Source organism: Engystomops pustulosus, chromosome 9 (assembly GCF_040894005.1).
Source record: "Engystomops pustulosus chromosome 9, aEngPut4.maternal, whole genome shotgun sequence".
NCBI classification, from domain to species: domain Eukaryota; kingdom Metazoa; phylum Chordata; class Amphibia; order Anura; family Leptodactylidae; genus Engystomops; species Engystomops pustulosus.
In genome coordinates, this window is record NC_092419.1 from 26878489 (window position 1) to 26947459 (window position 68971).

Consider the following 68971-nt stretch of genomic DNA (forward strand, 5'->3'; position numbering starts at 1 on the left):
ATAGGTAATATACTATTTGATGACGATAATTTGTGTTTTGCATTGCAGGAAGGAGAAGACGTCTTGTCAGCCGGTCACTGGATTATATATATATATATACACGTGTACAGTTCTTGTATATAAAATTATCATTTTGGATACAAAACAAGTTTTTGTCTGTTTTAATTTTACCGCATAATTGAGCATAAGCCGAGGTATCTCATTTTACCACCAAAAACTGTGAAGAACCTATTGACTTGAGTATAAGCCTAGGGGTGGGAAAAGCATTAGTAACAGCCTCCCCAGTATATAGCCAGTCAACACTCGGTGGTATATAGTATGTCCTGCGCATAAAAAATAAATTACCCTTTCCGACACCCCGGGCAAGTCCTTTTCTTTCTTTAAAGGGGTATTCCGGGAATATGAACGTCTGATACAAAAACCCATAATGCTATAAATAAATGAATGTAACAAAACTTAATGTCATTAGTCACATAATGGAGCTTAAATAGTTTGATTTTATGATTCACAAAATTTTATGGCCTCTCTAACGTTATCACCGAGATGGCCGCCACTGGAAACTACAAGTCCCAAGATCCTTTAGTTCTCAGTAACTCCTCCTCCCTCTTATGCTCTGCTCCCAGTGATGATGTAACAGGTTTTCTTGCTCTGTTACCATAGTAATGATGTGTAACTGCCATCACCACAACACCAGCCATACTGGATGCACTGCAACCAACTGACTACAGCCAAACCTAGTGGTGATCACATGACCTGCCCAGGCAGGTGCAGGACATGTGATGTGGACATGTGACCAGCGGCCATCTTCTGTCCTGTGTATGCTCTGCAACGGACCGCGCGGAGGAAATTAACGGACTGATTAAAGGGCCGGTAGCATTAATTCTTCATTACAGTTTATGTCAGCAGCATTTTCTGCTAAGGGGAGCAAAATTTTAAATAACTAATTACACATAAGCTTCTATTTTAAGGACCCATTTATATATGAATTATGCTGATTCCTGGAATACCCCTTTAAAGGGATTTTCCCACGAAGACAAGTTAGGCCCCATCTTGCTGCTCAGTTGGGGTCTCAGTGCTGAGATCCCCACAGAGCGCAAAAACAAGGGATCCGACCGACCCCTCATCACTCCAGAAGAGTAATGGAGCAGACGGCCGCACATGACCATTCTACTCCATTAATCTCTAGGGAGCTGGCGGAGATCAGTGAGCACCGTGCTCAGCAATTTCTGTCAGCTTCATAGAGATTAAGTCAAGTGGGCAATTTTCAGCACAAAAAATGCGCTGAAAAACTTTTATACTCAAGTACATACCGTATGTTTAAATGACTGATGTGCAGTAAGAAGAGCCACTAACGCTGGGACCACGCCACCATGACTCCAACAGACTGTTATAGTGGTAATCATGACCGCACCATGAATGGAGCCTAACCATATGTTAAAGGGGTTGTCCAGCCGCTAAAGTGAAGAATTATATTTTCCCTCTATCGCCTGGATAACTGATCGGTGTGGGGTCCCTACAGATCACAAGAACAATGGTCAGTTGTATCCCAGATTAACAGAGCCCCATATCGCACATGTTCCTTGCTGCTCTATCCATCGCTATGGTGCTGGTCTGAACAGCACTCGCCTAGCTCTGTTCCTCCATAGACAATGAATGGAGCTGCAGCGCACAAATCCCACCTGCCGCTCCATTCACTTCAGGTACAACAGATCCCTGTTCTCCTGATAAATAATCTTAGATTCTACAGATTTCTGTGACTGCACAACCCCTTTAAGATTCTGCAGATTTCTGTGACTGGAAAACCCCTTTAAGTGTACAGGATATAAATATGGGTACTTGCACATCACTTTAGATAATAGATAATGCTGCCTCAAGGAAACCCCCATTAGTAACACTGTCTACATGACGCCATTACACACTGTTTTCACTTTATTCAATCTCCATGTTACACACAGAAAATATAAAAAGACAAAACACAATGAAGCACTGAGTCGCATCCTCATTGCTCCCCCCTCATCTGCTTCCAGTACGGCCTGTAAAGCTTCTGTAATTTTGCCACGTCGTGTGCTGGTGGCTCCTGCCACTCGTACCATGAATACCAGGGGCCGGCCGGAGCTGGAGGAGTCTGTGCTACTGCTCCATGGTGCCGGGAGTAGTCTCCAAACGTTATATCCTTGTGCTTGATGAACACTGGCAGGAGACCTACAATAGAGAAGGGAGTGAATTTGTACAGCGTTGTGGATCGTGTTAGTGCTATACATTCCCTTCAGCGTTGATTACTCATTCTCCGCTCACCATTGTCCTCTGCGTCAGCGATGGCCTTCACAAGCCGCTTGTGTTGCTTCATGCACACACCTAGGAGATAAACACATGACCTAAGTCTATAGGCCCCTGTCCACACCCGCAGTCACGCCCTAAAGTCAGACAAACCTGTTCTGGTGGGGTCATACACGGCTCCTGTGTGCGGAGAGATGAACTGCTGCAGTAACTTCACGTTCTGTGGGAACATCATAAATCACCGGGCTGTTAAAGTGACAGGTCAATGGAGGAAGTCACCGCACCCATAAGCGCCTACTCACCCGGTAATCCACTCCAAGATTCTGGTCCCGGCAGATGGGGCAGGGATTCCCACAGACATTACCTCCTCTCTGTCACAAATTATATAAAAGTAGTCACTGCATGAGAATGGAAATGATGCCGCAATACCACACATAAGCCATAAATCTACAGCAGCGCTGTGTCTGCAAAATGACTTAAAGAGGACCCTAACTTAAAAAAAGTAAGCAGCTACCCCCATATTAGCAGCGTTACACTGCTAGCTTTATCTGAACCTTCCGATAAAGCTAGCGAGCACCGCCATAGCCTCAGAACGCGGAACCGAGCTTACAGCAGTCCGGCGCGTTCCTGAGGAGGTGGTGGCTGCCGCATGAAGCCTGGCAGTCACTACTGGCCTATGGTGAGGGAGGGACAGTCCTGGGAAGAATGACGGCTGTAAACTCGGTCCGGCGTTCTGAGGCTATGGCAGTGTAGTGTTCGCTAGCTTTATCGAAAGGTTCAGATAAAGCAGTTTAACACCGATACATCCGGGGGAGCACTAGAAGCTGCTTACTTTAGTGGGGGGTTTTTTTAGGGTCACAGGTCCTCATTAAACGGGAACTGTCAGAACATTTTACCCCATTAAACTAACAGGCCCCTCAGGTAGGATGATGAAATGTCCATTCTAGATTTCACCCAATTTACCTTTAAAAAAAAAAAAACCTCTAGAGTCATGTGACAATAAGAAGAGTCATACAAGTAGTAAATACAAAAGGTGGAAATTTCAAATTGTGTATTTAAAGGGAACCAGTCACCAGGGACCTCATTTTCACTTAAGACAGGTTGCAGAAGCCCTTCACACCAGCAGTGCAAATCTGCCTTTTCTAAACATTTGCATTACAGTATAATTGTGTGTAATAAATTACTCTTGCATCCTGACAAAATCCTGGAGTAGTCACAGGGGCTGGACTTGGTTTGGATGCATTTCAAAAACAACATGTGACTTGTCTGTGTTATTCCCTCCTCACAGCTTGGCCCCCACCTTTGTGCTCCTGTGCAGCCTGGTGAGATGACATCAGTACGAGCTGTACAGGAGCACAAAGATGGAGGCAGCCTTCATCTTAGACAAGTCACATGTTGTTTTTTGAAATGCATCCAAACCAAGTCCAGCCCCTGTGACTACCCCAGGATTTTGTCAGGATGCAAGAGTAACACACAATTATATTGTACTGCAAATGCTTAAAAAAATGCAGAGGCATTTTGCACTGCAGGCGTCATGGGCTTTTACAATCTGTCTTTAGTAAAAATGAGGTCCCTGGTGACAGGTTACCTTTAACTGTATTTCTGGTTTTGTAGCTCACAGAACCACATACCTGATGAGTTACCTATCTTTAACATGACACAGCAGCATGTGTGCTATGGAACTAAAGATAGGGGTATCTAAAGTGCCTCTCCTTCTGCAGCTTGACAACTTGACTCCTGTCAGTTAAAATCTCATTATTTTCTGCTCATTATCACAAGACTTTTTTTTTCAATATATATTTATATATAGATGAACGCGTGGCATATCAAATAAAAAAGGGAATTCTAGAAAGGATGCTTCATAAACCTGAGGGGGCTGGTAGTTCCTGTAAGGTTTTGATATTGATGATGGTACTGAATATATGTTATAATATCAAATACATGGGGTCAGGACCCATAAACCCCCACATCCCTCTTACATTGCCAAAACTAATACAAGTGTATGCCAGGCTAAAGGTGTTCTGCCAGCGGTCTTTGGGATTGACTGATAACATATAACGGAGAATAAAGGAGCCATATATGTGCTGCTCCTGCTCAATTCATTACAAGGAAAGGGCCTCTCTATTATCATGATGCCTTAAAAAAACAATCCACAATAACATTGTCCCATATCTAGAGGCACGGCTGAATTTGCATGAGATTTTAAGGATGGGGACCTCCTATAAATGTCTACATACATACTTATACATACTTATGGACACAAGGGAAGTTTGACTCAGGATACCCCCTTCCCCATAACTCACAATGCAGGTTTTCCGGGTTTTCTGCGGTGGGATCGGTCCCTTGTGGTTTCTTCTGTAGTCGGCCCAGACGGCTCGCTCTCCATAACGCTCCAGGTACTCTGGACAGAGGCAAGAATAATAAAATATAAGGCTGCACATCCTATAGACATCTCCCTGTCACAGCAGCTTGTGTTTATAGCAGGGGTGTGCTAATCATCACCCTACTCCCCCAGGGCTGTAGACCCCTATTGTCACTATTGAAACACTTGTTACCATTTACATTTTGATTATCTTAATGGTAGCAGTTACAAAAAGCAAGACCACCCAAACAAATATGTGGCTGGGGTGGGGCCCTGGTCTGCTCAACTCTTGCATCACCTGATAAGGGGACTGGTGGCCAGGATGTGCTGGGGGTTGTTATGGAAACATATATTACTGGGCACATGTAGCAGAAATCCTCTAAATGTTCATTCTAGAATCTGCAGATTGTGTTATTTGTTGCTTATTTTTTATCCATTTGTTGCATTTCCCATTTTTCTGTCAAAATCTGAAAGGAATCTAAATATGACTCAAAGCCACCAGTGAAATGTGCATTGATATTGCATAATTTGTGAATTTACCTTCAAGCTGTATGCAATTGGGTGTATGAAAGATTATCCATGGACACTTGATGTAAGTGTAGATGCATAGCACAACATTAATAACAAGAGTTACAGTATTTCATCATTATCAGATCAGTGCCAGACATTGAATAGTGGCTGGCCATAGTATTGCATCCCAGCCCCATTCACTTAAAGGGGACTTGGCTGCACATTTCCAATGTGACAGGAATATGATCGGCGGGTGCAGCACCAGGTCCGCTGTGGGAGTTCTGTGTGTCGGCTCCCCCTCCATCTGATATTGATCAGATTTGTTATCAATATGAGAAATGACATATATATCCCAAGATACTGTGGCTGCTAGAAAATTCCCCAAAGTGGGGGATACCAAGATGACAGGTGGGGGTCTGACTGCTGAATGAGAATGGGTGAAGCGCCAAGACAGACATGGTTCCCCATTGTCAAAATGACACCCAGCGTGAATTAGCCCCATAGTAAACACCCTAATAAGGTGTCATGCACAGGGATTACAGATTAGCAGACCCTCAGTTACTCCTCCTGTCAGTCATTACCCTGACAAATAATATAATCCACCTCTCTCCAGCATTAGAGGCTGATAACAGCGAGCAATAGCCTGCACAGTTACCTTCACTGCTCAGGTACTCCCAGGGATGCTCCTTATACCGAGACACCAGGTCAAACTCCTCAGGGGGGCTGCACAGTGAGCGGACTCCAGGGGGCAGTGCTGATACCGGGGTCTGCGGGGGTGACACATGCTATTATAGGGTACAGTGCAGCCATACAGCCCCCAACCACCCTAAATATTCTCAACCCTTCCATTACCCTGCTCCATAGTAGCCCCCTCATGCCGGTCACACACAACCTGCCCAAGGAGGCCGCCATCTTGGTGAGGGAAGGTCTAAGCAGAACGCAAGGGCGCCTGACAACCAGCAAACTTTTTTTTTCATAATAAAACTTTATTAACAACATACACAGTACAAGACGCCACACGGATTCCTAAGGCATGCTTCATCAAGTTTTATTGTATACTCTCTCTATAACACCCGCGATGGGTGACCATTTAATTGATTCTACACGTTTTAAAGCGATATCGAGATCATGAGCAAGACATAAAAAAACGAAGACGCGTGGGGGGCTTAATTCAGAAAGCGACAGAAGCCATCTTTCTGTAGACCTCCCATAAAGAAGCACGGGCGGTGACTAACACAAAATGGCGTTCACGCAAAACGCTTGAGAGACGGCAGTACGCGCTCTAGTAAATCTGCCAGTCACCGCAGGTGGAAGGGCGTTAACGCCATTACGTCATCCTTGCTAAGAATTGCTTCATATGGCAAAAATTTCGCTATTGTACCTCAGTAAGTCGCAATTTTCACATGGCTTTGATTAACAAAGGGTTAAACAACAAGATGTAACTAAATTATTCGCGTTGTACCTCGATAAAACACATTTAAGCGTCGAGTTAAAGTCTGTGGGCGGAGCACCCGCATTGGCGGTTACCGGCTGTTGATTGGATAGCCGTACAACGTCACCCGTCTCTACCCAAACTCAGCAATCTGCCAGGATCTTCCATCCAATCGCGTTGCCGATTTCGGCGTCGGGCTGTCTCCGCCCCTTCGTGACGCGCCATGTCTATATAAATGGGAATGCGTCACACCACCGCCATTCCAGGCTTCTTCGTCAGGTATGTAGGTTCTAGTCACTCGTTTTCTGGTTTATTGGCATTACCCCTCCCCCATCGTGTCCTTCATCTCCTCTCAGCCGCCATTTCGCGCCTTTGTGTTTGCTTGTTTGTTCAGGCGCCATTATGTGCTGTTTCTGTGGTAATGTCTGTGCTTAGTTACGTTGTACTTAATATATTTCTTCTTTCCTCACAGGTCTCTTCGAATATTCTGGGTTTTCCACAACTTCGCCATGATAATGGACAATAGTTAAAGATTAATAACTAAAGAACCTGAAGCTTCCCTCTTATTTTTTTGTTGGATGAGTCTGAAGATCAAATTTCTCGAGGAAGCCTCTTCATACGACTTATAACAACTTTTCCCATCCTCTCCCGTATCATTTTGTGCCGATTTTATTAAAAAAGACAGAATATTTCACCATAGGGCGTTTTAGCCTATAGAGTAACATTGGTAATAAATGTAGCCCCCTTGTCCTTCCTCGTGAAGGATAACCTAGACTTTTTTTTTGAACAATTTAAAACTCCACGATGCAGTGAAACGCCCTTTCTAAAATGGCCGCGTAGCTTCCTCTGTTTTTCATGTGGTCACAGACCTGAGGCACATTTGTAAGGATACATACTTCCCCCTTATCACCCCGTTACTTTTTTTCCTTCCTTTTTTAGCCCTATACCTACGTACGGAGCACAGGAGGAGAGTTTTGGATAGTAAGTGTTACTTTTTCGAACGACCTTGGAAAAAAAAAAAATCAAATCAACTTTTTTTTTTTATAATTTATCTATATACTACGCAACCCACTCAAAAAATATCCCAGCTTTATAAAATCCCAATAATACCAAGAGAACATTTTGGACTGTAGATATAATGGCACAGACTGAAACCTTGAGGCAAGACAAAAGCTGCAGAGAAATATTGTTCCCTTTATATTTTTGTTGCGTGCGCCTTCACGTGTATATATGATTTGGCATGCCTATTCACCTCATACACTAGACGAGATGTAGTAGAGGTTGGATAAGCGGGCATCTATGAGCCGCAGAGACTTAAGATTTTTCCTTAATGAGCTCCCACACTAGAGATGATGTTGGGAGTGGTGGTCATAGAACTTCATCTCTGTGTGGGAGACAATGTAGGATGGAAGGGGAGTACATAGGGTTGTTTTTTTTCCCCCCTATCACCAGGATGAGACCTCACCAAAGATCCATGAGCAATCTGTACATAAAGATTGCAGGGAGAGATGTTGCAGATCCCAACCTGATGGCACGTTTTGAGAGATCCCTGACCAGGCAGGAGGAGTAGATCCATAACTCAAAAGCTATGGAAGGGCTTAGGATAATGGACATGAGCTGTGCTATCTATGGATACCTTTTATCTATTTTTTCCGACTTGTGTTTTGGCTCTACATCCATATTACTTTAGTAACTGGTATTTTGTGTCCTTGAGGAATTCATATTTACACAGCAGTGGGTTCCAATTATTCCTTTTTTTTTCTTTACCGTCTATGGCAGCTGGGCAAAATTACCTGAGAGAATTGCATGCAATCTAGCAATAAAGATTGCCATCCTCATCCCTCTGAGCAGCAGACAGTGTAGGAATATTAAAATAATGGCTTTTCCTCAGGCCGGGTCACCAAATCTATAGGGTTGTTTAGGATCTGTTGTTCCTATCTGTACATTTTGGACTTGCTTGACATTTCATAATCTCCATTACTTCTGGATATGGCAACTCACATTTCATCATAGTCATATATAATGATTATATATAGATATATTATTTTTTTATATATGTATAGTTTTATATTTGCAGTTTGTTTTATTGCAAAATTTTATATCTATATTATATCTCATTTTTAGTTAAAATTGTTATTTTTTATTGCTGAATTTAATGCTTTTTTTTTTTTTTTAATATATATACTAATTATTTTTGCCTTTTGCTAATCTCAAGCTTCAGATCTTTTCACCAAAATGGCTGCCGGGCTTGTTGTTTTTTAATCTCCAGCAAGTTCAAAATGGCAAAGCGGCTTCCTATCCCTTCTTTGTTTTCAGCTTGGGCGGACGGGCTTGTACTGCAGTGGGTTGGCCCTTCGGATCAGCTCAGAGGAACGCCCTCATTTCATCTACAAATGCCCTCTACGCAGTCAGACAGGCGAAAACGATGATAGAGGAGCAGAGGGAGGGGGAGACGAGGCTAGACGTGGAAAGTGTCGGGTCTCAAGACCAACATTTTACACTAGGAGCCTTTGCTCAATCTCTAAGCCAGTTGGTACAGCTGATTGTTACTAGATATTTTCCACAGACACACATTATTCAGTGACCATACTTATTATATATTGCTTTTATTATACAGTACGTCTCATTCATGTGTGCTCCCATCTCCTATGTCCTGATCCCTACTTGTTGACGGCCAGTTTTTCCATCTCTTATTTGTCTTAAAACTTTAGTATTTACATACTCGGGCGCAAATAAGACTAGTCATGTAAATTGTCTTTCAATGCTTGACTGGGTATATCTATGCTCAGCTCCATATAACATTGGTGAATTTGTAGAAAGGTGGGCTGCATTTCTGGATAATTTAGTTATGTATTTGTAGTTGTAACAACTCAGTTTATATTTAGCATATTATCTATTAAGCTCTTGTTATTTGCCCCTGGGAAGAAGCGAATACTCCACTTTATGGAGACAAGTCGTAAACCATTCCATGATCTCTGGACTCGGTCCCGGCTTGATGTAGGTTACAACTTTCTGAGCATCTGACTATCAGTCCTGACCTTCGACATTTAGTTATTATGCTTTTCATTATTTATGCTTTTTTTTTTTTTTTAGTTTTTTCATCAGCGTTTTACGTGAATGTACTTTGATTCTCTATATTTTTAATGTCTCTAATTTTGCTGATATTTCTCTTGTACATATATAGTATGGAGATGGGCTTATCGGTATACAGGGAACATTTTTTTCTGTCCCACCATTACCACATATAGGGTGGGTTTAACTTGTTCTTGTCGTCCATTGCCGAGAATCCCAGGGTGAGTAACACGGAGCAGCATTGTAGCGACTGTATGATTAGCACAGAGATTACTCTGACCGCTCTCATCGCTGCATGTAATGAGTGGAGTAGAGGATGATCCTGCGGATGACTACAGCTCAAGTGTTGGTAAGATGAAATCCTGGGTGGGAGTGTGTATGTGTGTGCGTGTATAGATATAGATGACGCTTCTTTTCGTGTCATTCCTCTTGGTTTGAGATGTCACAAGATGACCAGTCTGACCTGTGACATCTGTCAGGCCAGGTTAACATCTCTACTGAGTTCACTACGCTAGTTGCATGATTACTAAAAATGGATATCTATAATAGATGTTTTCTTTCTTGTAAGGGCCATTTCAGGCAACTGTGGTTGGGCTATGAATTGCTGCTTGGGACTCCTAAGTGATCTATAATGCAAGGAGACCCTGTTAAAAAGCGCTGAACCACGGTCCTGTTAAACAGCCCTGATCTTGTTATCTTGTGATATCTTCAACCAAGAAGAAAAGTTAGGTGTGTAAGTTCACACGGAGGGTTTGGGCATGGATTTCTCTCTGCCAAAATCCCTCTACCAATGAAAGAATGGGGAGGATTTATCCACTAGCGGGTTCATCCACTCACAAAATAATAGAATTCTTATGTGGATTTCCTAATGGAAAATCTGTGTCAAATTTTCGTCTGAGCAGATGTAAAAGTAAATCTACCATCAGGAACATGTACATGCTGTGCTGGTGTCTGTCCCCTACGGCAGAATCTGGTCTTCTTTAAGCTATTTATGCCTTATTGTTCTTCAAAGAAATACTTTCAAAATTATGCAAATGAGCCTGAGGGGCTCCAGGCTCCATTAACAGCTATGGAGCCTGGAGCCTCTCAGGAGTATTTGCATATATTGGTAAGGTTTTTTTAAAGTTAAACAGAGTGGATCCTTCCAGATGGGTCACACACCAGTATGTAAGTGTGGTTGGTTTACAGTCCTTGATCCAGGTGGTAGATCTCCTTTTAAGTAAATTGATATGGTTTGTATAATGAAAAGTTGTACAATTACCCTATATACTTTCTGTATGAATTCCTCAGTTTTCTGTAACTCTGCTTGCTGTCATTTTTATAAGAAGCTTCATGGTTTACTTCCTGTGGATAAACACTGTTGCCTGGCCATGTTATGTCCCTGGTCACCTGTGTGGTATCACTTTACTAAGATTCAGTGATTATCCACAGGAAGTAAACAATGAAGTTCCTATAGAAGGACAGCAAGCAGAGATCCAGAGAACAGTGAGGAATTGACACAAAGTAATTGTGCAACTTTTCATCACACAAACTTAAAGGGATATTCTCCTCTGGGCATTCACATTCCTTTTAAATAATCTGCCATATATGTACATTTCTTCAATTAGATTTTAAATAAAAATGTTCCTACATTGTTTCCCATAAATGTAGTGATATGGTCCCTTAAAACAAGACTGTTTCCTTGGATACGGCCACATCTGCTCGAGGGATTTCACAAAGAAACAAAAGGTTTTTGTATATGAAATGTCCGGGAGTTACTGCAGGCCCTACAGCCGTCCTGTGGTAATGATCGCTGAACCCAGGTGGGCAGGCAGGACTCAATAGCGCATTTCTAAGGGACAACATGGCTACATTTATGAGAAATTATCTTCACACAGGAACTTATTTTTTTTATTAACATTCAATTTAAGAAATGTTTACATATGGTAAATGAATGTAATTAAATGTGAATGCCCAGGTGGGCATGTATATACGTGTATGTATATAAGGCAGGCACATTGCCCCAGATCTAGCATTCAGGCTGCGCTAGGTCTCTGTCTGACTCTGCACTAGACAGAGCTTGCACTTGTAATGAATAAGTATTTGTACCAGTTTTGTCACGGCTGCCTGTGTCTGCCAAGACGGATAAACGCTGTATCTTAAAGGTGCACCAAAAAAAAGTTGGTGCACACTTTCATGGCAGTGCAGGGGTCACCAGTATTTAATAATATACCACACACATTCTAAAGGCAAACTGCGCTAATTTTGATAAATCTGGGAAACTGTATATGTACGGTGATGTCACTTTAAGTAGAGAATGGATGTGCCCACCCCTAGAAACTGCACCACTTGTTAACAGGTTTTGGGGCTGGTAAAGCGGTTTAGGCCATACAAGTGAATAGAAATGAAGTGCCATCCCACACATGGCCTGCTGATGAGAGTGGAGCTCTTTCCTGGGGAATAAAGCAAAAAAAATGTAATTCCAAGCTATAAGAAAGGACTGCTGTTAAATTGGTTTATGCAAGACAAAAAAGTGATTGATCGATTGATAACTTTATTGGTTAAAGTGTGTGTGGTGATGTGCCTGTCCCAGGAGCTGTGTGCGCCGTTCTCTTTGGATGATGGTCATTGCTGCTTGATTGTGTTTGTGCCTGTATGATAACACCACAGATATTTCTTACACACAGCTATACAAACCTTGTAAGCAGTGAATGTTGTGTGACATGTGTGATGATCAGGTTATTTGGCAGTAGTCTGGTCAGCATTTACCAGATGTGACTGAGCTTCCCATTATACTAACCATGTGTTCAGATCAACTTCTGATCTTGGCTTCCACATCCTGATCACTTTACTGCCATGTGAATATAAACTGAAAACCAGTGGGCAGCAGCTTTACATAGACTTCAGTGTTATACTGGATCCTGTCTTTCAGGGGTTACATTGAAGTGTAAAACCAATGGCTCCTCTTCTGTATCTGCTGTTGGTGAATCCACTAAATAGATAATAGAAAGTAGATGTGAACATAAGCTCATACTTGGGATGTGAAGTTGTATCCTCTTCTATGAAGTTAATCTTTGCATCATCAATACAAAGTATAAGTGAGGGGCTGCTGTGTGTATAAGAGTCGGCTTGTGCGTGAGAGGGAGGAGACTTGTGTCTCTTCTCTAACCCTCTTTGTCGCCCTCTACCTGACAGACCGTGAACTTTCGGTGTGTGTTACACAAGACCTGAAGTACTGGGATTAGACGCTGCCTGTAGGGACCATATACAAGTTCTGTTCCTCTTATTTTTTTGTAAATTTTGTCAAATGCTCATTGTGTATATATATTTGTATTTTTTAATTTTTACATCGCTGTGATATATTTTAGTTCATCTGCTATAAGCAACAAAACCTGCCATTATCCTGCCTCAAAGTTCTCTGCAGCTTTACCAACCTCTTGCCTCAACAACACCAAACTGTGACCTGTTTCCAAAGTCTGAAATAACGATATGTAGAACCAACTACTAGAAGAGAAATATAAGCTGATCTGACTTGGATGTTAACATTGAGAAAGATCCTCTTTTTTTCATATCCTCCGCTCTGGGGCTGTTCCACATGTCAATTTTATATTATTTTTGCTAAATAAGAGACTCCAATTTGATGGTTAAAATTCAGGCAATCAATGTGGAGCTGAGATGGATGAGCCCTGGGCTGGGGAAGGGGATCCCATGAATCATTAAAAAAACAAAATCCCTTTCTACTAGTATAACACACTGGCTCTCTCCCAATTCAATGAGAGGGATAAGTCTATGGTATAGCCTGTGATGTCTTCTCCAGTGCATGCTTATATTATATAGTATATTCACCGATATCCCTTATGATAAACCGTGCATCAATAATGTGTATGAGCCTCTAATATACCAGACAACAGCCTTCTGACTATAATTACGCTACAAGTAACAATTACATAATGTAAAGTGGTGTCTTGAGATGTTAAAGTGTATACATGGGTACATCCCCATCCACACCTACAGTGCGTACAATGCTATCTACATGGACCGGGGTGGAGAGTTTAATATTCAGTCAGGTTGTGCTTGTCCACACAGCTGTATACACGGGAATCCATGTTATATATTAAAGGATCATAAGCTCTATCTAGTCTAGTAGCTCTATTACTTAGGTTTTGTAGTTGACTTAGGATAAAAATATATAAACTTCTGATATATAGATGGCAGTAAAGTTAGTGTTATGTGTATATAGGAGGAAAGTTAGAGGCCTATAAATCAAGGAATTTGTGAAAGTTCATTGATCTGACATCATGTATATGAATATGGTGGCTCCTTTAGGGAGCAGAGCTATCACTGCCATGCACAATATCCCATCTGTTACATATGTCACTGCCATGTGATTGATGCACACCCCTGTACATAAGCCCATGGTAGGAAATCTTGGCCACTTTCTTCCAAAAATAAAGCAAGACTCGATAGGGACTTGGCTGCCTTACCACAAAATCCCTATGGCCAGTGGGGGCAATGTCTGAATTAAGCAGAATTGTATCTCGTAGTATCAGTGCGTTACCTTTCCCATCAAGATTACATTTAGGCTTCCAGCTCGATACCTACTTTTATGCAATGTTTCTTATTTAGGACCCTCCTTTTCACGTGAACCGTTCTTTGTGGACATGTAAATTAATGTCCCCTTTTATCTATTTTTCTAGCCTCTAACAAAATGGGGTCTGGACCTATAGACCCCCTTGAGCTCCTTAAGGGGCTGGATTGTTTCCTTGGACAAGAAGGAGATGTAAAAGCTGTTGATGCAATGAGCAAAATTTACAAGTAGGTGTATCCAGATGTTTAACGTACTTCTCCTGTGTTCTGGGGTTTCTCGGCTTCCTAATATTTTGTATTGTTTTCCCTCCAGTTTAATGAAAGAATCTAAAAAGCTGGTGAGCCGCTGTATCTACCTGAACATTATCCTTCAGACGCAGGCCCCAGAGATTCTCAACAAGTAAGTGACATGCTTTATAGACTTTGTTACAATAATAAACACTTGCTATGTATGCAGGGCCTACACCAGAGAAAAAATAGCTACTGCAGTGCCTGTTTTATAGATTATTGGTCTGTAAACTCTGCATTTATAGGACATGGCTGTCAAGACTAAACTTGGAAGTGTTCATATAGACTTGAGTCATTTTCCATAACCTCTTGGTTACTGCAGTATATTTCACATTATATTACCTTATTAGCCCTATTTGTAACCTGCGCTCTAGTTCTAACCTTTTGCTTGCTTGTCTTCTAGGTTTATTCGTGTGGGTGGATACAAGTTGCTGAATAGCTGGCTGACCTATGCCCGCACCAACAATAACAGCCCACTGCTCCACCAGATCCTCCTTACCCTGCAGCACTTACCTCTGACTGTGGACCACCTGAAACTGGTAAATATATCATAAAAACATACATTTATATGAAATTAAGACAAAGTGTCTATGCACAAGATTTGTAGAAGAGACTGGAGTCTGAATTGGGCATTCGGGGAATTTAGCACAAGACAGTAATGTATGTGTGCTCTGAGCTTACAGAGAAGAAGGATTCTTTCTTGTGTGTGCCAATGAACGGGGGGGAGGGGGCACGCACAGAATGCCGTGGATATAGCAGCTGCCACTAGAAAGTGGACACAAAGATAAAATATCTCCTGCCCACACTGAGCTCATCAGTTCTGTATTAGTGGAGAGATCAGAACAAGGAATGTTTATGTAACTTTCTTCAAGGCAATCTCTTAAAAGTTTAATTTCCCTTGTGTTTAGAAGTAGTCGTCTCTTTTAGAGAATCCAAGATTTATACAGATTCTGGACATTTTACATTTATTTCTCCCATTTCTTCTCAACAGAACAACACAGCAAAACTAGTGAAGCAGCTCAGCAAAACCAGTGAGGACGAAGGTAAGAGTTTACTTAAATCTAAAAAAAAAAAATGTGATGCCTCATAACTTTCATAGAGTTATATGCCCGCTGAGGACTTGTCAATTTAGGGAAGTTAGAATTGTTCTTTACTGCAACATGGCCTGATACATATTGAAGTGCATTGTCTAACCTTATCTGATGGAGTTAACAAAGCAGAAAACGGGTAAAAGTCGGTAAAAGGACCTACAGGGATCTTGTATATCATGAGCCATTGTTATCTCCTCCATCTTTCAAATAACTTGTCTCCATGCCCCACACTTTTTATTTTTTTTTTTCTTACAATTTATACAGTGCTGCAAAAGCTTGCTGCTTATTATTATAAAGTTAAACGTTTTTCTTTATTTTCTCTCAGAGCTTCGGAAGCTAGCCGGTGTTTTAGTCAGTGACTGGATGACTGTAATTCGAACACAGAGCAACCTCCTACCTCCAGGTAAAAAATACACTGGCTTCTCAACATGTTCTTGTCTTTATGGTTTATTGTTGGTGTAATAAAAAAAAATATTATAGCAAAATACAATTTGATTGGCAACCACTTTAACCATCTAATAATTTTCCAAAACATCCTTATACACTAATAGAAAAGGAAAAAAAGAAAAAGAAAGAAGATCCGAAAGTGAGATCACCTATTGCTGACAGGAGCGCAGAGGCCAAAGCTGAATCCCGAGTTGAGGATCAAGGTGATAAGAAGAAAGAGAAACCAAAGACCCTGCGCACAACAGCCCCGAGTCATGCAAAATTCAGATCTACTGGTGAGTGTGCTAAATATATGGACATTTAAGGAAGTGGGAGTTTATTTAAAACAGCAAAAATTTTTAGTCAAATATGCTAACTTTTTTGTCTGTTCCTTCGTGTGGCAGGTCTTGAAGTTGAAGCCCCGGCTCCTGCTCCCATCAAGAAACCACCAACTGTTCCAGTCATATCTGACAAATACTTGAAACCAGTCCCAGTAAAGAGGCCGGGGTGAGTAAGGAAAAAAAACTCAGCTACTGGGAATAGTGGTGGCATATATGTGGGGGTCTGACTTTCAGGATCCCCAGTGATCGGTAAGGTGGGTTAATGAACAAGGGAAGGGATCGCAGCACAAAGTCGGTTCTGCAGGATGGGTGGGGGTCCATATGTACGCACCGCACATTCAATTAAGTCCCCTGACATTTGATATTTTAGTAGAGGTGCTTCATTTTGTTTGGCTCACATGCATTTTCTCTCTCTCCAGATCTGTACCCTCCACATCAGAAGCTGCTCCTGCTGAGAAAAAGTACAAACCTCTCAATACTACACCAAATGCTGCCAAGGAGATCAAAGTCAAGATCATTCCTCCTCAGCGTATGTATCAGTAGTTTTCTGTCTTATTGACTTGACTCATTGTTCTCTCCTGTTTTTCCTTATGACTTTTTCTCGTTTTTTTTTTTTTAATATATCCCACATATCTATATGTTGGAAATGCTCCATTTCTAGCATAATTTCCTATGTGACACTGTGTTTTCTTTGTGGTACAGCTATGGAGAGTTTGGGTTTCCTGGATGCACTGAATTCTGCCCCTGTGCCTGGAATAAAGATCAAAAAGAAGAAAAAGGCAGTTTCTCCAACCAGTAATAAGGTAAATTGGATCATATTCCGGGTTCAGCTCCTAAGCACAGCACTTTTGTCATATTTCTGTCTATAATATGTCACCCTTGTACTTGCAGTCCAGTCCATTTGACGGAAAGTCTCCAGATGCAAGCAGTGCTGGCAAGCCGTCTTCCCCTGATCCAGAGCCGCCCGCTGAAGGGATGGAGGTGGAAAGACCTGGTACTCCCGTCCCTGCTGTAGAACTTCCAGAGCCCATGGACAGTAAGTCCTTATCCTGAGAATTTCACCTTTTGGTTTTCTGGGTGCACTTACTAGGTCTGTAACTCATGTTGTATGTGTTATATTGTTGTAGCCTCTACCACTGCACCCGCATCAACAGACGCAAAACCTAATGAACCAGAAGCCCCACAACTGACAAAGAAAGGAAAGAAGAGGAAAAACGTCACCTGGCCGGATGAGAGTCGTCTGCGGGAGTATTTCTACTTTGAGTTGGATGAGACGGAGAGAGGTTGGTATTTATAAAGTATTTCTGTACTGACATAATGTTGTCTCGCTGTCTGTGGACACTGTCCCTGCTCGACCTTAAATTCACCGTGTCTCCATATCCTTTCCTTTCACAGTCAATGTGAATAAGATCAAGGACTTTGGTGAAGCCGCTAAACGGGAAATGCTAATGGACCGTCGCGCTTTCCAAAATGCCCGGCGGCTTAGTCACGATGCCATGGAAGAGGTCACTCCCTGGGTCCCTCCACGGCCTCTGCTGCTTCCCGGAGCTCTCGTACAAGTCGGCAGCAATAGTACAGAGAAGCACACGCAGGCCGAGCGAGAGATGGGGATCCTGCAGGAAATCTTTTTATCTAAAGAAAGGTACATGCGTCCTCATTACAACTGTAGCTTTTCCCAGCTCAATATAACAAGTATATTTAAGGCTGATATGTGTTAACTAAAATTTTACTTACTTTATCTAATCGCTTAGCGTTCCTGATACGCCGCATGAGCCGGACCCAGAGCCTTATGAACCTTCACCTCCAAAGCTCATACCCCTGGATGAGGTAAGCAGATCTTGGTAGCTAGATATAAGACACTAGGTCAGGACTAGTGACAGAGGATGTGGGCTGGATGCATGACTAATCACCCAGAACACCCTTATAGTCACCAGATAATCTGTAGTTTTGTCTGTGATCATTGCCATTCTGTTGGCCCAGGATTTTTTCTTCTTTTTTTTTTATTAACCCATTTTATTTGTTTCTTAGGAAAGTTCCATGGATGATGGATCATATAGTGAGCCCATGGATCAGAGCGGAGCCTCTCAATCTCCAGACTTGTCCGGCGGTGCTAAATTACCTCCTGTACTTGCTAACTTAATGGGCAGCATGGGCAATACAAAGGCCCAGACAAGTCCCCTGCCAGACACCATGCAGGAGATATTGACTTCCATCATGGTAAGAGGAAGCTACTGCTGGGGGATCTTTATATGATAAAAGATTTGTCTCCTCTGACCGGTTTAATCATTTTGCTGTATTATGTTGATTTACTATAGACGGCTCAGGGAAGTGCAAAGACAGAAGATTTAATGAAACAGCCTGATTTCTCAGACAAAATAAAGCAACTTCTTGGATCGTTACAAAGTCAGACGCAGAATCAGAACCAGTCACCACCCGGACCATGTAAGTGCCACTAGAGCAGTTCCTAGTCTTAATCCAGTAGTCTAGTTGTATCCTGCTTAGTAAGAGGATGGGGAATTTTGCACTGCACATATTTTCAGTTGGTTTCAATCTATTTCTGTTTATGTAGCTGGACCCGGAATGGCAGGACCAATGCCAGCTAACAATGGCTTCCCACCACCAGCACCAAAAAATGCTCAGATGCCCCCACCGCCTCAGCACTACCCACCCCCTGGGCCAGGTGGACCTTTCCCAGGTATGTTTCTTATGCTTTCTATTCCTTTTGTTTGTTCAAAATTTTCACAATGACCAGATTATACCTTGTTAGTAGTTGTCCTATAAATCCCATTTCTGTCTCCGAAATCACAGTTAGACAGAGACCCAATGGAGATAGGAGTGTTCAGTGTAACTGAAAGTTGATTTTTGTTTTCTAGGTCCACATGGACCCCCTGGCGGTCCCCGCATGATGGGACCACCCCCTCCTCGAGATGGATATTGGGAGCCCCCACCCAATGACATGAGAGGAGAACTTCATGATAACATGGGAGGAAGAGGTAGAATGAGAGGAGACAGAGGACATCCCCCTCCTCCTCCATTCCACAGAAATAGAGGTGGCCGAGGAGGCGATCCAGGATTCAGAGGGAGAGGTGGAAGAGGAGTTGAAAGGGGACCCCCAGGAAGAGGAAGAGATGGACCTCATGGAATGGACCATAGAGGTTATGGTGGAGAACACAGGGGTCACGGAGGAGAGCACAGAGGTCATGGTGGAGGTAAGATCCGCAGCCATGGTGAATGTGGTATATGGACTTGGGGGATCCTGATTCTAGAGATGGGTTACTGTTTGATGTCCCATTAACAAACCTTTTGTTTCCTCTTTCTAGATATGTCTCTGCGTCCCGTCTGCCGGCACTTTATGATGAAAGGAAACTGCAGATACGAAAATGTCTGTGCCTTCTACCATCCAGGCATCAATGGCCCCCCGTTATAGTGATTCCTCACAGAAACAATCATCTCAATCAGTGTTTTCCTGGAAGAAAGCAGACAAGTGACTTTGAAAATTCTTGTTGGATTTTCTTTATTCTGGCTTCTGTGAGGCCCTGAGGAAAGAGCAGAGATTTCCTCCTGCCTCACCTCACCCAAGACTCAACTTGAATAAAATCAAAACAAAGCGCCTGATACCAAGCACAGTGGGATCAGGAGGAGGGAGGGTTCCTTGTCTGTTCCGTTGACCATAAATATTTAAGTATGGACTAAGAGGAAACATTGGGGGGTGGGAAATATGTATGGGGTACCCTGGAATGATCATTGCATTAGGAAAGCAAGTGATTGGCACATCGGAGCATTCTCCATCACCAGCTGTGACCGAACTGCTGCCACCACACGACACCTGCCTCTGATTTGTGTATGATTTCCCCTCATCCTCCCCTGTGTTTACACTACAGCAGTACTACCTGACCCAGTGTTGTCTGTGGACCTTCTGAGAACAAGTATTACACACTGACTAAAACCTCTACACTAACCTGAGAAGACTCTCTAAGACTCATATCGTCATGGACACTTATCCTGACGTCGGAAACCACTGATTTTTTTTTTTTCGACCACTTTATTTTTTTTCTTGAAATAATTTGTATAATGGTAAATTTGAACGATGCTGCGCATCTGTCCAGTGTATATAGTGACCGTGATGTACAGGGTATCTATATACGGATAATGCTGAGTGTATATACTGTTGTGGCCTACACATGAGGAGTTCAGCGCCGGCAATCAGTATACAATGAGAATCTTTGCTGTCTCCGCACCACTTCAATATGGTCTTTGTGAATAACCCCCCCCCCCCTCCAAGACAAATATATTTAAATACAGTATTAGCAGGGCAGGCTCTGACCTCCGCACCCATAGCCGTAACAGGATGGGAGAGGGCTCGGAGTCTGATCTTGTAAACTTGTTTTCTGTGAAAACTGTCCAAGAACATATTGCATTTCTTTTTAATTGTTGTTTTTTTATGGGCCCCTAGAAGGAGTCTGATCTTTTGTGTTTTTTTTCTTTTGTATTCTTTGTAAATGCTAAATAAACCCAATAAGAAGGTGGATTGAACAGGACTGTAAAAGGTTTATCAAACGGGCCTGAAGTTAAAGGAGCACACAACAACAAAAGCATTCAGCTCTGACCTTACCTAGCAGCAGCACCCCCAGAGGCAGAAGTAAGCATTACACAGGAAAGGCCCTCCATAGGGAAAGAGATGAGGAAGCTGAACAGGTCCCCTAACCCCTTCTACTAATAAAACCTATAGTTGGGTGTATGGAAATGTCAGTGAGTTATAGCATCCAACTCTTAAAGCAGCGATGGCGATCCTTTTAGAGAGCGAGTGCCCAAATGACAACAACAACCCACTTATTTACTTCAAAGTGCTTACATGGAAATTTAAGCAGAACTTATTGCTTACTGCTTTGTCAAAGCTTTCATCGTATTGGTGTTCAGAGGACATTGATACAGTAGAAAGATGATAAATTCAGATTATTAATGTACGATCCCTCCAGGGTCCCAAGTAAAAGAAGAATGCAGGGCCTGTGGCAGGAGCTCAAATTATATCCAGCTCTGTCCACATCTTCTCACTCCTCCTGCAGTCCCAGGCAGCCAAGGATGTGTTGCTTTAAAAAAGTGCTTAATGTCCTGTGTGGCCTGGGACTGCAGGCGGAGGCCATGTCTTATGCACTCTATGCTCAGGACCTAGGTGCCCACAGAGAGGGCTCTGAGTGCCACCTCTGGCACCTGTGCCATAGGTTCGCCACCACTGTTTTAAAGGGTGTCCTTCAGGTAATCGAGGCTCTGGGTTACAGAGTTATGAGCTACATGACAACTCATCCCATAGATTTTCAGTGAGCTTCAAGTCTGGAGAATGCGAGGTCCTTCAGTCTCCAGCAGCTGCTTTCTAATGATGGAGCGAGATGAGCTGCTTCTCCAGGAAAGGCCGCGGTCACACGTACCGCTAGGCTTCCGTTCATAATGCGCCGCTAACGCACACGGGGGGGGGCCTCGGCCCAAACGCACATGCGTTTCCAGGGAAACGCATGCGATTGATTAGCCGATCGCATGCATTTCTCTGGAAACGCATGTGCGTTCGGGCCTAGGCAATCCCCCCCCGTCCCCCCCGTCCGCTAGCATCACGTTATGAACGGAAGCCTGACGGTACGTGTGACCGCGGCCAAAGTGAGATTAGGCCTATTGTTAATGCAGAGGATACATGATGGATGTATGATGATATATGTGGAGGATGGATTTATTCAATATACCATTCACAAAGTGTAGGGCAGTTCTGTATCGACTAGACACATCTGCACCTCCTCTTATGTCAGCTCTGTGGCTATGACACATAGTGCTCTCCTTTAAAGTTCTCCCTCAATTCTGTTCAGCGTGAACAGCAGCAAGGTCCACTAGTCCCTTGTCCAGTGTAGATCCTTCCGGCCCATACAACGCATTGACACCTGGTACCTGTGGAACCTTGCAAGCCTCGCTGATGTACATGGTTTCAAATGGTCTGTCCTGACATCTTGTGCCTCTTACCTACCATACATGTTACATTCATCACAAATAAGGGTCATCAGTGGGGTCAGGCCAGAGGATGTCCACTTCCCTGCCTGACTCTTCCAGTCATGACTCATGATGTCATATTGTGACTAGTATGATGAGGAAGACAAATTCTAATCGAAACACAAAATATATGTGTTAAACACTTGTGAATTTTGCCTTTAAGCTCCTTGTTAGAGAAATGCAAAAAAAGTAATGAAAACTGAGTAGTTGGACTTTTGCAGTCAAATGTTTAGCGAAGATCAAATTAAGTTCAGCTGTAATGGTTAGTGCATTTCAGATACATCCTGAGGGTGCGGTCTCACGTCGCATTTAAAAACACATTGCAACAGCTGAAGAGGGATTTGCCTAAGTAAACAGCTGTTAACACTTGTGTTTACAAAACACAAATGTTAACAGCTGTTTAATTGCGTTTTTTTAAATGCATTAAACGCAACGTGTGACCGCACCCTGAAATTTCACCCACCACACAAATATCCCCAATCTTTTAAAGGGGTTTCCTATGAAACATTATCATCCCTATCCACCGATGTACTCTTATCGCTCCCTGAGGTGAGCAGAGTAGCCAGTCGCGTCGTTCATCTCTATGGAGAATGCCGTCATTTCCATAGGGATGTTATAAAACAGGAGCTCAAATGGGGAGGATCATCAGAGTGCACCCCCAGCTAGCAGAGATGCTTCTGGTCATGTGATGCTGTGCTGCAGCACCGTGGGATTGATAGCAAGGACAGTGGAAGAAAAAGCAAGAAATCGAAGAGCCTGCACTGTCGGTGTAAAATAAAGTGCCACGACTGAGGTGGCTGATCAAGGGTCCTTCGCTAATCCTTTGGTTAAACACATTTAAAAAAGTAAATAAAAATTAGTAAAAATGGCCGGCTTGCTACTGCTTATGACTGTACTAGAAATAAAGAAAACATTTCTCTAGAACAGAAACAAAACGTGACAATTTTTTTTGGTTACCTACTACACAAAAAAGTGACGCAATGGTTAAAATAAGGCATGTGTGTCCTAGAACGTATGTTCCCTTTAAGCAGAATGTGCAGTAACAATCATAATGTGTGTATTAATGTAAGAATAAGGGGGTGCGGGCAGTCCTTGATTTACAGGCAGACCCCCCCCCCCTCCCTCCCCCACTCCCTGCTGTGACCTTTGGTGATGCTCAGAATTTACAGATTTTTAGCCCTAGGCTGCAATGGACAAAATGTTATGTTCGGTTATCTGCTCCATCAGGCCCCTCGTTTTTGTGATCTGTGGGGGTCTCGTCACAGGATAGGGCCTAACTTGCGTTTGTGGGAAAACCCCTTTAATGAGAAGGGGGCATGAAGTACAAGAGTAGAGGGAGGTACAAGTAGGAGGGGATCAGAGAGAGAGTAGTCCACTATGAGACGGGAGGATGAAGGGAGTACAAAGATGGAGGGGGCATAAAAAACAATACCAAAGCTTATTCCCTCAGTTAGTTACATGAAAAAGGACCTGTCAATTTAACCAATGAACACACATGACAATAAAGTGCAAGATTTTTTTTTCTACTACATGCCAATAGGCACATACACAGGGGCAATAGTTGTTACGCGTGTCCCGGTTACAAGTCAATCGCTGGCTGTACTGGAGACGATTACTGACTTTGTTTTGTCTTATTTGTTTTGTAAATTCGGAAATAGTGATTGGATTTCAATATCAATGATCCGATTCAAAAAAGGGAACCCGTCACTACATTAATACATCTACTGACAGGATCCCATAGAGTCCAAATGAGTGACTCCCTTCTTTTAGCAAAAACATTTGTCTCCCTTACGTCCCCATAAATCAACTTTATTTTCTATTACTACTTGATCGGCCGCTCCTATCTCATCCCCCTGTCCCAGGTATCTTTACAGCATGTCATGTGACCAGTGTGATGTCATCTAAGGTCCTGTTATATCTGTGTTGTCTACCCCATGTATGTATCTGATCACATGAAATCCCAGCAGATACATGGGGTAGACAATGCAGATACTACAGGACCTTAAATGACACATGGTTACATGACTTCAGGTGCCCAATGATGTAACAGAGCTCTCTCTCAATCTTCCATACAGCACCATGTCAATTTGTGAAAAATGTGGTGACAGGTTCCCTTTAATGGGGTAAAATATGGTGGCAGGTTCCCTTTAATGGGGTAAAATGTGGTGGCAGGTTCCCTTTAATGGGGTAAAATGTGGTGTCAAGTTCCCTTTAATGGGGTAAACTGTGGTGGCAGGTTCCCTTTAATGGGGTAAAATGTGGTGGCAGGTTCCCTTTAATGGGGTAAAATGTGGTGGCAGGTTCCCTGGCTCCGGCCCCGCTGTGTAGATAGGGGAGGGCACCGCTGTCACTCGGGGGTGGAGTCTGCAGTTGCTAAGGAGCCCCAAAGCGTTTTTTGAGCGACAGATCGCGCTCCCTTCACCTCAGAGCGGAGCGGAGGCGTGGCCTTGGCGTAATACGACAGCCGCAAAACCCGTTGTATTCTCTCAGCCAATCAGAGGGCGGCACACTCGGTCGCTAAGAAAGCGGTTGCCAGGTGGAAGCTCGCTCGCCTCCGCTGATTGGAGGAAGCTGCCGTCACGTGGTCAGGCCTCTTATCTTGGAGCCGGTGTTCTTTTGTTTCGTGCACGCGCATGGACGGCGGCGGGGACGCGCTTCTCTGTTGTATATAGACGCGCGGTGTGTGGACTGAGCCCGTACAGGCCGGGCTGTCACGTGAGCGCGCTCCGCCCGCTTGCTACAAGCTCTCGTGCACGTAAATTGCGGGCTGAGGGTAAGTGTCAGAGATATTTATATATATGTGCCTCTACATGAGACTTACCCCTCCTATGACACACGCAGGCCTGTGTATACATTGTATGTCAGTGGTGACACCCCGGCCACTTGTATGTACTTTGTATATGAATGCCCCTCTATGTTCTGCCCCATATAGGGGGCGCTGTCGTGTACTATAGGAAGAGACACAGCTGGGATATGAGGAACTCCAGAAACTGACCTGCAGAGCTGACATTTCTTCCCTGGAATCACAATGGAGTTTGAATTTGATATCCACAAGATCTTCCTGGAGCCGATCACCAAGCTGGACAGCAGCCTCCTCCCGCAGAGGCGGCCCCTCATCAGCAGGTAGGTAGAAGCACACACAGGGGGTATCGGGGCTCCTCAGGGGTGGGGCTTAGGACATGTGCTGTAACATGATTGCTCACTGTGCTAAATCATTGAGATTTTTACTTTTGTTAAAGGACATCTAACACTTTAAAACACGCCAAGATGAGCTGATGCAGGTTCAGGGCTTGAATTGGAAGTGAAACTGGATGTTTTGCCGAAAAATCGATTTTATAATTATGTTAATGGCCCTTCGGTGCTCCTGTGTTCGTCACATACTTATGCACGTCACGTAGCTGTAGCACATGCACGCAAGATGTGGCTAACGTGCAGTGGTGTAACTTGAAGTTGATGGGCCCCAGTACAAAGTCTGTGCCAGGCCCCCTAACATAATCTATGGTTTATAATACTAGTCTCCTCATATGGGAAAGTGACACCTTATGGGCCCCCTAAGCCTCTTGGGCCCGGTTGGAACCGCACCCTCTGCACCCCCTCAAGTTACGCCCCTGTTAACGTGCAGCCGGCTGCTTTGCAGTACGGCTGCGCAAACTACCCCAGAAGTCTGGCGAGGTGACCATTCAGCGTGCATGTGCTACAGCTCCAGAGAGCTAGGTAACGTTCCCGCGTCCCAGGAGCATGAAAGGGCAAGTGGGCAGTGCTCTTTCATGCACGCTACGGGTGTCCACAATTATGCTAATACCCGAGCACCAAGCGCCCTGGGTGATGAACACAGGAGCGCCACAGAGTCATTAAAATAATTCTACAATAGATATTTCGCCGAAACAGTTTCTATGTCTATGCCTATTCAAGCCTTGAACCTGCATCAGCTTATCATGACCACTCGAAAGGTATGTTTGGGTTAGATTGGGTGCTTTAAAGTGGTAGATGTCCTTTAAAGCCCATCTGCCACAAAGATCAAGGATTGTAAACAAAGCACACTGACATACTGGTGTGCGCCCCCTCTGACAGGATCTGCTCATATTTTAGCTCCTTATGTCCTGGATTTTACAAAAGAAGGCTTTTAAATGATATAAACGAGCCCAAGGGGCCCCCTCAGGCTCATTTGCATCATTTTAAAGCCTATTTTTCTTAAAAACAAGGGCAGCTGAAAGAAGAGCAGATCCTGCCAGAGGGGGCACACACTAGTATGTCAGTTTGCTGACAGTCTTTCATCCTTGTGGCAGATGTCCTTTTAAAGATTGACTGACTATTTTCAGTCAGTAAGTGATAATCTGATTATTGGGGCCTTCGCCAGTCACAAGATCGAGGGTTCTATTCTAACCAATGGTTGGGGTGGCAGGTTGGGCATGCTCTCTGCCACTCCATTTAATAGTATGGTAGTACAGTGCTCTGGTACCTCCAACACTCTCAATGACTAGAGGGAATTTATGAAGGGGTAGTCATTTTATAGAAGGTACAGGTGCATGGCTCGTTATGTGATTTTGCACAGGGGCAAGGTTCGCTATGTCCCTGGTTATGTGTGATGTCACCCTGGGGCACGGCTCCCTAGGTCCCTGGTCATGTGGGATGTCACCCTGGGGCACGGCTCCCTAGGTCCCTGGTCATGTGGGATGTCACCCTGGGGCACGGCTCCCTAGGTCCCTGGTCATGTGGGATGTCACCCTGGGGCACGGCTCCCTAGGTCCCTGGTCATGTGGGATGTCACCCTGGGGCACGGCTCCCTAGGTCCCTGGTCATGTGTGATGTCACCCACGGGCACGGCTCCCTAGGTCCCTGGTCATGTGTGATGTCACCCACGGGCACGGCTCCCTAGGTCCCTGGTCATGTGTGATGTCACCCACGGGCACGGCTCCCTAGGTCCCTGGTCATGTGTGATGTCACCCTGGGGCACGGCTCCCTAGGTCCCTGGTCATGTGTGATGTCACCCTGGGGCACGGCTCCCTAGGTCCCTGGTCATGTGTGATGTCACCCTGGGGCACGGCTCCCTAGGTCCCTGGTCATGTGTGATGTCACCCTGGGGCACGGCTCCCTAGGTCCCTGGTCATGTGGGATGTCACCCTGGGGCACGGCTCCCTAGGTCCCTGGTCATGTGGGATGTCACCCTGGGGCACGGCTCCCTAGGTCCCTGGTCATGTGGGATGTCACCCTGGGGCACGGCTCCCTAGGTCCCTGGTCATGTGTGACGTCACCCTGGGGCACGGCTCCCTAGGTCCCTGGTCATGTGTGACGTCACCCTGGGGCACGGCTCCCTAGGTCCCCGGTCATGTGTGACGTCACCCTGGGGCACGGCTCGCTAGGTCCCTGGTCATGTGTGATGTCACCCTGGGTCCCTGGTCATGTGTGATGTCACCCTGGGGCACGGCTCGCTAGGTCCCTGGTCATGTGTGATGTCGCCCACGGGCACGGCTTGCTAGGTCCCTGGTCATGTGTGATGTCACCCTGGGTCCCTGGTCATGTGTGATGTCACCCTGGGGCACGGCTCGCTAGGTCCCTGGTCATGTGTGATGTCACCCTGGGGCACGGCTCGCTAGGTCCGTGGTCATGTGGGATGTCACCCTGGGTCCCTGGTCATGTGTGATGTCACCCACGGGCACGGCACCCTAGGTCCCTGGTCATGTGTGATGTCGCCCACGGGCACGGCACCCTAGGTCCCTGGTCATGTGGGATGTCACCCTGGGGCACGGCTCCCTAGGTCCCTGGTCATGTGGGATGTCACCCTGGGGCACGGCTCCCTAGGTCCCTGGTCATGTGGGATGTCACCCTGGGGCACGGCTCCCTAGGTCCCTGGTCATGTGGGATGTCACCCTGGGGCACGGCTCCCTAGGTCCCTGGTCATGTGTGACGTCACCCTGGGGCACGGCTCGCTAGGTCCCTGGTCATGTGTGACGTCACCCACAGGCACGGCACCCTAGGTCCCTGGTCATGTGTGATGTCACCCACGGGCACGGCACCCTAGGTCCCTGGTCATGTGTGATGTCACCCTGGGGCACGGCTCCCTAGGTCCCTGGTCATGTGTGATGTCACCCACGGGCACGGCACCCTAGGTCCCTGGTCATGTGTGATGTCACCCACGGGCACGGCTCCCTAGGTCCCTGGTCATGTGTGATGTCACCCACGGGCACGGCTCCCTAGGTCCCTGGTCATGTGTGATGTCACCCTGGGGCACGGCTCCCTAGGTCCCTGGTCATGTGTGATGTCACCCTGGGGCACGGCTCCCTAGGTCCCTGGTCATGTGTGATGTCACCCTGGGTCCCTGGTCATGTGTGATGTCACCCTGGGGCACGGCTCGCTAGATCCCTGGTCATGTGTGATGTCACCCACGGGCACGGCACCCTAGGTCCCTGGTCATGTGTGATGTCGCCCACGGGCACGGCACCCTAGGTCCCTGGTCATGTGTGATGTCGCCCACGGGCACGGCACCCTAGGTCCCTGGTCATGTGTGATGTCGCCCACGGGCACGGCTCCCTAGGTCCCTGGTCATGTGGGATGTCACCCTGGGGCACGGCTCCCTAGGTCCCTGGTCATGTGTGACGTCACCCTGGGGCACGGCTCCCTAGGTCCCTGGTCATGTGTGACGTCACCCTGGGGCACGGCTCCCTAGGTCCCTGGTCATGTGTGACGTCACCCTGGGGCACGGCTCCCTAGGTCCCTGGTCATGTGTGATGTCACCCTGGGGCACGGCTCCCTAGGTCCCTGGTCATGTGTGATGTCACCCTGGGGCACGGCTCCCTAGGTCCCTGGTCATGTGTGATGTCACCCTGGGGCACGGCTCGCTAGGTCTCTGGTCATGTGTGATGTCACCCACGGGCACGGCTCGCTAGGTCCCTGGTCATGTGTGATGTCACCCACGGGCACGGCTCCCTAGGTCCCTGGTCATGTGTGATGTCACCCTGGGGCACGGCTCCCTAGGTCCCTGGTCATGTGTGATGTCACCCTGGGGCACGGCTCCCTAGGTCCCTGGTCATGTGTGATGTCACCCTGGGTCCCTGGTCATGTGTGATGTCACCCTGGGGCACGGCTCGCTAGGTCCCTGGTCATGTGTGATGTCACCCACGGGCACGGCACCCTAGGTCCCTGGTCATGTGTGATGTCACCCACGGGCACGGCACCCTAGGTCCCTGGTCATGTGTGATGTCACCCACGGGCACGGCACCCTAGGTCCCTGGTCATGTGTGATGTCACCCACGGGCACGGCACCCTAGGTCCCTGGTCATGTGTGATGTCACCCACGGGCACGGCACCCTAGGTCCCTGGTCATGTGTGATGTCACCCTGGGGCACGGCTCCCTAGGTCCCTGGTCATGTGGGATGTCACCCTAGGGCACGGCTCCCTAGGTCCCTGGTCATGTGTGACGTCACCCTGGGGCACGGCTCGCTAGGTCCCTGGTCATGTGTGATGTCACCCACGGGCACGGCACCCTAGGTCCCTGGTCATGTGTGATGTCACCCTGGGTCCCTGGTCATGTGTGATGTCACCCTGGGTCCCTGGTCATGTGTGATGTCACCCACGGGCACGGCACCCTAGGTCCCTGGTCATGTGTGATGTCGCCCATGGGCACGGCACCCTAGGTCCCTGGTCATGTGGGATGTCACCCTGGGGCACGGCTCCCTAGGTCCCTGGTCATGTGGGATGTCACCCTGGGGCACGGCTCCCTAGGTCCCTGGTCATGTGGGATGTCACCCTGGGGCACGGCTCCCTAGGTCCCTGGTCATGTGGGATGTCACCCTGGGGCACGGCTCCCTAGGTCCCTGGTCATGTGGGATGTCACCCTGGGGCACGGCTCCCTAGGTCCCTGGTCATGTGGGATGTCACCCTGGGGCACGGCTCCCTAGGTCCCTGGTCATGTGGGATGTCACCCTGGGGCACGGCTCCCTAGGTCCCTGGTCATGTGTGATGTCACCCTGGGGCACGGCTCGCTAGGTCCCTGGTCATGTGTGATGTCACCCTGGGGCACGGCTCGCTAGGTCCCTGGTCATGTGTGACGTCACCCTGGGGCACGGCTCCCTAGGTCCCTGGTCATGTGGGATGTCACCCTGGGGCACGGCTCCCTAGGTCCCTGGTCATGTGTGATGTCACCCACGGGCACGGCACCCTAGGTCCCTGGTCATGTGTGATGTCACCCTAGGTCCCTGGTCATGTGTGATGTCGCCCATCGGCATGGCACCCTAGGTCCCTGGTCATGTGTGATGTCACCCACGGGCACGGCTCCCTAGGTCCCTGGTCATGTGTGATGTCACCCACGGGCACGGCTCCCTAGGTCCCTGGTCATGTGTGATGTCACCCTGGGGCACGGCTCCCTAGGTCCCTGGTCATGTGTGATGTAACCCTGGGGCACGGCTCCCTAGGTCCCTGGTCATGTGTGATGTCACCCTAGGTCCCTGGTCATGTGTGATGTCACCCACGGGCACGGCACCCTAGGTCCCTGGTCATGTGTGATGTCGCCCATGGGCATGGCACCCTAGGTCCCTGGTCACGTGTGATGTCACCCACGGGCACGGCACCCTAGGTCCCTGGTCATGTGTGATGTCACCCACGGGCACGGCTCGTTATATTGTGTTAATGAGTTGTTTGATATAACGAGCGGTGCATCTGTGAAAACAGTGAGAAATGGATTCGGAAAGTATATTGAAATTTTTACAACTATGTTGTGCGTGACCTCCTCCTAAGAATATTCTGACCGTTATTTACAGGTTATGGCCTGATGTAGATATCAGCTATAGTATAACCTCTGTCAGTATTTGGGCGCAGGCTATAGTAAATTTGGGGGGCTATGGCATCTTGAACACAAACCTCCATATCTTTCATCTTTTCATAAGTGTCATAAAAAGGTAAATGGTTGCAGGGGGGGGGGGGGGGTATAGCACCAAATTGGGTAATTTTTTGCAGCAATTGTTATAAAAGTGAGTTGTAATATAACACGTGGGACGTGAATAGGGCTGCATCATGAGAACGCCTCCGCCATAGTGCTGTGGATTCACATTGGACTGCATGTACATGAGGCAGCGCTGTGTCTTCATTCTGTGTGAATGTGGAGTTCATTGTCTCCATCGGCTACAATGATGTCTGTATAGAGTTTATTATCAGAGGTCTGAACAGACTGACTGAACAATGCCCCTCACAGTGCGGACCCTGAGTAACAACTACAGCGATTGTGCAAATCTTCATGACTCTTCTCTCTATATGGAACTTGTACTAGGAACAGGCCAGATCCTAAGAGTATGAATATACCGGGAGGGCACAGTGAGTGGCAGGGTGTGGCGCTCTATAAGGCACGCTGTGGCTGGCGGGGTGTGGCTGGCGGCCCGTGGCGCTTACACCTCACCTCTCTACAGTAGGTTGGTGATACATTAGAAGATGATTATTATTTATTTTCCAGCTCTGAGGCTCAGAAGCAGATCATGGTGATCATAGATGAGATCGGGAAGGCGTCCGCAAAGGTAATGTCACAATGATGTACCCCAGACTGGGGAGCACTGTACATCGTAATAAAGGCTCTATCCACTAGTGGGCGCTTATTTCCTTATCTCCCTCCTGTGTTCCAGGCCCAGCGATTACCTGCGCCTATCACCAGCGCTTCCCGGATGCAGACAAACCAGCATCATCTCTATATCCTGAAGGACTGCACCGCACAAACGTGAGGGCCGTGCATCATGCTAATATTACTTCTATCATAGTCTGATTCTGGAAGGCTTGGGTGATGACAAGTATGGCCACCACTACATCACCCGGCCATTGTGCCTATGAATATTGTGACACCCCATGTCCTTTGGCCCCTTCTCACCTCCTCCCCCTCTGTCCCACCTGGCATCCACACTGAGACTACATCTCACTTCTCTTGTGTTTCAGAGCCGGCCGGGGAGTTGTGATTGGTTTCCTGAAGGTCGGATATAAGAAGTTGTTTGTGCTGGTGAGATCTATTCATTAAAGGGGATCTCCATTTTTAGTCTTGACCCTTCAACTGTTAAATTACATCACATAGTTCTGAGTAGGACTAATGTTTGGGAGATCTCTGTTTATAATGTGATGTCTTCCTCTTCTCAGGACCACTCCGGGTCCCACATAGAGGCAGAGCCACTGTGTATTCTGGATTTCTATATCCATGAGTCTCTGCAGCGTCATGGATTTGGGAAGGAGCTGTTCACCCTTATGCTTAGGGTCAGTACCCGGCTGATGTGCATGGGGGGGGGGGGGGCAACCTGTTCCTCTGTGTTACTATTTCTCTGCTTCTATATATCCATTGTCTGTATCCTTCTTCAGACTGAGCAAGTTGAACCCCAGCATCTTGCCATTGACCGGCCATCGGAGAAGTTTCTCTCCTTCCTGCGAAAACATTACAATCTTCGCTCAACAATCCCGCAGGTGAGGAGGAGAGTGTAGCCATGTATTATGCTTTGTATAGGGCCTGAGAGTCATGTTACATCGTCAGACCCCATGTCATGCATCACAGGGACCTGACTGAAAGGTCTAAATGCTATGATATCCTGATGTGTGGAACATGGAGAGCTCTGTTACATCATGGGGCACTTGGGCATGTCGCGTTACATCTGCAAGGTCTACTCCTTGTATGTATCTGATCACATGAAATCACAGCAGCCTCCATGGAGGAGTGGAAGTCCATGTATGGTTACTGTATAGTTTTGTTTTGTTATAATGTGCCAGTGGTTAAAGTCCGCGCCTCCAGTTTCCACAACTTGTGTCTGCTATTGCTGCTTGGTTCAAGATGCTACAGAGTTTAGTTGTGGCTTTATCGTAGGAAGAAAACTGCACAAAAGAAATGTCTTTTTGTAATCCTGAAAACTTATCTAATTAAATCATTGGGTTTCCTCTTCCCTTCAGGTGAATAATTTTGTCATCTTTGAAGGTTTTTTCCGAGATAGGAAAGGTAAGAGCTGACGTTATGTAAAATAGGAAAAATTACTTAAATGTTATTGTAGGAAACAGAAAAAAATGTTGTCCATCCATAGATGACCATCGGAGACTGATACTAGTAGTCTGGGTCCTGAGTGCAATTCTGTATTATATGTCTGGGTCGGCCTCAGCCAGGACCCCCTACTCTTGCCCTAAAGTTATAGGGGCACAGGTATTTAAGAAGTGTCTGTGCCACATTTGTGTCGCTGCTGCACTAGGCATCATGCAACAAAAATTAGGGGGCATTCCAGATTTAACATGCAAAGTACAACAGAAATGTTAAAGGCGCACACCACACAGGCAACTGCACATAGTACACACTGCACTGTTCTTACTAAATGTGCCCCATAATGTGTTGTACCTCGCCTATTAAAGTTTAGCATTGAAACCCTGCGAGTAACTCCTAGATACCTGCTACATGTGGATCCCGCACTTTCTTTGGTTTCTAAGCTCCTCTTTCCCTTGAGCAGCTCCAGTCGCAGATTTCCATAGTTTGGGAAAGAAAGGCTCTGGTCAGACTGGTCCAGATAGGAGCGGTAAACTGGGCATTTGCCCGGGGCCTCCTGCATGTGGACTTTTGTGGGCAGAGGACGTATTGCTCCTTTAACACCTCTTGGTTGATTTCCCGGGTGTAGATGCTTATTATCTATCTAGCTTTTTGTCAATCTATAATCTACTTTATATTTCTGCATCTATAAATCATCTTTCATATTATCTTCTATCATCCATCTCCCTATCATCCGTCTATATCCTTTAACATTCTCCTACACTCCCTTATTAGATACTTACCTACTACTGTGTGTAACTACAAAGTGTTATTATTGTGCAGGGCTAAAGGAGCCTCTTACTGACTGTGACTGTTCATAAAATAGTTTTATTTGGGGGCCCAGGGACCCCCTTTGTCTAAAACCGGCCTTGGGTCCAGACAGTGGATGACCCTGTTTTTAGAATTTCTCTGTTCCTATTACTGGTTATAAGCCCCTCATTGTATATGTGGAGGGTCCTCTCCTCTGGTGACCCAGTCTCTTTATAACCCTGCAATCCCTCACTCCATGCAGCTGACGCCTCGGGGACCGTCCTGCTCACTGGACAGTAAGGCATAAATGTGACTCCTCCCGAACCCTAAACTTCTCCAATTCTTGCCCCTTACCCCCTTTTTTCCTTTTTATTTTCTTCTCTGGTTACATTTGACATAGTGATCTCCTGAATCTTCTCAATTTTTATCAAATTTATCTTTGTTTATTACAGTTTTATTCTAAAAAATCTCCACCCCCATTTACTCTGCCTGGCCATGGTTATATGTATACATCAATATCTGGGCTATCCTTTGCCACCACTAGGGGCAAACTATATATATCCACCGTAGATGTTGTACACTGATCGCCCCCTTGTGGTGATACATAATGAAAACATTTATAACTATTTCTACTTTTTCATTTTTTTTTTTTCTTTTTAATTTGCCCACATTTATCAAATCTAAGCTGTGCTGTGATTTGGTCACAGTTTTGATAATTTGAGCCTAATTGATTTTATGCCCATCAGTGTGACCTGTAATCCTCCTTTCCCAAGGATGACTTCAGACATTCCCCTCTGCTCCCTCCCCCCTCAAATAGACTTTCCTGCCCTAGTGTAGTACCCCCAGCATGGACGGGACTTAGATATGTGTGTGTCGGGATCTCTGCGATCACCGACAACTCCTATCTAAAGCATTTTATAATTTTACAATTTATTTTCTTGCAGTTCCAGGAAGAAAATTGCCCCCCAAGCGAGCAGAAGGAGAGATCAAACCGTACTCCCTGTCTGAGAGAGACTGTAAGGACTGGGATTGGGAGGGTATTATAGGAATAGTTTCTCTTCTCTGGGATGAGCAATGTCTCTCCAGCCTCTGTACACATGCACTCTTAGTCTAGCCAAGCATGCGTGTCCTCTATGGCAGTGATTTTCAACCTGTGTGCCACGACACATGGTTGAGTGTGCCGAGGGGAAAATTCCCTGAACTATGGTGCCCCTGTGTAATGCTGCCGCCGCGCCCCCGTGTTTCTGCCCCATACTTACCTACAAGCCCCGCGTCGGCGATCCGCCCATCTTCGGTAGCTTTTGCACCGCGTGCAGGAGCTACAGAAGATGGAGTGAAGGTAAGCGGAAGAAGACATCAAGGGTAAGTATATAGGGTTATTATTTGTATAGGGAAGGCAGCTAGGGTCTTTTTTTTATTAGTAAAGGGAGGCTGGGGATTTTTATTAGTAAAGGGGGGCCTCTAGGGCCTTTTAATTAGTAAAGGGGGGCCGCTAGGGCCTTTTAATTAGTAAAGGGGGACCGCTAGGGCCTTTTAATTAGTAAAGGGGGACCGCTAGGGGCTCTTAATTAGTAAAGGGAGGCCGCTAGGGGCTCTTAATTAGTAAAGGGAGGCCGCTAGGGGCTCTTAATTAGTAAAGGGAGGCCGCTAGGGGCTCTTAATTAGTAAAGGGAGGCCGCTAGGGGCTCTTAATTAGTAAAGGGAGGCCGCTAGGGGCTCTTAATTAGTAAAGGGAGGCCGCTAGGGGCTCTTAATTAGTAAAGGGAGGCCTTATATTTGGTTGGTGGTGTGCCCCAGGATTTTCTAAGTATAAAAAGTGTGCCGCGGCTCAAAAAAGGTTGAAAATCACTGCTCTATGGGTATCACTGCTAGAACAGAACATTTCCCTTCATGATAACCTGGGAGTGTTGTGCCCTGACGTTCCTTCTTTTTTCCTTCCAGTTCTGAAACACGAGGAGGGACTTCCTTGGCCCTTCAGCCAGGCGCAGTCCTCCCTTAACCGAGCCGGCAGTCTCAGCTCTTCTCCCACGCGGCCCTGCTCCAGAATCATTCCCAGGGAAGATGAGTTTGTGAAGTCACTGAGAAATTGTAGACCCCACTCCCTCAGTAGAGCAGCCAATGGTGAGCAGGAGGACCCATCCCAAAGGCGGAGAACCAGGTACGTTGGTACCACTTGTACAATGCGAGTACCCAGATACCAGAGAGTGATACCTGGGGGCATGTTTGACCCTCTTAGGCCCCTTTCACACTTGTGTTTTTCACGCGTGTTTTCTGCGCGTGCTTTTGACGCGCAGAACTTGCATTGCACTCTGACCCATTGGCACCAATGGGTCTTTTCAGACTTGCATTTTTTTTTTCACACACATGCGTATTTTTTTTTTTTTTTTTTTTTTTTTAACTCGCGTTTAAATCTCGACATGCTCTACTTTTGCAAGTCACGCGCGTGAAAAACGCACCATACAAGTCTATGGAGACCCATCAAAAACGCATTGCACTCTGAGACACTTGCAAGTGCAATGCGTTTTTCACGCATCAATTGCCATAGAAAAGATAGAGCTCAGCCCTGAGTTCATTTCTCGCGCATTTTCTGCGCGTGAAAAACGCATTGAAATTGCATCAAAAACGCGCGTGAAAAACTGACACTGAACAAACTCTGACTGAAAACTGATTGCACTCTGATGCAAAATGCGCGTTTTTTTTACTGACCAAACCCTGATCCGCCCCCTGATCAAACTCTGACGTGATCTGCAACGCAAGTGTGGAAGGGGCCTTACGTAGACACAGCTGTAGGGCAGGTTGTATGGATGCCCTTGTGCATGTTTAAAGCATTTTAGCAATAATCTTGGCTTCAACCGTAGTCTAGAAATTGGAAGGTTCATGTAAATGGAAGCAATCAATCAGAAGGAAATGGTTTGGAACACTTTAAAGAACCCGCCATTATATTTCAGGATCTAGAAGTGATGGTTATTTGGAGAACTAGGTAGATTTTATTCCACAACATTAGGATAGACCTGAGATCTGTGACTGCAGAGCTGGAGTCCTTGGTAGTCTGAGACACGCCCCCTGTCTGTTCATTGGTTAAAGCTTCTGCTCTTTTTCTGTCTGCTTCTCTGACTCTTCTGGCTGCAACTCCGATCAGCTTAAAGAGAACCCGTCATGCAAAATACCCCCCTAAACTAAATATATTTTCATAAACTGCCATTAGAGAGCATTGCCTCTATCCCTTCATTGTCCCTCTACATGCCTGTAAACCTAAGCAATGAGGTCCTAAAGCTGTATGCAAATGACCTGTGAAATGTCCAATGAAGCATTAGCATATTCAAGCTGTCCACTCTATTCATGAGTGGGAGGCACAGCCACACCCCCAGTGCATGACTGACAGCCTGTGTAATGATGTGAGGCTGTATAATGATGTGCTTCCTGGTGCTGGTGGCCACGCCCTCTGCAGCCTGTGTGTGCATGTGTGTGTGTATAGGAGAGATACAGCAGCTCCAGGCAGCCATGTGTATAGAGAACATGCCAGGCACTTGTGTAGCTGATGTCTGTGTCTCTCACATGTCAGCAGATGACATACACACACTAGCCATGCTTTACTATACATTACACACAGACCTGAGCAGGGGGAGGAGAGGGGAGGGGTAACAGGGGTGACATCACTGCCTCTGACCATGTGACCAGCCTCATTTACATGATAAAGAATAGATGATTTTACAATGAATAATGTATGAAATAACTAGATAAAGGCTGGGATGGGATCATTGTGAGCTGCTCCAACAGGTAGTAATGACAGGACTAGTGACAGAGACCTGATGACAGGTGTCCTTTAAAGCCCACGAGCGACGTTGGTTTGATCATGTGATTTCTCTGATTTTTAGTTTACAATCTAAGCAAAATTATGATCATTCACAAAATGGCCTCGTAGGTGTAAGGTAAAGAAAACACATGCGGGGACCATAAACTGGTATTGCAACTAGCAAGCGGAACAGAGCTCTTCATCAATTACCAGATCATGACCAGTGCTAACCACATAGAAACAGTGATTTATAATAGAAAGCAAATGTGGCAGTTAAAACATAACTTTTACTAATATATTTAAAATGGTTCCATAAGACCCTGTTAATCCATGCTTGAATGGCGCCGCCCAAACACCAAAGTAATCGTGTCACACAAGGCAGTGTAACATATAAAGGGGCTTAGGTGTGGGGTAATGGTATTGATACAAATCTATTTAATTCTTCACATGTAATACATATAATGGATAACTATAAAATTCTCACCCATTGCCAGAATATTGACTTGGCACTATTGGGGTAGCTCATAGGACTCAAAAGTTTTTGTGTACACATAGAATTAATAATACAAGAAAAAAATGGAAAGATCTCACCAATTCTTGTCATATGTTTGATTGTGGTCCCCACAGTACATGAGAATCACCTGGGATGTGTCGGTCTCTTGCGTGTCCCTAGTGTGTCTGTACCTATCGCCCGGACCGTTGCTCCCGTCCTAACAAGGACGGTCCCACACTTGCCCTACAGGCTAATCTGTCCCTAGGTGATCGCAGGAGACAAAAAAGCAGCTAAATATCCCAACGCGTTTCCCCCCAAAAATCACTGGGGTTCATCAGGGGATTTGCAAAAAACAAAGGCACGGAATGAAGGTTCCCGATGCCTCACTACAGAGTACTCCCCATGGGTAGAGGGGAGAAAAATAGGCTGGAGTGGCAGTGGCCGTTCCTCCTGCTGGCCCGGCCGTATCAGGCGTGCGCACGCCAGCACTACGACCCGCACGCCTGATACGGCCGGGCCAGCAGGAGGAACGGCCACTGCCACTCCAGCCTATTTTTCTCCCCTCTACCCATGGGGAGTACTCTGTAGTGAGGCATCGGGAACCTTCATTCCGTGCCTTTGTTTTTTGCAAATCCCCTGATGAACCCCAGTGATTTTTGGGGGGAAACGCGTTGGGATATTTAGCTGCTTTTTTGTCTCCTGCGATCACCTAGGGACAGATTAGCCTGTAGGGCAAGTGTGGGACCGTCCTTGTTAGGACGGGAGCAACGGTCCGGGCGATAGGTACAGACACACTAGGGACACGCAAGAGACCGACACATCCCAGGTGATTCTCATGTACTGTGGGGACCACAATCAAACATATGACAAGAATTGGTGAGATCTTTCCATTTTTTTCTTGTATTATTAATTCTATGTGTACACAAAAACTTTTGAGTCCTATGAGCTACCCCAATAGTGCCAAGTCAATATTCTGGCAATGGGTGAGAATTTTATAGTTATCCATTATATGTATTACATGTGAAGAATTAAATAGATTTGTATCAATACCATTACCCCACACCTAAGCCCCTTTATATGTTACACTGCCTTGTGTGACACGATTACTTTGGTGTTTGGGCGGCGCCATTCAAGCATGGATTAACAGGGTCTTATGGAACCATTTTAAATATATTAGTAAAAGTTATGTTTTAACTGCCACATTTGCTTTCTATTATGATTTTTAGTTTAGAATCACTAAAGTGAAATCTGCATCGGTCCATTGAGTTCAGGGATTCTTGGTTCAGTCAGGAAAGTCCTGCAACCATATGGAACAACTTCACTTGTGAGGAACATGCCTTGGGCTGACCAAGTAGTCATTAGGCACGGACGTGTGATTTTTTTACTGCTGCAGATAGAACATTTGACTGCACTTTAGGAATAAATAATAACAGCGCCTACAGAATACGCAGCACTGCACAGAGCTTGCCAAATCAGTCCCTGTCCCAATGAGGCTCCCAATCTAATCAACTTGGCAGTATGTTTTGGAGTGTGGGAGGTTTCCTCCGGGTTCTCCAGTTTCTCACACAAACACAGAGAGAACCCAGGTCCCCAGCACTGCAAGGCTGTAATGCTAACCATTAAGCCACCATGCTTAGAGGACCGGTCGGGCGATTTGGGACACAAAACCACCCACAGGTTCTTATGGACCAAATCAACCCAAATCTATCTGTGCCCGCTATCAAGATGAGGTATACTTGATGAGGTGCATCTGACCCATCTGTGGTGCTCCCTGCGCCTGTGCATTAATTCATTGAAGCTGAAGCCGTGCACCCCGTAACCACAGCACATGCACAGTGAAGCCTGGGTAGTACTAAGCGGGCATGGGGAGCACTGGACCGAGGGAAGTATATACGTTTTATTTGAATAGCGGTAACATGAGGACTTGCTAAAGGGCAATTTGGAGCACTAAACCACCCAAGGTCCTTATGGATCGGTGGGTTAGTGTCCAGTGGTTTAGCCACTGGATGGGGCGTAAACGCTTGATCTGTGAGGGACCCGAGTGATCACAAAAACAGGACCCCTCTGATGAAGAAAATGGGGGTCCCTTTCTCTGAAATTGAGTGGCAGGTGGAGAATGTGTCCTGCTGCTCCGTTCTATCCGATGGTCGGATTGGTGAGTACAGCTCTATATCTCTGGCTCTATCATGCACTGCCTATGCCTTATAGGAGATGTCCCTTATACACTATGTAGTCTGACATCAGCAGTGATCTGGAAGCCTCCAGTGATTGTCTCCATCTCTGAGCAGTGATCTCCACGTTTCCTTCTATCTGTCACTGTACATTTCTTCTTCTTCTTTTTCTCTTCTCTCCTTCTTTCTGTGTCTTCCTTACCTCCTGCCCTCCCCCTTCAGCTCCCTCACCCGCCCTCAGAGCATTCACCATTAACCTGAGGCTTTATACTCATTGCTGTTGTCCCATCATTCCTATCGGACCAGTGACTGTGGGGTTAATCAGCATTTCTTTATCAGAGATGGAATCTGTCTGTTTCCTCCACTAATTCCTTGATTTACATCCGTCCTTCACACTAAATGTCTAATTTTTTATTTATTTTTTTTCTACTTTTTTCACTTTGGGTACAAAACAGAAAAATTAGAATTTGGGCCAAAATTTGTAGAAAAGGGTCTTGTCGAGGACCATTGAATGTCATGGGGGTCAATTTATGGAGTATTTACCCAGAAATGGTGATGAAATGAGACCGGAGGACGTCGCTCTCTGTCCTGTCAATAATATCCCATGTTTTAGAGGTTCTCTTGTCTTCTCTCTAGAGGACCAGTCACATCCAACCCATTCTTTATATATGGACACGTTGTAATACTTCATTTCTCCTGCGGAGGTGCTGCAGCGAAGGTGAACACTGCTCAAAAGTAGGGAACCCTGTAAATTTCTGTTAGAGAAATGTGTCGCTGCAGGGTTGGGGGTCCATACCACACACAGCACAAGGGCCATATGGATTATGGAATTATTTAAAGGGGCAGTTCACATTCAGTGGCGCCCCCTACAGACTACTAGGCTAGTGTAAAGTGGGAAATGGAGCGGTTTTGGCTGTATAAAGGATCTGTTTGTTTATAAGGAGATTTTTAGGTTTTTATGGTGGTTACTATGCATGAACCTCCTAATATGTAAGGGGGGGGGGCTTCCTCGTACTGGATATTATAGACAGATAGTAAGGGCTAATTATACTGCACTTTAAGGGAATGATTATTCTCCAGGGATTGTCACAGCCGGAGCCATGACCCAGGATATAGAAGCTAATTATGTCATGTAATTGCACTTTAACATCTGGGCCTCGGCCTCCGCATTGACCCCTTCCCTGCTGCAGCACAGCACCCACAGGAGGAGAACTACTGCCCCCTGTATTAGTTACATGGCAAGTAATGTAGTTCTTTTTTTTAGCACTCTGTCATTTCAGAGAATTTAACATTTTTATATTGATGTAAATTAGGTCCTCATTGCACTGGGGGCGGGGCCAAACTTGCTAGATATCCCATTTTCTACTCTTTTTACTGCCTACACTATATGACGCAACACATTAACAACTGTTGAGCGTCCCACCAGGAGTAGCCCCTCTCCCAGTGCACCGATCAGGAGTACCCTCAGTCATGGGCCTTCCTCCGAATATGAGAGGTTAAAGGGAAGGATGTTGGATTAGGGAATGTGGTGGATATTGTGAGTTAATCGGATTGTCTGGGGTAACGCATTCCAGAGAACTGGGGCAGCAGCAGAGAAATCCTGGAGACTTGAATGTGAGGTTTGGATTATAGAGGATGTGAGCCTTAGCTTGGTGATCAGATTACCTTAGTAGCAGTAGTTGACATATGTGTATCTTTATTTTATTCCCCCCCCCCCCCCCCCCATTTGTGAGGTAAGTGCACTAATCTTTTATCGCTGGCCCCTGGCCTTCTCGTCTCATTTCCCCACCATCGACCAGTAACGGCTCCAGTTTCTTCTGTCCCCCTTAACTGTAAGAATGTTTTTGGGTTTTATATGTTTATTTTAACCATTTTATACACTAATAATAAGTAAGTGTTTGGCACAGTCCGTGTCGGGCACCGCTGTGTGTGAAGTGCTACGTATGGGACTTGTGCATCCTGTTACTAAGGATGTTATACTTTACCGGATCAATAAAGAAGCGGAATGATGACGAGATCTAGTGGTCGCTGTTCTTTATATGGTTGTTCTGATCTGCTGCGTGTAAGGGTGAAGGTCTATTACTATGATATGTCTTGCATCATAATTAAACATCTTCGTTTTAATCTTGTGGTTTTGTGTATGCAGCTCCACTGCGGACCTGTGAGCCTCCATGGTTTCAGACTACAAGCCAGTCCTGTGTAGTCTGATTCCTGCTGTTATTGATCATAGTATCATAGTATATAAGGCTGGAAGGAGACGCAAGTCCATCAAGTCCAACCTTCAAGAATTAAATAAATGTTTTATCCCCATAACCCGTGATATTTTTTCGCTCCAGAAAGTCATCCAGGCCTCTCTTGAACATGTACATAGAGTCGGCCATAACAACCTCCTGCGGCAGAGAGTTCCATAGTCTCACTGCTCTTACGGTAAAGAACCTTTGTCTATGGTGAGGGTAGAATCGCCTCTCCTCCAGGCGTAGAGGATGCCCCCTTGTCCTGGTCACAGGCCGAGGTATAAAGGCCACAGGCCTTTGGAGAGATCCTTGTACTGTCCGTTCAGGTATTTGTACATTGTAATGAGGTCTCCCCTCAGTCGTCTTTTTTCTAAACTGAATAATCCCAAATTTTGTAATCTGTCAGTGTATTCTAGTCCCCCCATTCCCCTAATAATCCTGGTTGCTCTCCTCTGCACCCGTTCCAGCTCTACTATATCCTTTTTATACACTGGTGCCCAAAACTGTACACAATATTCCATGTGTGGTCTGACCAGGGATTTGTATAAGGGCAAAACTATGTCTTTATCATGAGAATCTATTCCTCTCTTGATACATCCCATAATTTTATTTGCTTTAGCAGCAGCCGCCTGGCTCTGGTCACTAAAATTAAGTTTACCATCCACCAATACCCCCAAGTCCTTTTCAGCTTCAGTTTTACTAAGTAATTGACCGTTTAGAACATAATTATACTTTTTGTTTCCATGGCCCAAGTGCATAACTTTACATTTATCTACATTAAACCTCATCAACCATTTCTTTGCCCATCCCTCAAGCTTCCACAAATCCCTCTGTAATGCTAAACTATCGACCTCAGTATTTATTACTTTACACAGCTTAGTATCATCTGCAAATATTGAAACTTGACTGTGTAAACCCACTACCAGGTCATTAATAAAAATATTAAAAAGAAGTGGCCCCAATACTGACCCCTGTGGCACTCCACTAGTAACCTCAACCCAATCTGCCATTCTGTGCCATTAATGACCACCCTCTGTTTTCTATCACTAAGCCAATTACTTACCCAGATACACAGATTTTCTCCTATTCCCAGCAGTCTCATTTTATATACCAACCTTTTATGTGGCACAGTGTCAAATGCCTTTGAAAAGTCCAGATATACAACATCCACAGCGTCCCCCAGATCCAGTCTTGAACTTACCTCCTCGTAGAAACCAATCAGATTAGTCTGACAGTGATGAAGCTGGTCACACAGGTTGCATAGCTGCCAGCCACACACTGCATGCAGGGTCAGACTACACTGGGTTTGCTTGTAGTCTGTAACCATGGAAACCCACAGGTCTGCATCAGAGCTACATTCACAATATCAGGAGATTGCAACCAAGGTACAAAAACAAAGCAATGTGCACTTTCCATTGTAACGGTAGGTTGATGTTCTGTTTAATCCTCAATGTATTTGTATCCCCGGGTTCTCATTGTGTTTCACTACATCTGCTGGACAGTACCTTGTGTTCTGTTGTCCTTTGTTATCAGCCACTTCAGGCTTTGGACAGATACATGAGCCCAGGACTAGTCCTCTTCTAGTCTGCAGACATTGATGTACTATCAGTAGTGGCCCCTGGTTTCTTTTAGAGGTGTTGTACTTTTTAGAAATTAGTAACGTAATAAAACTTGATTGTAACCTATAGAGTCAGACGTGGCTCTTGTGAGGGATGATGACTCCATCTGCCATTTGTCTCTTCATTCTCCACTCTCCACTCACTTCACGTCACTGCACTTTCACCTCCTGCGTCTCCATCCTCCTCTTCTGTCCACCCTACCCCCCCCCCCCTCTCTCTCTCTATTGCTTTGTCTCTCAGCGATATGAACCTGTCCCGTGGACTCGTGGCTCAGAGGAACTGCTACAGCCGCCACTCGTGTCCGTCCCCTCCGCTCCTCAAGAGGGCGCCACCTTCAGGTATGTGCAACTTTATCCCCCACTGAACAACACACAATGTCACAAATAGTCAAGTAGCTCCGTATACAGACTTCTCTGAAGAATAACCAATTACTTTTCAATCTTGTCTACGTTATCAGTCTCTGTTTTGGAAACTTTCTTGTCTAGAGGTAGAAACTCTATTGAAACCTTAATACAGCTGAGGGTCTGCTACATCTGAATCCAGTCATGATGATCCTGTAAAAGCTAAACCACTTGGACTGATACATTGTAACAGACTGAGAAAATGATGCTGTCTAATGTCTGGACTGAATGCAAGTGTAGTAAACGCTCAGCTGCCCTTGCATACGTCTGAAGTTACCTTAATTATATTATTTCAATTACTGTATTACATGTCCCTGCATAAAACACTCTATGGTTCTTCTCTATGGTTCTCATTTGGCCACAGCACACCACATGGTCAGTCTTGGTACTACAAGTCACACTTTATAATTACAAGTGTGATGTGGTCCCATGATGCATCAGCAAGTGTTATATACCAGGGAGCACTGAACGTTGTGGCCCTAGAATTTGGAGCTTAGGGGCCCCTTCCGTTATCTTATGGCACATAGTAATGTCAAATCCAGTGCAAGATAAGAGACAAGACTATGAAACTTACTTTTGTATTCTGTTTTCCTGCACCTATGATTTTATATTCTCTCGTTTTAGTGGGCACTAAAGAAGAACACAATGACGTTGCTAATAGGTAAGAGTCCCTACATGTGAGACTTTCTTGACTTAAGTGGCTTTTTTTTCTTTTTGTTTTACTCCTAATGACGGTCATTGAAGGCCAAAGCCTGAGGCTGCACTACTGAGAGATTCTGTCATGGCGACCTTGTGTGGCTGCGACTATCCAAGGCCAATTGAAGCAATGACGGCCTTGTATCTGACACTATTTGCAGATTTTAGTGGTGCAGCCTTAGGCTTGGAGAATGTAACATTAATCGGACTACATATCAGTGTTTATTTTTAATTGTTGGTAGAGGGTGATACTGGATTGTAAGTATGTTGTTGCTTTCTTCATGGACTCTATTTGAACTTTTCGCTACAGAGGGGACAGTGGAGGAGCTGGAGAAGCCCCCATTAATGTGAATGCTCTGCCCAAGAACAAGATGCCATCCTGCGATCAGCCACCGGGGGGTACGAGGAGCCCAATGAGACACCAGGACCAGAACAAAGCCTTCAGCCCAGATGCCTCCAAGGCCCCGTGGATGGAGAACCCATCATGGACGGTGCTGGGGACAGTGATGAACGCCCAATGGGTGAAGCGGAAGCAGGAGATGCGGGGAACACGTCCTTGGTGAAAGAGGACATGGAGGGAGAGACCACACGGCACTGACACTTTTATTATATATTCATGTTTTGTAATAGAATAAACCATTTTTTATATGCAGGATCCTACTTGGCGTCTGTCATTGTAGATTGCAATTTGGGACTGAAATGTGACTCCTCTGTGCTCACACCCTGCCCACCGCTGCGCATCTCTCTACACCGTGGGTTGTCCCAAGTCTCTCAGGTAAAAAAAATAACCAAAAGCTGCACCATAACCAGTGAATGGAGCGCAGGGCACATGCTCAGTCGTCTGAACTACAATTCCATCTAGAGGAACAGATTTATGATGGGCCCCAGAGGCGGGAGAAAATCTAAACCATAAGCCCCCATTATGGTGCTGCCCAAGGATGTGGTTGTCCAGTATCCATCATCTATGATGCTAAGATCCCCTGCCTTCCCCCTTAGGACTGACCTGTAATAAAATCCTGATTACAGGGCTGCAGTCCCAAAGGAGAGGATGTGGCTCCCAGAATCATATGATTATGACACTGAAGGGTCAGGTTTGGGAAATATGATCTGTTACTCATGGTCTGAATGTGTCTGCGTAGTGGGAGCCTAAGAGAAATAATTCCCATAGGTGGTTTATTTCCATAGACCCGTGCTGCAATACCGCATCCAACCTGTAACCAGGTGCAGCGCTAGTCCTGTGTCCATCAGAACATGGTCTCATTCTTCTTGCATACTGCCATCATCTCTTTATTGGAGGTGAAAACAGAATGAAGAAAAGACGCCTCTGTCCAGCTCAGTATGGTCCCTGCTGGTCCTAATGTAAGGGAATGCACCAATCCAACATGAGGGCTTCTGGACCACATGGAAGAGACTGAATTGGAGAAAAAAAAAAATAGAGCACACACACAAACTGGTTTTGTAATTTAACCCTTTTCCACTAGGCTACTTGCACAATACAGACAACTCTCCAAACAAGGGTCCTGTGTGTAATAAGTGGGTGAGCTCCACTCTCGTTTTGATTCCTATTGAAAATGACTGCCCAGGATGCAAACACAAGCAAGAATAGGACATGCTCTATCGTTCGTGTCTTGGGGGAGAGCTGTGCGTGTCCATAGTTTTACAGTTGTGCAGAACCCAGGGGGGACAGGAGTGTCGGCGTTCAGAAAATCCTCGAAAATCCAGTGGAGTTAGCTCAATCCAAGCGAAGAATTTATTTCTCAAACATTTAAAAAACAAAAAACGGTTAAAATGCTACACATTTCTGCTCCGTACTGGAGCCTTCGTCAGGCATAGTTTTACAGACAATTGGGCAAATGTACACCCCTTGCTACCAGCCATGATCAGCCACCCCCTGGGTATTAGCCAGCCTTGTTCAGGAGGCTGTGAAATCTGCAGACGTGTGCCATAGATGCGAATGAGGATGTGAGCAAGCTATAGGAAATGAGGACAGCACGCGCCCTAATTTTTCTCAGATCTGATTACTGGGTCACTTACTAGTTTTTAAATAAATAACTGCACAGGGGCAGAGTAAGACCACCATGGGCCCTGGACTGTATGAATATTATAGCCCCTACAAGTCTGGAATCACTTCCTACATCTGGTACTAGAATCAGCTTCTCTGGGAATGGAGGATGCGTCCCTTCTGCTGCTTTCAATCTATAGTTACACAGGACCTTTGGAGTACCTTCAAGGGTCCTGAAATGGTTCTTGCGTACTTGTGTATGGAGAGCAGGAACAAATGTAGAAGGATTTCATGGGAAAAGGTCCTGCTCAGTATAAAATGTAGTAGGTGGTATTTGTGACCATGGGCCCCGGGGTACCACCCTGTTATAGTCTATCACTGCCTATGAATTCTATAAATGTGCGCTGTAGTCACACTCTGTCCATTCACTGTGTCCTTCCTCACGTTTGTCATTGAAGGACATGTGCTTTGCCCTTATTAAAGATGGCTGTCGCCACCCGAACGCCCCCTTTAGTTTTTCAGCCAATCACAAGTACTCTGAGACGGTAACGCAATGCAGTAGCCAATGGGAAGGTGGCTATAGTATGCGGCCTCTCCTCTTGTGTTGGAACGCAGACCCGGAAGTGCGTCGAACACTATTTTACTATTGATCTAAAGCTTGGAAGGGCGGATCCCTACTAGATAGAGATTCCCTAATTGGATAGCATTATCACACCTCTGCGCTGTGATTGGTCAGTGAGTTTTTTCTGTCCGCACGCTCTGCAGTGTGATTGGCCGGTGCGTAGTGACGTTTTCTTCCCCTATTGGTTGTCGGTAACTCCTCGGGTGGGAGCAGTCCTTGGCGGTTGCCGGTCCTAGCTGAGTGACGTCACGCCCGGTTACCGGTCATTGGTGAGGGGCGTTGTGCTGGGGGCCATGGCGCTGTGTGTGAGGAGGCTCCGTGGTGCTCCTGGTATAAGGAGCCACTGGAAGAGCGGTATACGAGGCGCAGGGGGAGCGGCGGGGAGACTCCGGGAACACATGAGGGTGAGTGCACGTGTCACATGAGCCCCGGGAGAAACCTTGCCTTTTACAATCACCAATCTGGCGCCAGCTTTCATGGTTTGGAAATGAAAGCTGAGCTCTGATTGGTGCCCTTATCGCCACAGAAGCCTTGTTACTTATAACAACCAATCAGGGCTCAGCTTTCTTGGCTCCAATTGGTTGTAAATGAAATCTGAGCCCTGATTGGTGCACATATCACTGGTAGAAATGTTGTTACTTATACCAACCAATCAGGGCTCCACTTTCATGTTTTATGTGGGTTTGGAAATGAAACTAGAGTCCTGATTGGTAATCAGGGCAATATAGATGTGATATGGGCCCTATTGTTTACATATGTTATGTTTATCATTTTAGAAAATTTGGGGAGCGAACTGTGTGATGTAATCCTCGCCTCTGGCCCTGGGTCTTAGTATATTATAGCAATGTAACATTCTTTCTTATAATATTATATTATTAGCTGTTCATTATCAAATGTTCATTTATGAAGAAAAACACAAAGTCCCACGAAACACGGCCTAATAGAAGCCACGCTGGGCCTCGTTAGACACGGTGGAGGTGCGGTCACATGATGTGTCTTCTGGTGATCACATATTAGGATAATGTGCCTGGTGTTCACATGTATGGACCTTGCGGGTCCACCCAAGTGCCCTGGGTCGGGCCATCTCTATTACACCCTGATAATACCACGTTCACACCTCATATTGCAGCGCACACTTGCTGTATGTGCTGGGAATCTTATCCGTGTGCCCCCGATTACCTTTACAGGCGGTTGTTGTTTACAGATGTGTTGGCAGCCATTACATGGTTAATGTAAACCCTCTCTGTGATCCCTGCTATTGTATATGTAGATACATAATTGTATGATCACCCACATCACCGCTTTCACCTCATTAACCTCTTGTTTTCTTCCAGGTTCGGGATGCTGTATTATTTCGGGAACTACGCCCCTTCCCCCGGGTCTCGCCTCCTCTCAGACGACCTTTGCCGTTGGCAGTCCCCATGCAGCGCACGCACCTCCATCCTACAGCCCCCAGGTTGTGCCCAGCTTCGGACAAAGGCCTACAATCACTTCGGGACTTTCTAATGCAGGCGACTCCTCTGCCAGGACATGTACCCCGTAGCAAGCCCGGCAGAGCGCTGCCCGCTGACCAGGGGTGCGGGCACCTCAGTAGTTCTCAGCTGGACTGTTTTAGAAGCTTATTTGAACCAGGAGTCTGCCGGACCCCATACCAGGCTATGGCCTTACCCTTAGTACAAGAGGGGATGGTAACGTTTACATCCAGCAAGAGGCTCGAGACCAGCCAAGTCCCCGTGAGCGACAAATCTGACATGGAACAGCACCTGGCAGTGATGTACGAGAAACTAAGGGACGAGGCAAGTTGTATGGAGGTGGTGGTGGAAATTTGCAAAAAAAAAAAAAAAAAACATTTACACTTTTTAAGGGGATTTGAAGAAAAGAAAGGTCATCAGCAGCAGATCAGTGGTCTGGCAGCATCTGCACCAATCGGCTGATTCACACAGACATTGTAGCTCTAAGAACAGTTCTGTCTGCTGCGTAGTGGCCGGTCACCGTAATAACAGCTCATAAATGCAGGGGCCGAGCTGTAATGATGCAGCTCAACCACTGCACAGCGGACAGGTTCCTGTATGAATCGGCTAGGGGGAGGGGGCGCTACGTGTCAGACCACCACTGCCCTGATACTGATGACCTACTTTATAGATACGTCATCAGTATCTATAATATGGAAAACCTCTTCATAGAATAAAGCAATAAGATGGAATAATTCCCCTGTTCTAAGTCCGTCTTGACAAAACCAGTGTCCTGAATACAGGGAAATCATTGTTTTTATTCATATGCAAATAGGGTTGCACGATGCATCTAAATCTCGGGACTTGTGCAAAGCAGAACAGGTCAGTACCGGGTTTCTGTTACTTGTGGTACTGAATGACTTCCACAGACTCCTTGTATCTGCAGACATCGGGCAAGGAATCCTCTGTGTAGAAGTGTTGGGTTAGTGCAGAGCAGGGACCACAACCACTCATCGGGGAAATGTCACAAACTATCCATGTAGGGATACATCTCCCAGGGCTTCCCCAGACACAAGGTCTCTATTTTATTCAATTAAATAATTTTTTGTCAAGCCCAAGATTTGAACCCAAAACCTCCACATTCCACCTGCCATAGAGAGACAGGCTATGGGCTTCGTGGTTGTCTATGGGAGGATTTTGTGTAAGAGCTTCACAGTTACATGGCTCCATCCACTGGTATATAGAGAGGGATCTTCTCAGAGATTATTATTACAGGCGGTCCCCTACTTAAGAACGCCTGACTTACAGACGAACCCTAGTTACAAACGGACCTCTGGATGTTGGTAATGTACGGAACTTTATCCCCATGTTACAATGATCAATTTTAACAGTTATCAGAGTTCGCTGTAATGAAGCTTTATTATTAATCCTGGTTCTTATGACAATCCAACGTTTTTAAAATCCAATTGTCACATAGACCGAAAAAATTCTGTCTGGAGCTACAATTATAAAATATACAGTTCCGACTTGCATACAAATTCATCTTAAGAACAAACCTACAGATCCTATCCCGTACGTAACCCGGGGACTGTATTATTGTTGACATGATTATTATTAAGATGATTATTATTATGGAGATTATAATGTTTTGAGCATATAATAGTTAAATTAAATGAAAAAAAGACAAAAAATAAGGGCTCATTCAGACGGGTGTGTCGACCGCTCATCTGACGTGATGTCTGTGATCAGTCCATATTGTATTCGTAAGCCATCTGTTTTTTCACATATGCAAAAAAAAAGAACTGATGGGTTTCTAATCTACTTCTTGCTCCACCCAGTTGGTTGCCTAGCAACATTTTAAGAAAAAACAATCAGCATACAGATATCATGCATGTGCCGTCCATTTTTTTGCAGATCCATTTACTTCTATGGAATAATGCACGCTACAAGTTTTTTTTCTCATGGACATGTGAACAGACCCATAGGAAACAGTGGGTCCATTTGCCATCCGCAAAAAAAAGGATAGCGCACAGACCTCAAAAGCGCCTATCTAAATGAGCCCTAAATTATACTATTTAGTATAGTATTTCATATTATCATTACTAGGACAACCAGTACAACACATATACCACACTGTCATAAAGCACTAAGGCTTCTCCTGGCAGATCACTGGTGACCGTTACTGATCACATGTGTTTCAATGGAAATGCAAATGCGATCAGGTTGAGCCCCGCCTCTAGACTTTTGCATTGCATTTTTAAACGTAATGTAAATGCGCCGTGTGACCGCACCCTAAACATTCAGATAATACTTTTTTTTTCTTTTCTTGAAAGTATTGTATCGGTATCGAGTATCGCAATGCTTTTCTGGGTATTGTATCGCACTCAAAATTCTGGCATAGGTGCAACCCTATCTGCAAATGAGCGTTTGGGTGCACCATGGGCGTGGTCACAAAGGCTGGCACCTCCTCTCCTGCTCAGACCTAATTGAAAGTGTCCCCCTGTAGAACTGTGACCATCCCATCCTAACTGACCGATTGCATATAAATAACAATATTGGTTTTCATATCACAGATTTTCTCCAGACAGAAAACTCTCCACCTGCGAGGCGTGCAGTTATTGTGACCCTGGATGTTTCCTCTAAGGATTTAGCCTCCTGCATTGTCCTTTATGAACCTTGTGACCTCTTGAATGTAGCTGGTACAGGAATGCCCCTATGACACACCTGCCTGGCAGCACCTCCGTGCCTCCTATAAATCTTTCCTCTGTTCCTTCTCCATTGGTGAAGGTTTTCTGTTTGTCTTTTCTATTGCTGATGGTTTCCCTCTGACTTTGCAGTTGCCCAGTTTCTTGTGGAAGCCGGCCAATTACTCCCTGTACAGGAAGGACATGGAGTTTGTCAGCGACTTCATGCACCTGCACTTACGGTAAGAACGGGGTGGCCGTGTATCTCGCCTGCTGTCACCACCTGTCCTTGTGGTCTATGGAGCGGTCACTTATCATGTCTGTCTCGCAGAGGTCTCGTGAAGTACCAGCTCTTCCTGACCATGTCCCGGCTGCTCCTCCTGTGCTATTTCACCAACTCGCGGATCTCATTACTGAAGCTGACGTCTCATCTCGAGAACAACACCATCCAGGCCCGATGGTCCTTCACCGGCCTCCCCCTGCACATGCTCTTCTTCTACATCTTCCGCACAGACAAGAGTGAACTCTACAGGTAAGTGTCTCTGTGCGCTGTATCATATGCATGGCAGATAGTGGGGGTCCGCAAACTCACTCAAGTGAGAATTGATGTAAAGCCACATTTATGCTGAGAGGCCACAACTCTTCTTTGTTGGGGTCCAGCAGCTCTAGTCGGAGACCACTTTAAAGGGGTTCTCCAGTATTAGAAAGACCAGGCAGATTTATTTCAGCTCTCCTCGTTTAAAAGAGGATTTTATAGTTATTTTTAATCTCTAAACATCTGACTGACTGCTAGACCTATCCAGAGGATAAAAGGGGTTGTTCACTTTCAGCAATCATGTGATGTGATTTTACACGGCTCATTATATACCTAGTCATGTGATGTCACACAGGTGCAAGGCTCATTAGATCACTGATTACTCTGTGATATAACAAAATGTCATAATGATATTCATTTGCAAAAAGTGGACAACCCCCTGTATTGGAGTCTTTTTACCCTCCCCTAAACCTAGTGCTGGACACTGTATAGTGGTTGTCCTTGGTACTGTAGCTCAGTCTCATTCCCTGTGCTAAGAACAGGCCCCACAATGTATAGATGTAAAATGACCGGGCGCTATTCCCCCTCCTAACTGTGGAGGAGCAGTCTGAATTGTGCTGGGGTATAAACTGCAGAGGTGGCTCTGACCTCCATAATGGGTGGTCACACTGTGCAATGGTTGATACCAGGGAGCAGTAGTGTAATCACACAAGCAGGTAGGCTTCTGACACTACTCATTGCCTGTGATGATGTTTCCTGCTCTGTTCTCATCTTCAGGACATACGACGCCTTCTCCACCTTCCAGTTGGCTCCTGATGGGTTAATATCTCTACACAAGGTGGAGCGGGTGAGTGTTATACATTGGACTCACATGTGACCGCGTTCTCCATGTTCCTGGATCAGTAGTGACGTCTCTCTCTTCCAGGTGATGCCCTCCTCACCCATCACTGTAACCAAGAAGACCGTTCTGGCTGCTGCTCTCATCGCTTTGGGGTTGGGAGAAGATCGACCGGCTCTAAACCTGCTTACTACCCCTAAACTGCCCCGTGAACTATGACCCCAAGAGTATCTCCCCCCCTCACTGCACTGCAGCAGCCTTTAGCAAGTCCTGCATAATACGGCTAAAGAGACTGTGGCCGCTACCGCCCCCTAGAGGCCAGAGATTGAGTTACCGGATACATCTAAATACAGATCAACCTGCTCTATGAACACCGACCATAACCTTACAGGTAGAATAGCTGTGCCTATCGTTTGTTCTTCCTCCTCAAGTGGTAGGGGCTTATCTGTACAAGAGCTGAACAGGAGGTCGGTTTCTCCCCCGAAATACTCTGCACTGCTGTGTCTGCATGCGCAACCTTAAACTCGCCTGTGGATGTGTAACATATACTGTATATATTAAATTATAACAAGGTGTCTCTGTGTCCAGGAATGTGAAGGGTGTAAGAGTGGCTGTCATATTACACATACAACAGGCAGCATGTTATAGAGCAGGAGGAGCTCAGCAGACTATCCTGTCCTATCTGCAGGCAGCATGTTATAGAGCAGAAGGAGCTGAGCAGACTGTATCCTGTCCTATCTGCAGGCAGCATGTTATAGAGCAGGATAGATGGTGTCTATGCGCAATGAGGGAGATGTATAAAGTGTTGGTGAAGAGTCTGACTTCACAGTTTTGTTCTATGCCAGATAGCTGGTATAAAGTATAACTCCATACTTCTAAACTATTAGATGGAAAAAAAATGCTCTAAAAGCATTAGAAATTGCAGGCAGTAATTACTCTACAATGTCTGCTGTCCGCATGTTATAGAGCAGGAGGAGCCAAGCAGACAACACATTGCCTACATTTTGTACATAGTATCCTATAGAGCAGACAGACCCTTGTATCTATATACTGATAGGTAATACAGACCCAGTAGTGATCAGGTAGTGTGCACACTAGGAGGATTCAGAGGACGTTCTCCTGATCTAGGACATCCTCAATCTAGGAGTCTGACGCTTGTCCCCTTGCACAACTATTCACCTTTAAGAAATCTATCATTACCCATTGGTAAAATACTTGCAATTGCTGCAGTCTGGACTGAGGACACGAACGCTCTAAAAGGTGAAGCGCAGACGCCACCAGTATATAAATATTTATTTTTCTTCTCCGCATTAACAAGGCAGCAAAATGTGATTTATAAATGTGCGGGCGCTCCCATCACCCCCTCCCGGCGGCTCATAGCGGGGCCCAGGTCTGGGCAGATGGTTATGGCACAGGGGCAGCAGTCCGTCACTCCCTCTCCTTAGGCTTGTGGACCATCACCTCTCCCAGGCTCTCCAGGACTTCCCTCTTGTAGTCATCAAAGTCGCCTTCAATCTGGTTCACAGTCTGTTCCTCCACTACCCACAGGTGGCAGTTAGTCTCTGTGATGAGGCGGGCGTCATGGCTGACAGTGATCACCGCTACAGAGAGAGGAGACAACATCAGAGACAAAACAAGACAAGAATCCAAAGTGATGCTGACACTATGTACCATCTTCTTCAGTCCTGCTCTACAACATACTGCCTGTTATAGAGCAGGAGGAGCAAAACATAGGACAGCATGTAAATACACTATACAATCTACTCAGTTCTTATTGCTCTATAACATGCTGTTTGCTGACCAGATCCATATCCATCGACCTACACACACACACACACACACACACACACACACATACATATACACAATGTTATAGAGCAGGAGTAGCTGAGAATAGGACACCAAGTAAGATTCCCTCAGGTATATCCAGCCATTTGTAACCCCCTCCTCTTACAATAATGCGTCACTCACCTCCTTTATATTCATTCACTGCCTCAGCCAGAGCATCAATAGACTCAATATCCAGGTTATTTGTAGGTTCATCCTGTAGGGGGCAGTAATGAGGAGATTGGATCAGTACTATTGATTCATTTTATGTACAAGACTCGTCCAGTCATTACCAGCACTCACCAAAATGAGGACATCGGGTTCCCTACAACACAACTCGGCAAAGACCACGCGAGCTTTCTGCCCCCCTGCAATGTACAGAACACATCATGAGTGCGTGTATAGGGGGGCGTATATCACACATATATGGGGGACATCGGGGGCCACTCACCTGACAGCTTACAGATCTGGATGGTGTGCGCGTGGCTCTCTAGACCGAACCTCCCCAGGCACTTGCGCGCGTCCTGATAGGGCAGGTTGAAGTTCCTCTGCAGGTATTCGGTGGCCGTCTCCTCCATGTTGAGCTGGTCTGCGTACTGCTGGTTAAAGAAGCCGATTTTCTACAGGAACCAGAGAAGATTTACAGGATTATAGAAGAGAAGTGAGAAGAGGCAGCGCACCCCCGCAGACCCCCGACTCACCAGACGGTGATTCTTCCTCATCTCTCCTCTTGTCTGTGAAAATGAAATGGTTAATAAGAGGTCGGCACAGATTATAGACATTAACATACACACAATACTATACTCACAGGGGTCAGTTTACCCGTCAGCAGCAGGAGTAGCGTACTCTTCCCCACACCGTTTGGACCCACAATACAAACTAAGGAACATAATACAACATGCAGTATTATAGCGCTTGTATTCCTGTAACTAGGGGGGGCAGTAATATAGTGGTTCTATTCCTGTACCTAGGGGGCAGTATTATAGTAGTTATATTCCTATAACTAGGGGGCAGTATTATAGCGGTTATATTCCTATAACTAGGGGGCAGTATTATAGCGGTTATATTCCTATAACTAGGGGGCAGTATTATAGCGGTTATATTCCTGTAACTAGGGGGCAGTATTATAGCGGTTATATTCCTATAACTAGGGGGCAGTATTATAGCGGTTATATTCCTATAACTAGGGGGCAGTATTATAGCAGTTATATTCCTGTAACTAGGGGGCAGTATTATAGCGGTTATATTCCTGTAACTAGGGGGCAGTATTATAGCGGTTATATAACTAACTAGGGGGCAGTATTCCAGCCGTTGTAGCCGATTGTTGGGGTTGGTGCAGTAAATCAATGGCTGCTCAGTCAGGAATATGACTCAACTTAGAAGGTGCCAACAAAGAGCACACAGACATCTCTCACTGGGGGTAACTAGAATAGGTTATTTGTGCTCCGCCCTGAGGCATGATGGGAGTGAAGTTCAGAATTTGGGGGGGTCTTACCTCTGGAGTCCATGTCTATGCCAAAATCCAAGTTCTTAAAAAGCAGCTTCTGTCCAGCATAACCAAAATCCACGGCTGTGGGAAAACAAGAGACACGTGAGGGTCCATGCGCACCGGTGCAAGACACTAAACAGACAGGGGTCTCCTCTTACCGTGCAGGCCCAGGATGGGGGGACTGAGCGGCGGGGGGTTGGGGAAGGTGAATTTCACGGTGTACTCCTTGGGCCTCTTCAGTAACTCGGCCCGTTCGCTGCTCTCCTCGTCCGCGTTCTTCTTCCGACATTTCTGCTGCTTTCTCGTTAAGGCTTCTTTTGTCTGTTTCTCCTGAAGATCACAAATCAGTTGCATCAGCCGGCATTAAGCCCCACCCCATTGGCATATATAATACAGGAAGGGGCGGAGTCTTACCGCTTGCTTGGCAGATTTCCCTCCCATCTTTAACTCCTTTAGCTTCTTCTCTTGCTTTTCATACTGTTTCTGTAGCTCCTTCTGCTTTTGCTGATACATCTTCTTAAATGTCACTGGAAAGGAAAAAAATCAATGACCTAAAGATGAGAACTTAACCCTCCCCCAAAATATGAAAGAAAAAAAAATGGCCAAAAAGGTTGCAAATTTCCAAAATTGGTCAAAAATAAAAACTACAAAATCGTTCCATAAAAAGAATTTACCTGATACGCAATTGGAACTTTTCCCAGAATATTGCATGGAATATTATATTGGCGGAAAGGGAAATACAATTTGTTCCAGAGAAAAGAAGCCCTCAGAGGTGGCTCCATGAGATCAATGTTACAGATTTTGTAATGAAACAACATCAAGGGGTTAAATACTCACTGTAGTTTCCCCGGTAATAATACAACTTCTGTCCGTCCAGGTGCATTATGTCTGTACATACGTCGTCCAAAAATCCCTGGTCGTGGGACACTATGAGGAGGGTTTTCTTCCAGCCCTGGAGGTAACTGGGGAGGAGGGGAAATGATAGGATGTCAGGGGGGTGGGGGAAGATCTTCTCACTTCTCCCACAAGATGGCCGCCACCTCGTACACAGTACACGACCTGCTGAGGAACTCACTTGTTGAGCCAGATGACGGCGTTGAGATCCAAGTGATTTGTCGGTTCGTCCAACATGAGGAGCGTCGGTTCCATGAAGAGCGCCCTGAAACGGAGATCATCACGGTAAGAGGGGGTGCAGCTACAGAACTTACAGGATTGTGGTTGGGTTAGTAGTTACCTGGCCAGTGACACCCTCATCCTCCACCCTCCGCTGAACCTCTTAGTCTCCCGATCCTGCATTTCTGGGGTAAAGCCCAAACCAGCCAAGATCCTGCGGGCTTTAGCTTCTGCAGAGGCGGCTCCGGATGCTCGTAACTCCTCATATACCTGGGAGATGGTATAACAGATGGTCACAGAGCGCCCCAGTGTGGTCACCACTATCGTCCTGCCATCCCCTCGCCCGCTCACCTTCTCCAGCAGCTCGGCTACGCTGTCATCTCCTTTCTCCAGCCGGGCCTGCAGCCTCTTCTCCTGCTCCAACAACTTGAGTCGCTTTGTGTCGGCTTTGAGAACGGCCTGGACGGCCGGGGTTTCATCAGCCACGACCTCTGCGGAGGGAAGAGGAGACAGACGTGAGGTACAAGCAGCGGAGAGTGGACGCGGCCTAGATACCCGGGGCACCAGCTCTTCTTACCCTGCTCACAGAGCAACACATCAATGTTTGGGGGGATGTTGAGTGCCCGGTTGGCGATGTGTTTTAGGAGTGTGGTCTTCCCTTTCCTGACAAAAGAAATGAACACAACTTTAGTATGAAGGAAATGCAGAAAAGTCTCAAGTGGTTGCACCTCCCAGAACTCACCCATTGGGACCCACTAAACCGTATCGCCGGCCCGCCACCACGTACAGGTCCGCGTTCACAAATAACTCCTTGCCGTGGGCAGAAATACTGAACTTCTCCAACTGCAAGCAAAGAAATAGATATTAGAAATAATCAAATGTACAATATAATACCTGTCACTATCGCTGCTTGCTGTCACGATATTAAAAAAGGTATCATTTATCAAAGAGATTACCCAAAATTGTACAGCTATCCCCTATACACATCCACCGGGACCCCTTTGATAATGAGGAAGGGTCCCATCTACCTAGAAAGATAGGACGAGCATGTACAGTGTCGCTCTATAGAGAGTAGCGACGTATATGGTTCACCTGCAGCTCCATTCAGGATATCCCCATAACCCGGTGTACCTTGATGTCGGAGGCGTTCTCCAGCATGGCCTGCCGAGACGAGAGCTCCGCCTGCGACACGGAGAAGTCGTTCTCTGCCGCTGTGGCCTTCTTCATGGTGGCCACCTGCTTCTCATAATCCATCTATACAGAAGGAAGAAGGAGACAATGAGAGGCAGCAAGAGACAAACCTTCAAGAGAGACTCCCAGAGTAACAAACGTGGAGAATAACAACACCTAGAAGTAATATAGAGCATCAGGGAGCAGCACTCTCTGATGGAGACAATTCTCTTCATACTGACCTGCTTCTTCATCTTCTTCTTCTCCTTCTTACTTAAGTTGGCGTAAGGATCCTCAGCTGCGGCCGGCTTCTCCTCGGCGTCGTCCTCCTCATCAGCCGATAGCTGCGCAGAAGAAGCGTCGGAGGAAATCTTACTAACATATCACATCCAGCTGTCCCTCCAATATTATGGGGGATACACAAATTACAGGACCCCACCTCCAATAAATAGACTTCTGAGCTCCCACAGATTGTACCACCCAGCAATTACAAAATATCCCCCTTATCCATACAACATAGAGCCATAATCAGACCGCCCCTTTAATAAGCCTCTTTCCATCTTCTCAGAGCTCCACTCACCTTTTCTTCAGATCCTGCACTTCCCATGTCATCGTCGTCATCATCATCCAGAACCCCAAAACGATTCTAAAAGCAACAAGAATGAGAGCGGTGAGAGGTTTATGGGGGTTTTATAATTCTCCTGCTGGTAACATATTATTGGGGTCCCAGCCCTTTATACAAAGACATCTAAAAACATGGCTGCTTTTGCCAACAGGGTGAGTGAGGTACTGCAGCCACAACACCACAGACCAGGGACAGATGTGGCCGACTGGTTTTCTTATGTTCTACAGCTTAATTAAAAACTTAAAGGGGATGTCCTAATACCCTGGGGGCAGGTCTAGACTGCCCAGGAAGGGGCAGTGATCTCACCTGGGGAGGTTTCGGTTTTCCTTTTCCCTTCTTCGGTTTCTTCTCTTCCTCGTCACTGAGGTCAGGAGATTTGGGTGGAGGTTTCTGAAACAGAAGGAATGTTAAATTAATATCCTGGCAGGGGGAGGGGCCAAATGTCAAGACCTATGGGGGGGGGAAATCACCCAGCAAGGGGAGGGAGGGGCCAAATGTCAGGACCTCTGGGGGATCACTCAGCAAGGGGAGGGAGGGGCCAAGTGTCAAGACCTCTGGGGGATCACTCAGCAAGGGGAGGGAGGGGCCAAGTGTCAAGACCTCTGGGGTTCACCATCTGGGGGGTTGTACTCACTTTGCCTTTGGATTTTTCTTTTGGCTTTTCCTCCTCACTTTCCTCATTTTGTGGCTGAAATGAAAACCAAGAAGAACAAGATGAGGATAGAAGCCGAGGAACAGAAATGATCATATTTCTATCCCCCTGATGAAGGAGCACTGAAATATGCATAGAAGTTTGGAGACCCTTGTAAGGAGACTTTCACACATTTGAGATCTATGGGGTATTGAGAGTAGCACATCACTGGGGGGTAAGGGGGTCAAGGATCTCACCTGGGGAGGTTTCGGTTTTCCTTTGCCCTTCTTCGGTTTCTTCTCTTCCTCGTCACTGAGGTCGGGAGCTTTGGGTGGAGGTTTCTGGAAGAGGAAAGAAGACATGAAAAGCTCTGACTTATAGGACACCTCAAAGAACGATCACCATTTCCTTCACCCCACGATGGAAGAGGCCGAGGGTCAGGACCCTCTCCGGGATCACCCAGCAGGGGGAGAGGCCGAGGGTCAGGACCCTCTCCGGGATCACCCAGCAGGGGGAGGGGCTGAGCGCCAGGAGCTCTCAGGGTTGTACTCACTTTGCCTTTGGATTTTTCCTTGGGGATTTCCTCCTCACTTTCCTCACTGGGCGGCTGAAATATGAAGCATGAAGGGTAAGATCAGGACAGAACCTGAGACACAGACACCATCATACACCTCGGCTCCAGTTTTACCTTCTGTTTTCTGTTGTCATTTTTCTTTCCTTTTTTATTCGGTTTCTGCTCTTCCTCCTATTTGGTTATTAATGAAAGAGAAAAAAAGAAATAAATGTATATGAACTTCAGCAATGTAACCCATCACATCCGGTATAGGGAGAGGGGTGAAGGTCCTAGGACCCACTGCTCAGTCCTGCTCCCCTGACATGTGCCGGTGTGAACATCTTTAGCACCGCATATATATATATATATATATATATATATATATATTATACAAATATATATTATATATATATACATACAAACATACAGGACAAGTCACTGTTCATATCACACGTCTATGAGCGGAGGCCATCACTTCATCCTTACCTTCACCTTCTTGCCCTTATTTTTCTTGGTGGTCTGCTCCTGCTCCTCCTCTTCTTCCTCCTCCTCCTCTTCCTCCTCACTGTCGTCATTACCGAGAGCGGCAAAGATATTTTTCCCTGCGGGCTGTAACATAAATAGCACAACAAAGGGTAAGAAAGTGACCAGAATAGACATAAGAACAAAGCAAAATGCCGTTAATATCATATTAGGACATTACAGATTAAAGGGATGATCCCATAAAGGACGCCCCTCCCCTCTCCACAGACTACAGCGCCGGTCACACATGTGAAGAGCTGAACCACTGACATTGGTACATCAGATCCCCCCGTGCTGATCACCGGGGTCCCAGCTGTCAGCCCCAATCTTGTGGGTAGGGAATAAGCGTTATATGAGCCCTCATCCCTTTATCATATGTTCTGGTCTATCAGACAGTCGGACCATCACATGGATCTATCCGTAAGAAATAAAAATGGAGACGTATATTACACTTACCTGTTTCTTACCGCGTCGGGGGGCTGGAGCGGGGTCTGGAAAAGAAGGAAAGAACTGGAATTACTGGAGCATTTCTCCTCATCTGAAGGTTTCTGCAGTAATAACCATAGTATTCTGTGCACCCGGACCCCACATTGCCGCAGAATACCGGGTCCATGTGTGTATTAAAGGGGATGTCCAGGTGTTCTCAACAGCTCCCCTGCAGTCCACAGGTTGTGTCTGGTATAAGATCAACCTCATTCTACTGAATAGGACGGAGCTGTCACACCAGACACAACATGAAGCAATGATTATCTATACACCCGTGCATTACACTAGAGGCTCCAGCAGAATTGTGATGTCAGCTCTGGAGTATAACACAGTAACACAGAGTACACACAGCTCAGCGCACCTTCCTCTTCATCACTGGGCTGCACCGACAGCTTCTTCAGCCTCTCTGTAATCTCACGCTCTTCTTCATCCTCGTCATCATCGCCTCCTCCTTTCTGTTTCCTCCGGTCCTTCTTCTTTTTGTCTTTTTTCTTTTGCTGTGGGGGGAAGGAACAATCAGGGGACAAGGAGTCACAATCCAGACCAAAATACAAGATATCACTACCAGTAGGGGGCAGTCAGGAAGGACCCGGTGGCTGAGCTGTGATATGATACACTGTTATCCACGGCTTACACATTGTATTACACTAGTCACACCGAGAGCTGCAGATAAGATCCAGATCTCTGTAATAACATACAGCAGCGTGCCACAAAGCTCACTCCCAGAGGTAGGTGGTCTTGTCTAGGGTTTGTTTCCCACCTGCTGTTGCTGATCTTCCTTCTCTCGCTCCTTCGCAGCTTCCTCCTCCTGGGCCTGTTTATTATCTGCGGAGAGCTCCTCGAAAAACTGCAGGAAGAGAAACAGATACAGGTGGATGTGATCTGTAATGATGTCACAATGATGTCATCGCAGGAAAGGGACCAGCACAGGAAGTAGTGGGTAGTATTATTTACCCCTATAGTCACAGCACAGTGCCACCACTAGTCACAGTATTAATTACCCCTGTAGTCATAGTATTTACCCCTGTAGCCACAGCACAGTCCCTTACTAGTCACAGTAGTATTGACCCCTGTAGCCACAGCACAGCCCACCACTAGTCACAGTATTATTTACCCCTGTAGTCACAGCAGTCCCTTGGCACATTTTTGGTGGGTCTGTAATGCGGCGATTTATATTTGACACAAACTAATAAATAATATTCTTTATTATCACACTATTTCTATTTGCAGGGTCTACTATGTGGTGTACTATATGGAAAATGAATTATTTTATACAGTTTATGACTATATTTATCCAAATTACTTTTTGGTGTGAGAGCGTTTCATAAGTGTAAAGTCAGTTATTGCATTATGGTAACATATATATATTTATACTTTATTCTATATATTCACATCTTTTAATTTTTAAATGTTTGTCTTTTTCTTATGACAACTCAGCGTTTCTAAAAAAATATATCTATACTGACTGAGGACGTATATATCCAGCGCTAGCGCCTAATGACAGAAGCTGTTAGATTTGCCTAATTATGAAGCATTTTACTTCTGCTCTTCTACTTATTTATGGTTAGATCGGATCTCCGATCATAAGACAGGCCGGCTATGATAGAAACTTGCTACCTTGTTTTCCGATCATGTGACCTGTCATGTGACCATTCAGGTGAAAGGCACACTTTCGCACATGAGCGGTAGACATTTTCATACGCTGTCTTCTTCTGGCATCCACCGGCACTGCAGGTAACTTAGACCATCCAATCACAGACCTCATTTTCGGAGGCGAGGCCTCCCAAAGGGGTATTTAAACAGGACATCTTATCCAAGAATACACTTACCCCTGAGGAAGTCACCAGTCGGGTGACGATACGCGTGGGGTCTGCCTCACCAATCCCCCCCCACCCCGCCAACCCCCGGTCGGTCCCTGTCAGCCTGCTGACACTCTCTTCCAACCCTCCAACTTTGGGACTATTTTGGGTATTGTACTACACCACTACTAATGCACTTTATCTGCACAGGTCACTTTGTGTATTTTGTTGGCACTATACTGTTTACACATGAATTGGTTCTGTACTTTTTACCTGTGTGCTGATATCTGATTGTCCAGCTTGGGATAGGGAGTTTTGCCCTTGGTAGCCGCATACATCCGCTGCATGTATTTTTAACCTTGATTGTCCTGTATGTTTCGTTTTTTCATGAATAAACATTGTCATTATTGTTGTATCCTACATACGCATCCATTTTTGTTGTGGTTATAAGCAGCCCCCTACTAGTCACAGTATTATTTACCCCTGTAATCACAGCACAGCCCACCACTAGTCACAGTATTATTTACCCCTGTAGTCACAGCACAGCCCACCACTAGTCACAGTATTATTTACCCCTGTAATCACAGCACAGCCCACCACTAGTCACAGTATTATTTACCCCTGTAGTCACAGCACAGCCCACCACTAGTCACAGTATTATTTACCCCTGTAGTCACAGCATAGTCCACCACTAGTCACAGTATTATTTACCCCTGTAGTCACAGCATAGTCCACCACTAGTCACAGTATTATTTACCCCTGTAGTCACAGCATAGTCCACCACTAGTCACAGTATTATTTACCCCTGTAGTCACAGCATAGTCCACCACTAGTCACAGTATTATTTACCCCTGTAGTCACAGCACAGCCCACCACTAGTCACAGTATTATTTACCCCTGTAGTCACAGCACAGCCCACCACTAGTCACAGTATTATTTACCCCTGTAGTCACAGCAGAGTTCCACCACTAGTCACAGTAGTATTTACCCCTGTAGTCACAGTACAGTTCATATTCTCTTTACACTCCCCTAGTAATCTCAGCATGGCTGACTACTAGTCACACTTCTCTGCAGTAGTCAGTCTGCCTTTCTACTAGTGTGATAACTCACTGTCCTCCCTTCTATTCACCAGCACAGGAGGAGCAGTGTCCCCAGGGCCGCAGCAGTCTGTGCCCACTTCAGCTGATAAAATTAGGGCTTTTTGTTGTTTTAAGCCACAGGCTCCAGATCCATGCGTTTAATTAAATGTTTATTACTTTTTTATATATATTACTTTGAAAACTAAAAAGCAGCATCAGACAAGTCCTGGAGGACAAAAAAAACTAAATAAAAACACATACAGAACAGGATCTGTCTTTGAAGAACAAATATCCTTTTATCCCTTGAAACATCTAATGGAAAGTTGTACCAAAAATAAAGAAATACAAGAAAACTCACCGATTTCTTCCCCTTCTTGTCTTTCTTTCCCTTCTTCACCACCTTATCTGTAAGTACAAACACATCAGAGGATGAGGCACTATTATCTGGACGGGCAGAGGCTGAGTCAGCAGAGGAGGGAGGGGCAGGTACACAATGTACAGAGGATCCGGATTCATCCAAACTGGACGATTACCAATTTTAAAGGTATATTACGGACACTGAAGTGAAGAGGCTACTGGGGCGGGGTGGAGCCGTTCCAGGCAGTGAGAGCATAGGCTACTCCACGCCCCAATAGCCTCTGCCAACAATTAGTATTATAGCTAGATAAAGTGAAGTTTAGGAAATATTTTAGGATTTAGGAAATCCACGGCTTCTGTCACTGGACCAGACAACAAAGCACCAGTGGTGGATTGTCTATATCAACCTTCCTCTCTTATGCCCCACACCGGGAGAGACTCTCCGCTTACATAACAGGGTATTCAGGACATGCTGGGAGTCATCTGACCATCAGCAGTCAGTAACATTGAGGATCTCCACAGAGAAGGGTTTGTTACATTACTTTACTATGTGTCTCTTTGCTACAATGTATCGGCGCAGTAATCCCTGCCTTGGTTATTTCTAGCCAATCAGTCTGTGAGGGAAGGTGAGAGCCGGTACCATCAGTGCAAGACGGACCAGAACCACAGGACACAAGGGAGTACCATAGAGTGTCCATTAATACATCCGCCATGACGGTGGGAGCGTATTCCTATGCTGGAGATGGTGGAGTATTGATATATTGCCACCAGGAGAACATATGCAATCACCATCATGACCGCTGCATCCTAATAACCCCTGCGCACCCAGGACCCACCGTGCTGTTGCGCACCCAGGACCCACCGTGCTGTTGCGCACCCAGGACCCACCGTGCTGTTGCGCACCCAGGACCCACCGTGCTGTTGCGCACCCAGGACCCACCGTGCTGTTGCGCACCCAGGACCCACCGTGCTGTTGCGCACCCAGGACCCACCGTGCTGTTGCGCACCCAGGACCCACCGTGCTGTTGCGCACCCAGGACCCACCGTGCTGTTGCGCACCCAGGACCCACCGTGCTGTTGCGCACCCAGGACCCACCGTGCTGTTGCTGGAGGTGGATATAGAGAAGATATACAGGCCGGGCTCAGGTAACGCTATAATGGAAAGTGTCACAGATGGAGAAGGTGCTGTTGCGCACCCAGGACCTCCTGTGCACCTCCCAGGCCTCGCCCCCGGTGATGATCCAGGATGCAGCACACACTCACCTGTATCCTTCGCCCTCTCTTCCCCATCATCCTCCAGCTCCGGCTTCCTAGGCATTTCACCGTCGTCAAAGATTCAGAAATTATTACAGAAATGACGTCACAGCCCTCTCGTGATGTCACCGATTATTCCGCTTACTCACGTGGCGCAGCCCGAGCTACCGACCGGCGAATAGAGCCCGTAACACTATGTCCGCCCCCCCTAGTCCGCTAAACCTATCCGATTACACGTTTCATATCATCGTAATGATAGGGGAGACGCTATTGGCTTAGAGCTCGGCGAAGCGATAGTTTAATCCGGATGTCACACTGTGATTGGTTAGAATGAAACTGAAAACGAGGCTTGCACCGCATCTGACTCTGCCTATGATTCGAGGCTTGAAACACATCCTAAAATCCCCATTGGCTCCTTCGGACCTTCTTCAGTGTCATATGTTAAAAGGGTCATTTGACAGTCGGCTCTGCAGCGGCTTCTCCTCATTGGCTTATTGGAAGTACACACTGAGGCGTGACACGCATACTGCATGGCCATTGGCTACTGGAGCGCAGAGTGGAGACGTGGAACGCACATCGGGCATTTCCTGTTACCAGAGCAGAGAGTAGCACATTGTTCTGCCTAGTTCTGCCCTGGCAATGCAGGAGGGCGGTCTGTGCCCATAGGTAGGGCCCCAGAGGGCATTGGCTCCATACAGGGGACGTTCTGTAAGTGTCCTATAAATAGGAGGCCGTCCCCTGAAACCAGCTGTGGGGTCAGTGTAGATCAAATAGGGGGTCCTTGTGTGCCTATGTCCTAGTGCTCTGGAGACATTAGTAATAGTTGTAAACATCTGCATTGACATCTTCATCTTTGAGAAAAAGGCCACATCCCAGAAGATGCCGCGTAAGAAGCCGTTCAGCAACAAGCAGAAGAAGAAGCAGCTGCAGGACAAGCGAGAGCGCAAGCGCGGTATGTGTCATGTGACTGCCATGTGAGCGCTAGCGCGGTATGTGTCATGTGACTGCCATGTGAGCGCTAGCGCGGTATGTGTCATGTGACTGCCATGTGAGCGCTAGCGCGGTATGTGTCATGTGACTGCCATGTGAGCGCAAGCGTGGTATGTGTCATGTGACTGCCACGTGAGCGCAAGCGTGGTATGTGTCATGTGACTGCCACGTGAGCGCTAGCGCGGTATGTGTCATGTGACTGCCATATGAGCGCTAGCGCGGTATGTGTCATGTGACTGTCATGTGACTGCCACGTGAGCGCTAGCGCGGTATGTGTCATGTGACTGCCACGTGAGCGCTAGCGCGGTGTGTGTCATGTGACTGCCACGTGAGCGCTAGCGCGGTGTGTGTCATGTGACTGCCACGTGAGCGCTAGCGCGGTGTGTGTCATGTGACTGCCACGTGAGCGCTAGCGCGGTGTGTGTCATGTGACTGCCACGTGAGCGCTAGCGCGGTGTGTGTCATGTGACTGCCACGTGAGCGCTAGCGCGGTGTGTGTCATGTGACTGCCACGTGAGCGCTAGCGCGGTGTGTGTCATGTGACTGCCACGTGAGCGCTAGCGCGGTGTGTGTCATGCGACTGCCACGTGAGCGCTAGCGCGGTGTGTGTCATGCGACTGCCACGTGAGCGCTAGCGCGGTGTGTGTCATGCGACTGCCACGTGAGCGCTAGCGCGGTGTGTGTCATGTGACTGCCACGTGAGCGCTAGCGCTGTGTGTGTCATGTGACTGCCACGTGAGCGCTAGCGCGGTGTGTGTCATGTGACTGCCACGTGAGCGCTAGCGCGGTGTGTGTCATGTGACTGCCACGTGAGCGCTAGCGCGGTGTGTGTCATGTGACTGCCACGTGAGTGCATACACTATAATTGGCAGGCAGTTCTGTTGGGCACTTATGATGTCTGTGCATTTTTTTTCTTGCCAGGACCACTTGAGGCCGGCCGGTCCGAATCAAACAGCCGAAGCCAAAGCAGAGAACGTGGCGAGGAGAACACGGACACCTCAGACAGTGAGAGCGTCCGCCCCCAAGTGAGGAAAGTCAATCAGCAGCCGCAGATCTTCAGACCTGGAGAAAAAGGATATGACCCTAACAGGTCCGTCATCAAAATGAGTAACTAAAGTGAAAAGGGATTTTCCAGTATTCGGGACTTATCTGTATTGTAGGTGATCACCTGACCTGTAAGGAAACTGAGATGAGCTGCAGTGCCAAGTATAGCCACTATACAGTGTACTGTGCTTGGTAAGGGGAGCAGAAGTGACAGCTCTTTTGTGAACCCTTTGGTCTCTTCAGGTCCTTCAGATCAGATATTGATCACTTATCCTATAGGCGGGAGATGAAATCCTTTGAACTCTGACCTGTATCTTGTGCCCGTATACAGGTA

General features: G+C 46.3%; 7 protein-coding genes across 11 annotated transcripts in view; 5 read left to right on the plus strand and 2 right to left on the minus strand.

Moving 5' to 3' along the window:
- Positions 1-154, plus strand: part of DHX16 (DEAH-box helicase 16) — a 14092-nt gene extending 13938 nt beyond the window's left edge. Inside the window, exon 22 of the mRNA XM_072123244.1 lies at positions 49-154. The gene's annotated coding sequence lies outside the window, so the exon portion shown is untranslated. The remainder of the gene's footprint in view (positions 1-48) is intronic.
- Positions 155-1911: 1757 nt separating this feature from the next.
- Positions 1912-6715, minus strand: MRPS18B (mitochondrial ribosomal protein S18B). 2 transcript variants are annotated; one of them, XM_072125886.1, is made up of 7 exons: positions 6612-6715; positions 5805-5916; positions 4581-4678; positions 2580-2648; positions 2431-2497; positions 2296-2355; positions 1912-2202 (listed from the first exon to the last, which is right to left on the minus strand). In XM_072125886.1, the coding sequence occupies exons 1-7, from the start codon at positions 6624-6626 to the stop codon at positions 2000-2002; spliced, it is 624 nt and encodes a 207-aa protein (XP_071981987.1). In that variant the 5' UTR covers positions 6627-6715; the 3' UTR covers positions 1912-1999. The 2 variants fall into 2 exon arrangements, with proteins under 2 accessions (XP_071981987.1, XP_071981986.1); XM_072125885.1 differs by lacking the exon at positions 6612-6715 and adding an exon at positions 6002-6191.
- On the plus strand, positions 6463-20639 carry PPP1R10 (protein phosphatase 1 regulatory subunit 10). 2 transcript variants are annotated; one of them, XM_072125884.1, is made up of 20 exons: positions 6463-6534; positions 7054-7562; positions 14330-14447; positions 14533-14619; positions 14911-15046; positions 15499-15550; positions 15924-16001; positions 16150-16320; positions 16429-16531; positions 16785-16894; positions 17068-17168; positions 17257-17401; positions 17493-17648; positions 17761-18007; positions 18117-18192; positions 18394-18582; positions 18681-18807; positions 18935-19060; positions 19239-19574; positions 19686-20639. In XM_072125884.1, exons 3-20 carry the CDS (start codon positions 14341-14343, stop codon positions 19790-19792), a joined length of 2454 nt encoding a protein of 817 aa, XP_071981985.1. In that variant the 5' UTR covers positions 6463-6534; positions 7054-7562; positions 14330-14340; the 3' UTR covers positions 19793-20639. The 2 variants fall into 2 exon arrangements, with proteins under 2 accessions (XP_071981985.1, XP_071981984.1); XM_072125883.1 differs by lacking the exon at positions 6463-6534 and adding an exon at positions 6594-6860.
- A 4327-nt stretch (positions 20640-24966) lies between these two features.
- On the plus strand, positions 24967-46219 carry ATAT1 (alpha tubulin acetyltransferase 1). The gene is made up of 13 exons (XM_072122920.1): positions 24967-25165; positions 25325-25515; positions 31832-31892; positions 31998-32089; positions 32302-32362; positions 32497-32610; positions 32713-32814; positions 33292-33337; positions 35104-35175; positions 36101-36317; positions 44710-44807; positions 45495-45531; positions 45877-46219. The coding sequence occupies exons 2-13, from the start codon at positions 25421-25423 to the stop codon at positions 46127-46129; spliced, it is 1248 nt and encodes a 415-aa protein (XP_071979021.1). The 5' UTR covers positions 24967-25165; positions 25325-25420; the 3' UTR covers positions 46130-46219.
- Positions 46220-48354: 2135 nt separating this feature from the next.
- Positions 48355-54273, plus strand: C9H6orf136 (chromosome 9 C6orf136 homolog). 2 transcript variants are annotated; one of them, XM_072123752.1, is made up of 6 exons: positions 48355-48594; positions 49525-49986; positions 52479-52567; positions 52657-52857; positions 53638-53707; positions 53786-54273. In XM_072123752.1, exons 1-6 carry the CDS (start codon positions 48484-48486, stop codon positions 53915-53917), a joined length of 1065 nt encoding a protein of 354 aa, XP_071979853.1. In that variant the 5' UTR covers positions 48355-48483; the 3' UTR covers positions 53918-54273. The 2 variants fall into 2 exon arrangements, with proteins under 2 accessions (XP_071979853.1, XP_071979854.1); XM_072123753.1 differs by having other exon boundaries at positions 48381-48459.
- A 703-nt stretch (positions 54274-54976) lies between these two features.
- Positions 54977-66830, minus strand: ABCF1 (ATP binding cassette subfamily F member 1). Of its 2 annotated transcripts, XM_072124542.1 has the most exons (29): positions 66613-66830; positions 65351-65397; positions 62875-62961; positions 62476-62611; positions 62085-62119; positions 61593-61715; positions 61242-61298; positions 61107-61160; positions 60811-60894; positions 60557-60610; positions 60229-60312; positions 59878-59943; positions 59540-59641; positions 59259-59381; positions 58870-58970; positions 58705-58790; positions 58479-58618; positions 58249-58397; positions 58090-58173; positions 57852-57976; positions 57429-57541; positions 57173-57344; positions 57021-57095; positions 56334-56404; positions 56227-56259; positions 55977-56145; positions 55829-55893; positions 55670-55742; positions 54977-55299 (listed from the first exon to the last, which is right to left on the minus strand). In XM_072124542.1, the coding sequence occupies exons 1-29, from the start codon at positions 66665-66667 to the stop codon at positions 55127-55129; spliced, it is 2736 nt and encodes a 911-aa protein (XP_071980643.1). In that variant the 5' UTR covers positions 66668-66830; the 3' UTR covers positions 54977-55126. The 2 variants fall into 2 exon arrangements, with proteins under 2 accessions (XP_071980643.1, XP_071980644.1); XM_072124543.1 differs by lacking the exon at positions 60557-60610.
- A 232-nt stretch (positions 66831-67062) lies between these two features.
- Positions 67063-68971, plus strand: part of GNL1 (G protein nucleolar 1 (putative)) — a 13041-nt gene continuing 11132 nt past the window's right edge. The window contains exons 1-3 of the mRNA XM_072124544.1: positions 67063-67555; positions 68515-68683; positions 68969-68971. The exon at positions 68969-68971 is cut by the window's right edge and continues 134 nt beyond it. Of these exons, the coding sequence (XP_071980645.1) occupies positions 67483-67555; positions 68515-68683; positions 68969-68971 (245 nt within the window). The 5' untranslated portion in view covers positions 67063-67482. The remainder of the gene's footprint in view (positions 67556-68514; positions 68684-68968) is intronic.

What these genes read in the sequence shown, in the direction of transcription:
- MRPS18B (XM_072125885.1), bottom strand. Translation starts at nt 6,148, where the DNA reads ATGTTGTTAATAAAGTTTTATTATGAAAAAAAAAGTTTGCTGGTTGTC. An exon ending in GGGGGCTACTATGGAGCAGG is followed by an intron (nt 5,917 to 6,001) that starts GTAATGGAAGGG and finishes TCACCCCCGCAG; the next exon opens with ACCCCGGTATCAGCACTGCC. An exon ending in GGAGTACCTGAGCAGTGAAG is followed by an intron (nt 4,679 to 5,804) that starts GTAACTGTGCAG and finishes GCCTCTGTCCAG; the next exon opens with AGTACCTGGAGCGTTATGGA.
- PPP1R10 (XM_072125884.1), top strand. Translation starts at nt 14,341, where the DNA reads ATGGGGTCTGGACCTATAGACCCCCTTGAGCTCCTTAAGGGGCTGGAT. An exon ending in TTTCTCCAACCAGTAATAAG is followed by an intron (nt 17,169 to 17,256) that starts GTAAATTGGATC and finishes TTGTACTTGCAG; the next exon opens with TCCAGTCCATTTGACGGAAA. An exon ending in AGCTCATACCCCTGGATGAG is followed by an intron (nt 18,193 to 18,393) that starts GTAAGCAGATCT and finishes TTTGTTTCTTAG; the next exon opens with GAAAGTTCCATGGATGATGG.
- ATAT1 (XM_072122920.1), top strand. Translation starts at nt 25,421, where the DNA reads ATGGAGTTTGAATTTGATATCCACAAGATCTTCCTGGAGCCGATCACC. An exon ending in AAGGACTGCACCGCACAAAC is followed by an intron (nt 32,090 to 32,301) that starts GTGAGGGCCGTG and finishes CTTGTGTTTCAG; the next exon opens with AGCCGGCCGGGGAGTTGTGA. An exon ending in TTCGCTCAACAATCCCGCAG is followed by an intron (nt 32,815 to 33,291) that starts GTGAGGAGGAGA and finishes TCTTCCCTTCAG; the next exon opens with GTGAATAATTTTGTCATCTT.
- C9H6orf136 (XM_072123752.1), top strand. Translation starts at nt 48,484, where the DNA reads ATGGCGCTGTGTGTGAGGAGGCTCCGTGGTGCTCCTGGTATAAGGAGC. An exon ending in ACGAGAAACTAAGGGACGAG is followed by an intron (nt 49,987 to 52,478) that starts GCAAGTTGTATG and finishes CTGACTTTGCAG; the next exon opens with TTGCCCAGTTTCTTGTGGAA. An exon ending in TTCATGCACCTGCACTTACG is followed by an intron (nt 52,568 to 52,656) that starts GTAAGAACGGGG and finishes TCTGTCTCGCAG; the next exon opens with AGGTCTCGTGAAGTACCAGC.
- ABCF1 (XM_072124542.1), bottom strand. Translation starts at nt 66,667, where the DNA reads ATGCCTAGGAAGCCGGAGCTGGAGGATGATGGGGAAGAGAGGGCGAAG. An exon ending in AGGAAGATCAGCAACAGCAG is followed by an intron (nt 62,612 to 62,874) that starts GTGGGAAACAAA and finishes TTCCCCCCACAG; the next exon opens with CAAAAGAAAAAAGACAAAAA. An exon ending in TTATTACCGGGGAAACTACA is followed by an intron (nt 57,542 to 57,851) that starts GTGAGTATTTAA and finishes TTTCCTTTCCAG; the next exon opens with TGACATTTAAGAAGATGTAT.